A 72,089-nucleotide genomic window follows, 5' to 3' on the forward strand; every position below is an offset into this window, starting at 1 on the left:
GATCCACTGGGGCACCTTTCAGTCTTTCCCTAAGGCTGCCCGCTGCGAAGGAATTACGAATTCTAGCAGCTGAAATCTAAGGTGTTATAAGCTCTCTCTGTAAACTCATTGGGCGCCCGTCAACCTCCTCCAGGTTGCCCGCTGCAAGGGACCCCAGTCCCAGCAGTTGAAGTCTCAGGTGTATAGCACACACCACTCACTGTCCTGACCGTCGGCTGACAACCTGTCTCTTCCATGAGATCTGTGCCCAAAGTGCTGTGTATCTCTGTTCTTCTTGGGATCACGCTCATTTGGGGTCTTGCTTTCTGCTGGCTCTCTGCCTCTCATGTGCTTCCTATTTGTAGAGTGTCCTATTTACAGGGGTCCATGCTATAAACTTTTAACTCCATGTTGCTCTCAATCTCATTCAATCAGTCCCACCTCTTCACTGCTTGAACTTGGTAAGAAGAGGTGGTTGAATTATAGCAGCCCTTCACATTCCATGCTACTGGATAAAAGTAGAAAATCGGTTGAAGCATGCCATTATATGGGATGGGGGTAGTAAGACCAAAAATACTCCATCCCAACAGTTTGAACATTGCACCTACGTGGATATGGCTTCAGAGCCTTCAGCATGGACTCAGTTTTCTTGGCTGCTGGATCCCTGTTAGAATCTCATAATCCTTTATCTGTTATAAATCATATGGCAACATTTTCAAGCATGACCATATAAATCAAATCCACAAAGTGACTGCAAGTATAGTGTACAGCAGGGTAATTTTGCATACTGATATCCTGTTTACACATTCAAAATGGGTATTGGCATGCATAACCCACTTGTGATTGATCCTCCCTTTTACTTGCTGTGCTGCTGCATTCTTCCACCACCAATGAAATCAGTGGCTTCTTAGATTGTACTTATCCAGGAGGAATTAGCAGTAGAGTGAGTGTATTCAAACCTGAACATTCACATAGGCTACGTCTACACTGGCCCCAAATTCCGGAAAAGGGATGCAAAGCAGGTAAGTCAGAATAGGGAAATCCGCAGGGGATTTAAATATCCCCCGCGGATTTAAATAAACATGTCCGCTGCTTTTTTTCCGGCTTGGGGAAAAGCCGGAAAAAAGCGTCTAGACTGGCGCGATCCTCTGGAATAAAGCCCTTTTCCGGAGGATCTCTTATTCCTACCTGAAAAGGGCTTTATTCCGGAGGATCGCGCCAGTCTAGACGCTTTTTTCCGGCTTTTCCCCAAGCCGGAAAAAAAGCGGCGGACATGTTTATTTAAATCCGAGGGGGATATTTAAATCCCCCACGGATTTCCCTATTCTGACTTACCTGCTTTGCATCCCTTTTCCGGAATTTGGGGCCAGTGTAGACGTAGCCATACAGTTTAGCAAGTAAGTTCAATGTTTTTCCCCCCTTTTCTGCTCCTACACTTACTGGGTGCTGGATCATTGTAAGGGGAGTTCTGGAAAATACTACGGCAGAAGTAGGGATCCATGAAATTGTTCATTCAATGCCTAGTGCTAGACGTGTATTTTGAAAGGAACAAAGAGGAAATATATTAAAATCTATTGTACATTTTCAAAGATAGATTACCACAGTTTATTCAATTCTGGTCAAAAATGCTTATGGTCATGGTTCACTCTTAACTTTTTGAGAATCTGCAAAAATCATTAAAGTCTTTACAGAATGTGCCACAGTGCAATGATAGCTGATTAAATCTTTAGAGCATGTTCTGACATTTTAAGAATGACCATACTTACTATTAAATAAATTACTGATGTTCCCATTGATACTGCTAAAGCCTGTAATACATCTCCTGAACATGCATTGAATTTGGTTTTGGTTACTATTTTAGGATCTCCTATAACTTAAATCAATCACTTGGATTTTTTTAGATCTATCATAAATGCAAATGAATTTATATTAATTGACTGTTGTTCCTTTCCTCTAATTTCTATATGCTTATATGGCTGTCCTCAGATGGGGCCTGATCCAGCACTTTTATTTACACTTGAATCTCTGTAAGCCAGGTTTCTGTGATCTGATAACACCCATGGTTTGGACCTTGACAGTGGAGAAGGAAATGGCTCTGTGCACTACTACTCTCTCTCTCTCCTCCAGCTGGGGGAATGGCTGCACAGCGAAGTGTTGGACTGGAGGCCCTCCCAAACCCTGCACCCCACTTCCCAGCACAGTCCTGCATCCTCCTTCCCTCCCAGGCACTACACCCCTGCTCCCGGCAACCTTCATTTATAGAGACAACCCACTGTCTGGAAAACTCCATAATCTGAAATAGTCTATTTCCCAGGGTTGCCAGATTAAAGAGGTTCAAGTGTATTTGTATTATCAGGGTACCTGGGAGCCCCAGTCATGAACCAGAACTCCATAGTGCTAGGTGCTGTACAGGATTGTCCCCCAAAGAACTTATAATCTAAGATCATTGGCCATGCCTTCAGCTGGAGCCGAGGACGATCCACAGTTCGCTGGATCACACCCACTGTGAACTGACAGCAGGGATCATCCCCTTTAAAATGTTTAGAAAGCACATATTGGCAATTACCATAATCACAATAAATGGTATGACCAGTGGCTCAATACAATAAAGTGCTGATTCTCGCCTGAATGACACAGACAAACTCTAGCCCTTTGAAGGATTAACTGCTACATGTTTAGGATAATAAAGTCAATTTATATTGATGTATACACACCCATCTATAAATAACTAAATTACGATAATGTCAAAAGTTATTTATTAATCCAGGAACTCTCAGGGCAGGAACAATATGTGGAAGCAATAATAAAACTCGACTATTGCACATACTTATCTTACTGAACAACAAAGCAGTTGTATCTGCCACTCATTCAAGCTAAGCAAAAATGGGTAACTTACATGTAAGTAATTATTTAATTTGAATTGGATGTATGCACTATCTGTTTAAATGCAATAATATATATATTAATCATGAGGATTTCAGATTAGAAATATGTTTTAAATGTATTATGATTTTGTTGTGTTTACCTGATCATTTTTACATCACTGCATATACAATGCAATGACATTGTAATATAGGTTCTGAATGTTTTAATAGTGAATATATTCTCATTAAATAGAGGGAGTACTGTAGAATTAAAAAACGTAGGCCCTCCACCTGAGGGTCATGTAATAAGGTTTGTTGTCAAAAAGAGATCACGGTGCAATGTAGTTTGAGAACCCATGACCTAGGGGTGTTCCTGATTCAGTGTGGGGCAGGGATATACTAGATGACTTCTTGAGGTCCCTTCCAGCCCTGCCTTCCTATGGTTCTATAATTTTCAAAGAACTTCAATGGGAGCTACAAGTACTCAGCACATCTGCCAATTAGGCAATTTGTGTCATCATAAAGAAGCAATATGCTTTGTATTTATATTTTTGAAACTCACAAATTAGCATAACATTTAGTTCTGCTGCTGTGTATTCTGAAAGAGTTAAAATAAACTCTGATAAAAGGCATCCCTGAAGTTAATACAGTTGCAGCAGGTCCTCTTTTAAGAGTTGAGTTATTTAATTGTAATTTTTTTGTAAATGCTTTTAGTGCATTTCAAAATGTAGAGCCATATCCCTTCAGCTGCTAGGCACTTGCAGCTTCCATAAGGCCATATCCTGAGGTCTTTACTCATTATTTTCTCAGCCAAACACCCATTGGCCTAGACTGTACCATTTGCACAGAGCCCTGTGTGGAAACCAGTGCACGGTATCAAGAGAGATTACGAATCAATGCCATTAGGAATTGCAGACTCCATGCAGATTGTTGCAATGGTGTGTCAGTCCAACACCGAAGGATAGTGCCAGGGTCTTGGGGAAATGGCTCCTCCATCCTCCCATTCCTTTCTGAGCCATTTGTTCCCCACGGGGACCAAGAAGCAAGCAGTCCTTGCTCACAGGGACTGCTATTTGGATCACACTGTGCACAGGCTGTACAGAGCTAGGGCAGAGAGGCTTCCTGTACACATGCTGTCTCCTCCTTATACAGACATCCCTGCATACCCAAGAAAGGGTAAATCACTTCAATTTTTCCTGCGTGAGGTGAGTCTAAAAGGGCTGAAGTAAACAAAAGTTTGAAGTAAATGAAAAAACTCTCACTGACTTCAATAGGAACAGTCAAGTGCTCATGTTGTTTACACCTGTTGGAAATGTAGGTGCTCGGCTTCCCTTGGGATTTGACTCCAGGAGCTTGGAACTAGGCTTGGAAATATTCTCTACTTCTGATTCTGAGTATCTCTTCTGAAGCACCCTTAAAACCTGTAGCCCTAAATAAGCAGTTTGTTCTTCTCCTGTTTCACATTTCACCATAATATTTTTTATTCGTGCTTTGTGTGTTGTGTTTTTTTAACTCCCCAGACCAAGTCGTACAGCCTTACAGAAAATGTGCGGGATTCAACAATAGGGGCCCCCAGTTTGTCAGCAAATGAGCCAGTAAGCAATTTTTTTTATGAGGGGTGCAAGAGGGCACACTTTACTATAGCACAAGCTGCACTGGCGTAAGACTGGCTTTCCTGGACTCTGCATTATGCATTATACTCTCTCTTTAGTTAAGGTTGAGACTAGTAGAGCTTGGCAGGAACCTGATTTTCATTGGTTTCACATAGTTTTTTCCCATTGTGAAACAAAATAAAAACCAAAAAGGTTGAAATTTCCCACAAAAATGAAATTCTAAAAATATTAATTTGAGGCCAGTCAAAACATTTCCATAAAATGGAATGATTTCTATAAAACCAAAACATTCAGTTCCTATTTCAACCTTTAATTTCCTAAATTCTTTTAAATATAAAAAAAATGAATTTAGGAAGTTATTTTTAAAAGAAAAGCTAAAACATTCAATTCCAAACATGTTAAAACAAGGTGTTGTCAAAATGCTTAATTTCAGGGAGGGAGGCTCCACATTTTTTTTCAAAACATGTCATATTTTACAAAAAGGGCATTTTTTTTCATCAAAAAATGCTTCAATGAAAAAATTCTGACTAGCTCTAAAGACTAGCTTCCTTTCATAAATCTAATTTGGGCTATAATGAGTCTGAACCAAAATTCCAGATCCCAAATCCTGAGATTTCCGTTGGGTTTCACTCTCTGGACAGGATCTAGTTTCTGCTTCTGCAGTAGACCAAAACTCTGGATCTCAATGATCCCATCCTTTAGAAGGTTCAAAGTCTGTAACTGTTTCCTCCTTTTGCAATCTTACATTCTCAATACTATCTGTAATTTTGATTTCTTTCTTAATTGTCCCAAATGGAATCAGATGGACAATGTGGGTGAGATATCTATCATGTTTGACCCAACAAAAGATACTGCCTCTCCCATCTTGTCTCTCCAATATACTGGGACTGACATGCTTACAATAACAGAACATACACCAAATAGAATCAATCAGTCTAAAATTTTGCATGTGTACTCTGCTGCTAGTAGAGGTGCTTTGGGGAAGGTTTCAGGATAATCAGAAAAGGTTTTCTGACCATTTGAAAAGCTGAGGCATTAATCACTTTTGAAAAATTGGATTACAGTTGTTTTTTCCGCTTGTCATCTCTGAAAAAATGCCTTAACCAAGAAACTCCGGATCTTGTTTATTTTATTGTTCTCCATGAATTTGGGTGTCTTTGAATAATTTCGAGACGGGTGAGTGATTCATTTTTAATTTAACCTGTTTTTTAAGAATCTCAGATAGTCCCATGAAGTCTCACATTCTGACTATAATTGTCATGAGGCTTCCTCCATCTGGGAGGTCTCTAAGGGTACGTCTAGACTACCGCGTTTTGTCGACGGAAGTTTTGTCGACAGATAGACAAAGAGCGTCCAGACACATTTGTTTGTCCAGACAACAAAGAGCGTCCAGACACATTGAGTTCTGTCGACAAAGCAAGCTGCTTTGTCGACAGAACTCCGTAGTATGGACGCAATGTTACAGGCAATAACACCTTCTGTCGACAGAGTTCTGTCGACAGAAGGTGTTATGCCTCATAAAATGAGGTATACCAGCGTCGACAAAACTGCTGAGTTCTGTCGACGTTATGTCGACAGAATTCAGCAGTAGTGTAGACGCTGGTATAGTTTTGTCGACAAAAGTCCACTTTTGTCGACAAAACTAGGTAGTCTAGACACACCCTTTGTAACAAAAAGGAGAGGGAGAGTCTGGCATAGACCAGGTAATTTGAAAACATCCAAGGTGTTTCTGTAAACAAGACTCAAACTTTAACAGCACTATCTCAAGAGGCAAACCCAGATATAAGGTGAGATAACATATATAAGTCTCTGAAGAAATATTGATTGGTACTGAAAACAGTTAAGCTTTGTCTGCTCTAATACTCAGAGGCTATGTCTACACTACAAGGTTTTTGCTCAAAAACCAGTGGAACGTCCACACCTCAAGTGTGTTTTTGCGCAAAAAAAATACAGTAAATGGACAGGACAGAGGGCTTTTGCCAGTAGTTATTCCTTTCCCCACGGGGAATAACTCCTTTTTGCGCTACAGCTCTTGCGCAAAAAAGCATGTGTGGACGCTCTGCAGGGGTTTCTTGTGCAAAAAGAGCCTATCAGAAAAAGCACAGGTGCTCTGATGGCCATTCTGCTAATGGCAATCAGAGCTTTCTTGCGCAAGAGCATTCATTCGATGTGCTTTTGAGGTGTGGACGTGCTTTTGCGCAGGAGGTTTTTGTGGAAGATCTCTTCTACAAAAATCTTCTTGTGCAAAAACCCTGCAGTGTAGACAAAGCCCCATGGGTGAAGCTGTATCTTTGCTCAAAAAAGGAGGCAAAATATGCTGATGTAGAGAAGGTGATAAAATCCATATCCCTAAAACAATGTCAATTAAATCTGCAAACAAGCTTAAAATGGTGGTTATAATCTGTAGTAATGGCTCAGCACATGCTGTATTATAATCAAGTGATCAGCAAAATTAAAGGAGCCAAATTCATCCCTAATGTACTTGAAATGAAACTGACTCTTAGGTAAACAACTTTTTGTTTGTGGCCTTGGTTTGTGTTTGACCTACAAACATGTTACTCAATAAGGAAAGCTCCAGTTCTGGAGCCACACAATTCTACCTCCTTACAAGGCAAATTCATGGGGATGTTACCAATAAAATAATGTTCTTTTTTGACTGCTTGTTCATGTGCATTCCAGTCAGGTGTGTGCACTTGGAAACAGGAAGATTTTTGCCTAGCGACAACTGTTGAATTACCCTAAACACCCTGTAGAATAGTGCCAATATGGCACTCAATATATAAACTTCCTGACCTGCCAACCTTCCCCCCCCCCCCCCGCCCAGTTCCTTCTTACCACCCAATGATGGCAGCTGGAATGTCTCACTCTTGCAATTGCTCCTAGCAGTAGTTAGTGTATATACTTCCCACAATTTATAGTTAGTTGTTAATTGTTCTTACTAGTTAGGGGTGGAAACTGCATTTCTTCTCTTTCCCCCAGGCCAGGAATGCCTCAGTCCCTGGTGTTTAAGGCTTGTTAAACTTCATCATCATCATCATCATCAACAATCATGGGCTCAACACCTGTTGGTGTCCGATGCCTCCCTCACTATTTCCTTCCATCTTTCCCTATCCAATGCAGAGTGGCTTAGTTTCTATAGACTAGCTCCGCACCAATCTACTATATCATCTACCCATTCTCTGTGAGGTTTGCATCCATTATGCACCAAACTTATGCCAAAAGGTGACCCATGCACACAGTGAAGGTCACCAGAAACAAAAGTCCCTCATCTGCAAGAGTTTTTGTCCACGGATACTGAAAGATCATGAGCGGAGACTCAGAATTCTGCTCATGGAGGCTGCACTTCACCCCTAGTCCAATTTGGGGCCAGACTCAACCCACAGCAGCACAGCCTCAGCACAGAGTTCTCCAGCGCTGATGACACATGATACAGCACTGAGTAAGGACTGGCATTGACTTGGCACTGACTGTAGAGGGAGTAGGCACAAATCTACCTCCCTGATGCCTCAGAAAAAGCAGAGACATGAGAGGGGCCAGTCCTCAAGCCCACAGAGTAATCAGTCTGCTACGACAAAGAACCAGATATAGCAGCAGCAGACCAAAGTAGCACCAAAATATACCATCTTTATGGCTGACCTTGAACAACATTTCCTCAGCTCTCTCCCCCTTGTACCCTTACTCTACTTACACTACATTGATGACCTCTTCATCATATGGACCTACGGGAACGAGACCCTCGAAGAATTTCACAGGGATTTCAACCATCAACCTCAGCCTGGAGCAGTCTACACAAGAGATCCACTTCCTTGACACTGCAGTACAATTGCATGATGGACACATTTCCACCACCTTATACCAGAAACCTACTGACTGTTATACTTACCTACATGCCTCCAGATTCCACCCAAGATACATTTCTCAATCTATTATTTACAGCGAAGTGCTAAGATACAACCAGATTTGCTCCAATCCCACAGACAGAGACAAACGCCTACAAGATATTTATAGAACATTCTTAAAACTGAAATACCCAGAGAAGTGAAAAAACAGATGGACAGAGCCAGAAGAGTACCCAGACATGAACTGCTTCAAGTCAGGCCAAGAAAAGAAAACAACTGAACACCACTTGTCATCACCTACAGTCCACAACTTAAACCCCTCCAACGCATTATCAACAATCTACAACCTATCCTGGAAAATGACCCCTCACTCTCACAGGCCTTAGAGAACAGGCCAGTCCTCACCTACAGACGACCCCCTAACCTCAAACAAATTCTTTCCAGTAACCATGCAGCACATCTCCATCATACTCATCCAGGAACCCACCCCTGCAATCAGTCCTGGAACCAATTCTTTCCACACATCTATGCAAGCGATATCATCACAGGACCTAACCACATCAGCCGCTCATGTAACTGCACATCCACTAATGTGATCTATGCCATCAAATGCCAGCAATGCCCCTCTGCCATGTATATTGGCCAAACTGGTCAGTCTCTATGGGAAAGAATTAATGGACACAAATCAAATATCCAAAAAGGCAACACATAGACACCTGTTGGGGAACATTTTAACTTGTCCAGGCACTCATTAATGGATCTCAAAGTCACCATACAGTTTCAGGCCAATTCCACAAGCCAACTCCACAGGGAAGCCTTGGAACTTAACTTCATTCACAGGTTTGATTCCTATCACAAAGGTATGAATAGAGACATTAGCTGGATGGCTCACTACGTTCCACATCCTAATGATATAAAAAACAAACACTGGGTACTTAAGAACAATTTGCAACTTCTCTATCAGCTTCATGTAGCATGGAGACTCTACCTGACTATTTCTTCCCCCACCGCCCCTCTTTTTTCTCCCTTCTTTCTCCCCATCCCCTATTTATTTCAAAACTGGACCTTTAATAACTCCATTCATCTGAAGAAGTGAGTTGTGCTCAGGAAAGCTCATGATACTATCTACAAGTTTTGTTAGTCCTTAAGGTGCTACATGACTATTTGTTTTTTAAGTTTTTCCAGTTACAGACTAACTTGGCTATACCTCTGAAGCTTTTTTATTGATGATTGTCTATTACAGTACAGTGGTATGAGGGCAAAGCTGAATGGATGATGGGTGAATAAATGGAAGATATTAATATTTTAAATGAACAGATGCAACTTTATAGCAAAAGTGAGGTGGAGTTCAGATGTATATTTTGATTTTGCAGTTTTTAATAAAGGGCAGAGCCCTTGAACTATTTATGGGCACCTTCTATTATAAAAATTAAAGAAATATAAATAATTATATACTAACCCTGTACATTTTTACTCACTAGTTTAAAAAAAGTTTATTTGCATTTAGTTATTTTTAGGAAATTTTCAGTTACAGCTAGAATTATTAAGCAGTAACAGACGATGTGTCTATATGGTAAATACTTTGTTTTTATCTACTGTACGTTTCACAAGGAAGACCTCTTCAGTGCCTCCCAAGTGCCTGATAGTTTCAGTTGCTGAGTTGCAGCTGCTGCAGCCTTCACAATATGTATTGTGATATAATCGGTGGTAATCTGCAAGGCACATGAGGGTGGCATTGAAATAAAGTGATATATTGCTCTGAACATTCCTGGAAGCAGATGTAGCTGTCTACCACAGTGTGTAACAAGAAAATTGAAAACTAGCCAAACAAAAATTAAAGGTCTACTGATTGGAAAAGTGCAAAGGAAGAGCCCACACAACACACAAGCCCTGTACACAACAAATTCAGATAAAATAAATCCTGTATCCTCAACTTTGGAAGCCCTCGGGACCACAACGATACTCACAGCACATGCCAAGGACTGCAATTTAAGTGTGGTTGCATATACATGCAAATATATATGCAAATAGCTTCTTTCACACTGACGGGTATGAATCCAAAGCACTTCCCACAATGTTCGGTGCTCCCAGCACCTCCAGGGGGTCTAGAAATGCTGACACCCTGTACCCATCTGTTCCAGCGTCTTTCAATGCTCACCCCGCCTGGGAGGCACCTCGCCACTGTGACGCATGTTCCCAGTGGAGTCCATGTTCAAAGGATCCTACCCATGGGCTGCATGTTGAGCCCCGCGTAAACCCAAACCATCCCGAGGGCCACAAACAAATGGGTTGCACGATGGGCCGCATGTTGAGTAGCCCTGGGGACTAGATGATTCCTGTAGTCCCTTCTAACCCAGCAGAGTGGAAAGGCAGCACTGTCCCTGGTCTTGGCTCACATTCTACTTAGTGTGATGATGATGCTTCCCAACAGATATCATCATCTATAGCAATCAAGTTTCATTGGCGGGCAGACAGTAATTGCTCCGGCTTCTTCCTGAGCAGCAGCAAGATTTTAACATCCTACTTTATGTGACATATATTACTGTATCGCAAAGCAGCTTTTGCTTTAGTCAACAAGGAAGCACATCAGTTTACATTTGAAAGGAGTTGGTGTTCCAAATTATCTAAATTTTTCATAACCTTCACACTGGTGGAAGCAGTTCATAGCTTTCAACTAATTTCTACACAACCTTAGGATGCATTCTCACCCTGTGACATTCTGTTGAGCTATCAACTGGATATTAGAACTTGCAGTTCTACACATCACAAAGTGGGTCAAAAAGTGTTCATTGACCAAGAGCACACTGACAAAACTGCCCTGTTTGTGGAGAAGTCAGAGAAGGTCAGCCCTTGCTCTCCCAAATCTCCAAGATGTCTCATGAGATCAAATATCTCATGGCAGAAGATGAAGGTCCAGAGTTTCAGAACTGGCTCGTCAGAACCCCTGACAGAGGTAGGATCAAGTACCATATAAGAGTGTTGATGCATTTGTCTATGGAGGCTGCAAGCAGAGTTCAAATTGTCACATGAAATTGGATGTTTTTCAACAAATAGGTCTTGCCACTTCCTGCATGCCAGAGAGCAGTGTTTCGTGAAGACAAAGTGAAGACCTTTTTAGTGAGTGGGAGAGTTAAATCAGGGCTGCACGTTGAAAGAAGAGGCCAAGAATCATCGTTATCTGCTGTGCCATTGCTGCCTTTCATTGTTTGCTTGACTTTAACTTACAATCACTGGTTCTTGTTCTGCCTTTCTCCATTAGATTCAAGAGAGCTTTAGAATCTTATCTCCCCATGAAGGTACTAATTCACTGTAGTCTAGTGGACTCCAGCTTTTTTCTGCTCCTGCTGGTTAATGTTTTAGGTTGTGTCTAGATACATGGCTCCGTCGACAGAGCCATGTAAAGTAGTTTACCCAACATAGTCAATGAAGCAAGGATTTGAATAATCCCTGCTTCATTAAAATAAAAATGACCACTGTGCTGTGTCGACAATCAGCTGATCCAGCTCAGCGCTGCAGTCTAGACATAGAGCAGTCTACAAGGTAAGCCTTTGTCGACCACTACTGTAAACCTTGTTTCACGAGGCATAAGGGAGCGGTCGATAAAGGCTTCCCTTGTCGACCGCTCCACGTCTAGACTGCCGCGCTGTGCCGGATCAGCTGATTGTTGACACAGCTCAGTGGCCGTTTTTATTTTAATGAAGCTGGGATTATTTAAATCCCCACTTCATTGACTCTGTTGGGTAAACTACTTTATATGGCTCCGTCGACGGAGCCATGTAGTCTAGACACACCCTTGTAGTCCAAGGACTTTCTCACTCAGTCTTCTTTCTGACTTTCCAGATGTCACAAAACCATTAGCTATGTGTCATTCATCTGCTCATTACAATCACATGTACGTTGTGAGAAGCAATGGGATACATTCTCTGTTCAGATAACAGAGCATCTTCTTGATAAGGTTGGGGTGTGGAATAACATTTTTAAATGTGCCAAACTGAAGCGAGAGTAACATATTTTTGCATTTTATTTTTAACATAAAGATCTGCATGGACATATGAGTGACATTAGTTATGCTATTTATAATTCAAACCATCCCTTGTGAACAAAGGTTTATAGTTCATCCTAATAAAAGAGGGTGTTACCACTTCCACAGGGTGTGACATCCTGAGATATTAAGAATTCAAGATTTAATTATAATGCCTTCTATTTCTCAATTCAGTACTGTTAGTTTAGTTAACCTTGGCTTTCAGTTACATTACAGCTCCTCAGAAGCTTCTGTTACAGTGAATAATTAATCCTCTATATGTATGCACCAATTAATAATTAATCATGTATGCATTGATTTGCTGAAGGTTGCCTTCTGAGAGCACAGTGTATTATACACAACTTTATTAATGAAATTTGCACCTAATGCCTAGTTGTTATAGTATTAACAAGTATGCTATATAATAGTCTATTATGCGGTTATGGACAAAGAAAAGGAAACCATGCAAATGTTCAGGATAGATGTTTGGTAATAGAACTGGTTCATTGTCTAGATATAGGACACGCCTGGAAAGACATTGGATCTTAAGCTGGATGATCTACAATGAAACATACTACAAATCTGTACATATAAATAGTATTTTCTGTGACAATTTCCAGAATTTCTGAAGTGTTTTCCTGATTTTTTTCCATGTTTAATTTTATGAAAATTATGGTTCTTTTTTAATTATAAAGACTGACTTGTATTGTTTGTTAATGAAATTCCTTAGAATTCTGTTAAAAACTAGCCCTTTCTTCCTTCTTGCATACTGTTAACTCCTTTGACTTCAAACAGAGTTGTACCTCTGAATCTGAGCATGAAATTGGCCCAATAATTGTAACAGGCTTTCATTTTATCACTGTTCTCTAACTTCTTCCACATATTCCAGAGTACATGCATATATCTGCTCCGTTGCTAAATGTGTCAGGTATGTCCCAATAGTCCATGGGGCAATGAAAGGCAGCAGAAGCACATCAGATGAATGAGTTAGGTTTATAAAAGGTTAAAACTCCATCACATAGCTGGGGTCACTGATTCTAGTGGTTAGTTACATAGTCCTTTTTTAGTTTCCTAAAATGAAATGTAAAGAAAATATATTAACCAAAACCAAGCACAATGTAAGGCAGCCAAGTAATAAAGCATCTAAAGGTCAGGGTAAAACACCTGAGCCCTTCTAATACATGAAGGGATTATTCCAACTCTTATTAAACATCTGTCAATAGCTATGATCTACAAATCTCAGTGTCTTTTTCACCACATGGGCACTTTGTAAGGGCCTGTGTTTACTGCTCCTGATACTGTACACTGTTAGTGAATGAGCGGGCTTGTGTTATTTCTGTCAGTGAATGATCCTTGTCACTAGCATTCTAGATATGTTATTCCCTTGCTATTGTTTTAAGGATTTCTTTTTCTCCTTTGGGACTGCTTTAAATTTGGTGGTGTAAACGGATAAAAATAGTTATTTTGACATGCTTCAGGATAATTTTTGTTGGAAATCTAACTCTCTCCTTCTCTTTTGCATTAGGGGTCACTAGATTTGTTGTTGTTTTGTTTCTTCTGTTCTAGTTTCCTGATCTATGGTTCTTTTCTAAGTACTTCTTAGTTATTGTCATGAGCTCATAAAACACTAGGTCACTCCCATAAGTGTCTACACAGGTGAAGTGTGTTGTGGTATTAACCATGCTAAGTATAGATCCCTTCAATCTGCCAGAGCTTTTATTTTGTATTCAGTTCTTTGATATTTGTGCTGACTTTTCTACCAACCCTATTGGTTATGCATCCTAAGACTTGACATACATGCTTGAACTAATAGATCAAAGAGAATAGCCAAAATGATACACTGACTCTTGTGGGGCATTGTCTGTTATCAATTCACGTGAAATTCTATGGCAGGCAAACCGATTTACAATGTGTTAGTAAATTGTTGCTTGATGTGTTGTTCAACAGCTCAGTTTTGACCACTAAAAAGAAGTAATCTATTCCATTTAATTCAAATAGATCTGTGCCAACCTTGTATGAAGGCAACCAGGAATCTTACGTGATTTTATTTGTTTTTTGCATTTTGTTTCCTGCATTTCTGGAAGATTTCAAACTTCATTACTTTTTTGCTAAGTAAATTAAGGGATACAACAGCATTTCAGATTACTGACTGACAATCAGATTACTTATTGAGAACATAAATGTGCTTCACATAAACTATTTTCAGTGGTAGTGTGGACAGGACCTAACAAGGCTAAAATTCAAAAGTGAAACTGACCTGTCCAAGGCATAGCTGAGTTGTAAGGACATGGGTTGAGTTGTCACATCTACTCAACAAATTTTAACCATGCTGTAACCAAGTCAGACACAATCCAGTGAGATAAGAACCTAGATAATAACTCAATAATAGTTGTAATGTCCTGGGCCACTTAGAACAGCATGAAAAAAATTCCCAACATTGTTTCACTGGGAAACTTGCCTATAATCTGATAATTTGATACTTTCAATATGAACGTTCACTGTCAACAAAGCATTATTATCCCAACAAACAACTACAGTGCAGGAAGTGATTATCTAATCTAGCAATAGCCGTAAAAATGTTATAAATTAAGCAATGACTCACTCCATGTTGTTTTAAGTGAATATCTATAAAGCCATGATTTGCGTCAAAGACTGTAGTGACCCATCTTCAGACTTTAGTCACTACAATTTAGTGAGAATTGCAAAGACTTCTTTAGTACTGTCTACTCGGCAAGTGTGTTGTTTCCATGGGGTTAGAAAGATTTATCTAAGTCGGATGGTCACCCTATGCATGGGAGGCCTCCTAAAAGGTCTTATTGCATCCCATGCTCTTGAAGTAACATAAGAACATAAGAACGGCCGTACTGGGTCAGATCAAAGGTCCATCTAGCCCAGTAGCCTGTCTGCTGACAGTGGCCAGCACCAGGTGCCCCAGAGAGGATGGACCGAAGACAATGATCAAGCGATTTGTCTCCTGCCATCTCTCTCCAGCCTCTGACAAACAGAGGCCAAGGACACCATTTTATCCCCTGGCTAATAGCCTTTTATAGACCTAACCTCCATGAAATTATCTAGCTTCTCTTTAAACTCTATTATAGTCCTAGAGGAGGCTGTGAAGGCTAGGAATTTTTGAATCCCTAAAGCAGGAATTTTTGAATCCCAATCCCAGCAGTGCAGCTGATTCAGTTGTTGTCTTGGGCAGTTCACTTAAGGAGTGTCTAGACTACAGGGTTTTTTCAAAAAAAGTGTTCTTTTTTCTAAAGAAAACGCCCCCTGCATCTAGACTGCTGCCGCATTCTTTTGAAAGTAAAGCGGCTTGCTTTTTCGAAAGTACTGGTTGTAGTCTAGATGCTCTTTTTCGAGAGAGACTTTTTTGAAAGTATCTTTTTAAAAAGCCTCTTTCGAAAGAAGCTTGCAGTCTAGACGTAGCCTTAACCTCTGACTCACATTTCCCATCCATAAAATTGTGATGATGATTTGTCACTCAAAGGGTGCTCCCAGGATTAATTACAGGCCCATATACAGTGGAGGTGTGAAGGATGTGAAAGCACCTGCTTGGTCCCCCAAGTAAGCATGCTCCAGCCGGACAGGGGAAGGCTGAGGCTGATTTCCCCACTTACTTGGGAGATCATGGGGGATGCATTCACTCACACCCTTGTGGTCCACATTTACAAAGAAAGTGCGTGCACGCACACACACACACACACATACACACTCCGGTGTACAGGCCTGAATTAGTTAATACTTTACTGTGATTTAAAGCTTGGTTAAAGCTTTAGTACAGCAGCCAACAGTTCTCAAATTGTGGGTGGGGAGAGTGGATTGTGAGCCCATTTTAATGGGGTCGCCAAGACTGGTGTTAGGTTCTGGGACCTGAAACTGAAACTGAAGCCTGAGCACCTCCCCCTACCACACCTGGGGCTGAAGTTGGGGCAGCCCCTTGACTCAGGCTACTTTCAGAAAGTCTTTTGGGTCCCAGATTGCATTAGATATGCTATGAGATAAAGATATTGTGCTGGTAAGATTGTTAGTGTGTCTTCCGCCTTTCAATATGTTTTTGTAAAATAGTCTCCAATAATTTCCGCCAGCATTACCTCATGCTGGGTGCCTCTTTTTAAAATGATCAAATAGACTATTAATACTTTATTTCCATAGTTAAATATTAAACTGTCCCAGAGCTACACACTTGTGTAAATAAAGTGGAGATAGACCAGATGTCTGCAGTGCACCTTTGAACTCCTCAAATTAAAACACAAGCCGTCTCTTTCAAACAGAGTTGGTATTTATATTTCTAGGGACTTTTAGATGCTTATTGGTCAATTCTCTATGGACTGAATTCTGCACTCTGTACTCAGTCCTGACTCAGATAAAATTCCCATTAGCATCAGAAGGGCACAGATATTCCAGTACTGGATAAATAAATTGTACTGAGTACTGTCTTCATGATTTGGCCCAGCTCCGTGATATCAAGCTTAACATACAAACTTAATTATAATACTTTATTCAGTCTATAATTTAACATTTGTCAGTATTATTAGTGTCTACCTTGCGCTAGATAAGGCATTAATAATTATATCTTGCATTCATGTTATTCCTTTAATTCGGACAGATCCTAATTTATAAACAATAAACATTGCATGGAAGGGAGCAGTTTCTAGTACGCTGATGATAAAGGAGAATGGAATAAACAATGTTGACATTAAACCAGTTGTGGGCAACATGTGGCATGCGGGCTGCATGAGGCTCATAAGGATAGCACTGGTGGGCTGCCAGACCGGATGTGTACCTTGCATCTGCAGGTATAGCTGTCTGCAGCTCACATTGGACACAGTTTGCCATTCTGGGCCAATGGGAACTATGGGAAGTGGAGGTCAGTAAGTTCCTCCCTGCAGCTCCCATGGGCCGGGAACAGCAAACTGTGGCCAATAGGAGCTGTGGGTGGCCATATCTGAGGACACAGGGTAAACAGCCTATCTGGTGGCCCACCAGTGGCTTGACCTGCGGGGATCACAGGATACCCACCAACATATTAAACTATCAAAATTAGTATATTTAGAATTAATATATATTGAGACCAATGAGGCAGTTCATACCTTATCTAAGCAATTGTTCTAATTAGCCCCTGATCTTGCCTATCTTAAACTATCTATTTTAGATTACAGAATCATAGAATCTTATGACTAGAAGAGTCCTCCGGAGGTCATCGAGTCCAGCCCCCTGCCCAAAGCAGGACCAACCCCAACTAAATCATTCCAGCCAGGGCTTTATCAAGCCGGCACTTAAAAACCTCTAGGGATGGGGATTCCACCACCTCCCTAGGTAACCCATTCCAGTGCTTCACCACCCTCCTAGTGAAATAGTTTTTTCTAATATCCAACCTAGACCCACTGTAACTTGAGGCCATTGCTTCTCGTTCTCTCATCTGTCACCACTGAGAACAGCCTCTCTCCATCCTCTTTGGAACCTCCCTTAAAGTAGTTAAAGGCTGCTATCAAATCCCCCGTCACTCGTCTCTTCTGCAGACTAAATAAGCCCAAATCCCTCAGCCTCTCCTCTTAAGTCATGTGCTCCAGCCCCCTAATCATTTTGGTTGCCATCCACTGGACCCTCTCCAATGCATCGATCTGCTTTCTGTAGTGGGTGGCCCAGAACTGAATTCAATATTCCAGATGTGGCCTCACCAGTGCCAAATAAAGTGAAATAATCACTTCTCTAGATCTGCTGGGAATGCTCCTCCTAATGCAACCTAATATGACATTAGCCTTCTTGGCTACAAGAACACACTGTTGACTCATATTCAGCTTCTCATACACTATAATCCCCAGGTCCTTTTCTGCAGAACTGCTGCTTAGCTAGTCGGTCCCCAGCCTGTAACAATGCTTGGAATTCTTCCGTCCCAAGTGCAGGACTCTGCATTTCTCCTTGTTGAACCTCATCAGATTTCTTTTGGCCCAATCCTCTAATTTGTCTAGGTCACTCTGGACCTATACCTCCATCATATCTACACTAGCTTAGTGTCATCCACAAACTTTCTGAGGGTGCAATCCATCCCCTTATTCATGTCATTAATAAAGATGTTGAACAAAACCAGCCCTAGAACAATCCTTGGGGCACTCCGCTAGAAACCGACCGCCAACCAGACATAGATCTGTTACTCACTACCCGTTGAACCCAAGAATCAAGCCAGCTTTCTAGCCACCTTACAATCCATTTATCCAATCCATATTTCCTTAGGTAATTTCTTGCTGTCAAGAATTATGTGGGAGACCATATCAAAAGCTTTTCTAAAGTCAAGGTAGATCACATCCACTGGCTTCCCTGTATCCACAGAGCCAATTACCTCATCATAGAAGGCAATCAGCTTGGTCAGGCATGACTTGACGTTGTTGAATCCATGTTGACTATTCCTGATCAATTTCCTCTATTCCAAGTACTTCAAAATGGATTTCTTGAGGATTCCCTCCATGATTTTTCTGGGGACTGAGGTGAGGTTGACTGGTCAGTAGGTCCTTGGATTGTCCTTCTTCCCTTTTTAAAAGATGGGCACTATATTTGTCTTTTCCCAATCATCTGGGACTTCCCCCGGTCTCCACAAGTTTACAGAGATAATGGCCAAAAGCACTGCAATGACATCTGCCAACTCCCAATCCAGCCCCACTGTGTATGGCCAACTTTTCTAAGTAGTTCTTAAGCTGTTCTTTCTCCACTGAGGGCTGCCCCCTCCTTCCCAGACTGTGTTAGCTTGTGCAGTAGTCTGGGAGCTGATCTTGTCTGTGAAGACAGAGGCCAAAAAACAGAAAAAAAAATCACAAGATCTGTAGGGTAAGGGATATTTTTGCAAGGTGTTGTATAAATGCAGGGCATTACCTAAGTGATCAACAACAATTATTAATAAAACTAGAAGACTTACCTGGCATTTCTCAGATCCTTCAGGACAGGGAGCTAGTGGTGTGGGAGTGCAGGAATCAGGGCAGGAGGTTGGGTTTGAGGGGGGCTCTGAGCAGGGGGTGAGTGTGCAGGAGTGAAGGCAGAGGCTGGGAAGGTTGGGGGGCTCAGGGCAGGGGGTGAGGATGCAGAAGTCAGGGCAGGGTTTGGGGTGTTGGGGGCATCAGGGAAGGGGGTTGGGGTGCCAGAGTCAGGGCAGGAGATGTGGGTCCGAGGGCAGGGGTTTGGGTTTTGGGGGACTCAGGGGAGGGTGTGGGGAATGGAAGAGTCAGGGTAGGATTTGGGGGTGTTCAGGGCAGGGGGTTAGAGGGACAGGAATCAGGAAGGGGTGAGGGCTCGCAGCAGGGGGTGAGGTGCAGAAGTGAGTACAGGGGTTGGGGCTCATGGAAGGGAGTGGGGTGTAGAAGTGAGGACAGGGGGCTGGGAGGCATGAGGGATGATGCAGGGGGGTGCAAGGTAGGGTTACAGTATGGCGTGGGTCTTAGGACAGGACTGGGTGCAGGGATCAGGGCAGGGAGTAGTGGGCTCAGGGCAAGGGGCTGGGAGGTCTGTAGGACTTACCAGGGCTACCAGTGGTGGCAAAGGTTACACTGCTCAGGGGAGAGGCATGGTTCCTGGCCCCAGTTTCTCTTCCAGAGTGGGAGAGCAGGCCATGGTTCCTGGCCATGGCATCTTCTTGGGGGAGGGGTGGCAGTTCCCTATCCTGGCATCTCCTGGGGGGCTGGAGCTGCACTGGCCAGCCCTACTGTCTCCTCAGGTAAAGGGGGCTGGGCCATAGGTCCCAGCCCTGGCATCTCCTCCGGGGGGGGGGGGGAAGTTGGGTCATCAGTTCCTAGCCCTGGAGTTTCCAGGGGGGAGCTGGGGCCCCATTGGCTGGCCCCAGCATCTCTTCTTGGGGGGGGGGGGGAGCCAGGCTGCAGTTCCCAGTCCCAGCATCTTCTCAGGAGGGGGGCAGGACTGTGCTGCCCAACCCCAGGGGTGGTGCTAGGAGGGCCATGGCGGGGGGCTGGTCTTCCGCTTCCCCCCACATCTGACACTGCAGCCAAGAATTAAGACAAGGGCTTAATTGGGGCAGGGGGACCACTTACCCAGTCTGGTGGCCAGTAATGTGGAAAACCCCATCCCTAGCTGGCCACTCTCTTCCAAGTGCGGCCGCCACCCAGTGGGTTGGCACTCTGTAGTAAAGCTGTTCTTCCTAACAGCCCTCTCCCTCTCCATGTTATGGGAAACAGTCAGATTCCAGGCACATCCCGTTTCCTTGGATCAATCAAACCCTGGCCTTGCTTTAAGTTAGTATAAGAGGAAGCTGTATACCAAATTTGGTGGTCCTAGCTTTTACCATTTAGGAGGAGTTCTTGAACAATCAGACTCACAGAAGGCTAGACTGACTCACAGACAGACAGATGCACAAACGCTTTAAAATATATATATCGGTATCATTCATCAATACCTGTTATATTTATTTGAGATTATAGAAAGATAATAAACAAATTATTTAAAATATTTATTTGGCAGATGGTAACTAGATTTAGAATCACAGAATCATAGGGCTGGAAAAGACCCCAGGATGTCATCGAGTCCAGACTCCTGCCAAGAGCAGGATTTGAGTTATTTCATCTGCTCCTATATGATTTGTTCCCAGTGAAGCAGCCACATCAGTGTAGAGGTACCCTAGGGGTGCATCTAGACTGGCAAGATTTTGCGCAAAAGCAGCTGCTTTTGTGCAAAATCTTGCCGCCTGTCTACACTGGCCGCGAGTATTTGCACAAGAACACTGACTTTGTACTGTACAAAATCAGTGGTTCTTGCGCAAATACTTTGACACTCCCGCTCAGGGATAAGCCCTCTTGTGCAAGTATTTTTGCACAAGATGGCCAGTGTAGACAGGCAAGTTAATTTCTTGCGCAAGAAAGCCCGATGGCTAAAATGGCCATCGGAGCTTTCTTGCGCAAGAGAGCATCTACACTGGCACAGATGCTTTTGCACAAAAGATGTCTTTTGCGCAAAAGCATCCATGCCAGCGTAGACGTTCTCTTGCGCAAATACTTTTAACAAAAAACTTTTCCGTTAAAAGTATTTGCGCAAATCATGCCAGTCTAGACGCAGCCTAGGAAAGCACTGTAGATAAGGTATACTGGCAAAGGAAAATGACAATGTTATAGACTCACTTTGAACAGGTGTGACTACACAAGACAGGTTGAAATGAGGGACTGGACCCCAAAGTTGCTAACAAGAGGCAATCAAATAACATAAAAGGTAATAAACAAAGAGGCCACGTTTAGGATACTATTCATCTTGCTTCTTCTTCCCAAGAAATGATGTATCTGACTTGGCAGCATGCCATATCTGAGATAACGGCAGCTACATGCCTCTTCTCAAAAGACTGTAGCTCACAAAAGCTTATGCCCTAACACATTTGTTAGTCTTTAAAGTGCCACTGGAATCCTTGTTGTTTTTGCTGAAACAGATTAACTCGACTACCCCTCTGAAGCCTATAGACATACATAAAAGCCTAAGCTTTTTAAATTATTTATCTAAAAAAGAGAAATTGCTAAACCATCTGTCCATGCTATTTAGAAGGCTCTTGTCACTGTACTACTGGGCTGTGTCTAGACTGGCCAGTTTTTCCGGAAAATCAGCCGCGTTTCCGGAAAAACTTGCCAGCTGTCTACACTGGCCACTTGAATTTCCGCAAAAGCACTGACTTCCTACTGTAAGAAATCAGTGCTTCTTGCAGAAATACTATTCTGCTCCCGTTCAGGCAAAAGTCCCTTTTGCACAAAGCTTTTGCGCAAAAGGGCCAGTGTAGACAGCCCAGATTTGTTTTCCACAAATAAGCCCCGATCGCGAAAATGGTGATCGGGGCTTTTTTGCGCAAAAGCGCATCTAGATTGGCACGGACGCTTTTTCGCAAAAAGTGCTTTTGCGGAAAAGCATCCGTGCCAATCTAGACATTCTGTTCCGAAAATGCTTTTAACAGAAAACTTTTCCATTAAAAGCATTTCTGGAAAATCATGCCAATCTAATTATAATGGAGATTGCCTATCTCCTAGAACTGGAAGGGACCTTGAAAGGTCATTGAGTCCAGTCTCCTGCCTTCTCAGCAGGACCAAGTACCATCCCTGATGAATTTTTGCCCCAAATCCCTAAATGGCCTCTGCAAGGATTGAACTCACAACCCTGGATTTATCAGGCCAATGCTCAAACCACTGAGCTATCCCTCCTGTCATCTAGACATAGCCCTGGAGAGTATGAGCACATGAAGAGAATAAAATGCCTCTGAAATTTTCAAAAATATCTGGGGAAAGCTGGGCTCAATTTTCCACTGTCCCTGAGCAGGGCTCATAGAAATGAGGAAGTGGTTAGCGAGCCAGTCTTGCCTCCCTGGCTCTTTGTGGCTTGGCCTCAGCTAAATTACAGGAAAAGGGGGGCACCTTTCACTTGAACTGCTGGGAGAAAACATTCCATCGGACAATAATTGGGCATAGCAGAGTCCACCTTGCATCAACATGCAGTGCAGCTCTGGCAGAGGAGGGCACAGAGTTCTACAATATCTGGCCCAGTGTATCCAGCATCTGTGTCAATTGTGCAGCTCACTCACATAAGTAGTCCCAGTGAAGAGTAACTGCTTTGAAGGACAGGGTTATAATTCAAAATGATCTGGACAAACTGGAGAAATGGTCTGAGGTAAACAGGATGAAGTTCAAAAATGCAAAGTTTTCCACTTAGGAAGGAAAATCAGTTTCGCACATACAGAATGGGAAGCGACTGTCTAGGAAGGAGTCCTGCAGAAAGGGATCTAGGGGTCATGGTGGACCACAAGCTAAATATAAGTCAACAGTGTGACACTGTTGCAAAAAAAGCAAACGTGAGTCTGGGATGCACTAACAGGAGTGTTGGGAGCAAGACACGAGTGTCATCCAGTCAGAATCGTTCTCTGTCAGGATTCGGGGTTCATCTTGATGGCTTCCTGACAGGTCCTCTACTCCGTCAATTATGATAAACTTTTGGCTGCGTGTGTGCATGCTCCCCTGTCTAACGCATTTACCCTGTGCACTTGAGTCAACGCGACAGACTCCCAGGCTATGTCTATACTGCAGGCTTCTTGCGGAAGAACTGTTTTGCACAAGAGTTCTTGTGCAAAAGGTCTTCCACAAGAGTGCGTCCACACTGCCATGTGCTTTTCCGCAAGAGCTGTGCTTTTCCGCAAGAGCATCCATGGCAGTGTGGACGCTCTCTTGCGCAAGAAAGCTCTGATGGTCATTTTAGCCATAGGGGTTTCTTGCACAAGAAAATCATGTTGCCTGTCTACACTGCCTTCTTGTGGAAGAGCTCTTGTGCAAGATGGCTTATTCCTCGTGGGGAGAGGAATAACTCTTCCGGAAGAAGCCCTGTTTTCCGACGCTGTACTGTACATGTACTTGTGTAAAAACGCGTGTGCAGTGTAGACACCCGGCATATTTTTGCGCAAGAAGAGCTGTTCTTGTGGAAAAAACCTGCAGTGTAGATGTAGCCCCAGAGAGCCCCCAGACAACACAAATCAGATAAGGATTGAAAGCATCCGAGCAGATTTATTGTCAAACGACATACAGTCATAGTTGCCAGCAGATAGATTGCACCACAGTACTGCTGCACCAGATGTAAGCCATGACAATGTGCTAACACCCATTAATGCCATAGCATCCCTCCATGGTCAGCTAGTGATCGTCCTTTGTGGTGCCCTTTTCTAGACACCTACAAATAAATTATATCACTTTTGATGTACCAGATTGCCACCCTCTCTTACCTAGTTACAATCTCACAGTTACCACCCTCTGTTACCTAGTTATCACCTCTTTTCCTCACAGAAGTGGGACTTACTTACTATACTTCATGCTGTCAACTTCAACCAGGTCCTGAACCTAGGTCAGCATGTACATTAGTTCTTGGGGAGTTCATTGGTACCAAGACATTTCTACCCCCTGAAGCTTCTTATTGAGATGTTCTGCTATTCCCCTCTAGCTTACAACCTGTACTTGATCTGATGCCTCCCTATGTTCTTCCATGCTTGACCTAACTGACACAATCATACAATTCTCAATAGGGCCTCTTTCCTGGCTGCCTTGTTACTGACCCAAAGTCTTGGTCGCTAGATTCCAAGCCTGTTGCTGTTTTTATGTTATAGGCTATTATTCAGGCCTGCTGACTCCATGTTACTGACCCTCAGCTTATTACAATGATAAGTCATTCTTCTGCTCTACTTTGCGCTGATTAGGCCTTATTTGGAGTATTGTGTCCAATTCTGGGCACCACATTTCAACAAAGATGTGGAGAAATTGAAGAAAGTCCATAAAAGAACAACAAAAATGATTAAAGGTCTATAAAACATGAGCTATGAGGCAAGACTGAAGGAACTGGGCTTGTTTAGTCTGGAAAAGAGACGACTGAGAGGGGACATGATAGCTGTTTTCAGGTATTTAAAGGGTGTCATAGGGAAGATGGGGGGTTGGAAATTGTTCTCCTTGGCCTCTTATGATAGGACAAGAAGCAATGGGCTTAAACTGCAGCAAGGGAGGTTTAGGTTGGACGTTAGGAAAAACTTCCTAACTGTCAAGGTGGTTAAACACTGGAATAAATTGCCTAGGGGGGTTGTGGAATCTCCATCACTGGAGATATTTAAGAGCAGGTTAGACAGACATTTATTAGACAGACATGATATAGACCATGCTTGGTCCTGCCATGAGGGCAAGGGATTGTACTTGATGATCTCTTGAGGTCCCTTCCAGTTCTAGTATTCTATTATTCTATGATTCAATGAAAATGAAACTTGTACTATCTTGCCTGAAATGTTTGTTAGTAAAGAAAAACCTTCCAGTGCTTAGAATCCAATAAACCCCTAACCACTGTCAGGTCTTCCATAATCATTTGCCCAAGCTCCAGTCCCAAAACAGTTACTTCAAGTGGTTTCAAATTGACTTCCATGTAACTGGGGATAGAATATGATCAATTGAGTCAAGAAAGGATGCAATTTTTTCACAGTTCATTGAACTCAATAGGCTGATTCTCCACTACCTTGCAGTTTTTTGTAGTCATTTTCACTTGAGAAAGAGAGAAGGAAGTGGTTGTAAAGTGCTACCATTCTGATTTGTCATGGTTTTGCTTCCATTTTTCATTTATATTGTAAAAGTCTACACAAGGTAAAGGCAGTTGAAACTCTATCCTGATTGCAGTAAAAGAGATGACATAGCTAGCTAGATTTTATTTTCTTTATAAATAAGCTGTGTCATTTCATCTTTTAACTGACTTTAGGTATGTGATTTGTTAATATGTCTTGACAGCTAATAAATTATTTCCAGGTCTTGAGGAGTTTAGAACTCATATCTACAAACTATAACACATCCTGTGCAGAATAGTACTAGTAATTAGTCAATTCAAAGCTCAAATGACTAAAACAATATTATAAAGAGAATGAGTCTCATGCATTTATTAACTCGGATTACAGGCTTCATAAAAGCATAAATGAATAAAGATATTTCCTGTGAGGGAAAAATTTCATGGAGAGCTGACACAATATGAGTTTTCTAATGGTGGTCAGGATATTTTTTCCCTCTGTACCAGTTCTATTGACACAGAATTCTATTGTTCTCGGTTCTCTGTGACCTCCTTCTGACAACAACAATTACTACACAACATGCAGAGGATGACCAAAGTCTGAACCTGAGTCCTGCCTTCAATTAACACAAGATAGCTTATGGTATACAGAATAGAATACAATGATGAATAAACACTGTATGGCAAACAACAGAAAGCATCATTCATAAGACCAGCTGAGGGTCTATTGAATTCTGAGTAAGTCATGGTGAACACTGAATCTGTTACTTGCTGATGACAACTGGAACAAGTTATATGACTCTTCTTACATCAATGCTGTACATGTATTGTGGCTTTGATGAATAGATCCATTGCACACACAGCTTTTGCGTCATGGAAAAAAATATTCAGAGTAGACTTTCATTGTTTTGTAAGACGCAATTATTCCATTAACCTATGCTCATTACTCAGTCTAATTAGGCTGCTGCCGAACAACCTGATTTTATAAAAAAAACAAAGGTGAATTCTATTCTCAGAATTATTCCGATCATCAGCTAGAGGAAAATAACTTAGATGCTGTGCATCAGTTGTAAGGAATGAAGAAACCGAACATCCATTTAATTTGTATTTTCAGCCACATATTAAAAAATGTATGCCTGTCGTGTGTAATTCTATCAAAGCAATAACAACCTTATATTTTTACAATGGAAATATTTGGATCCAACAACATCAGTTCAGCTACAGTAGCTTTGTGTTTTCTTTCACATTTTGATAGAATTTTATATTGGAATAATTAAAAAAAATTAAAACAACCGAAAATATTAATGTATAGGTGGGTCTGTTTTTACAATTATTCAAAGGTTTAGTCAAGTAACACCCTTGTTGCTGGACTTGATTTGCTATCTGTTCATATTGTATAACAACATGTAATTTTAAAATCACAATCTAGGATAATGGTCTGGTAGTGAAAGTGTTAATATCTTGTCACCTGAAATCAAGGAAAGACGCCTGAGAAAAGAAACATTACATTGTTGTGTGTATGATAAAACATAAGGGTACCTGACAAATAATTTCAGCAAATAGAACCTTTGTTACAGTCACATTTAGCACTAATTGACATGATTTTGGGTGATCTCAGAGGCACCAAGGACTTAATGGCCAGACCTGATCCCTTCAGTAAAGTATTGAGGTAGACTGGCTATGCAGTGCAGGGAGATTTATTCTGCTATGACACACCTGTTTTTTTGGAAAGAGCCATTCATTATCCTTGACTGACAATCTTTTCATCAGAACTAAAACTATTTAAGCCTGACAATTTTGAAAAAGAATAACAATAAAAGATGCCTCTTGCAACTACATGAGTGCCAAAGCAATCAAAGGGGTCTACGGAGACAAAGTTGCAGCATTTTCATTTGAATGCAGAAGACACCTCTCCTTGCACAAGAATGTGACTCTGACTTTATTAAACGTGTTAAAAAGTAATTTTTTAAAAAGCATGAAAGTGACTTAGGACTGAAGTCCCATTTTCAAAAGTGACTTACACACTTGAGAATTTAAATTGCACTAAGTTTCCAAGGGACTTGAGCTTGTAGGTCATTTAGGAGCGTTTGCCAAATTTATTCATTGTCATCTGGATCATGGTGCTGCCATTGGGTGATACTGATCAGCTGCTACATTTTAACTCTTATAAAGAGCAAATTAATAGCTTGAAGCTCCTCATTCAAGAATTTTTTACCCATGTGGCTATTCCCGTTGAAATCAATAATATTACTTGCATGAAAAAAGACTGGCTGTATGAATGACGGTAACAACATCAATCCTCATGTTCTATTTGAGTCAGAGACCATCTTATCCATTAGTACTAGTATTGAAAGGCTAAATATATTTTTCATTGTCGATGGGACAAATCCTGAAGTGTTCACTCAGGGCTAGTTCATGCATCCCTCTCTCCTGCTGGTGATCACTTATTTCCATTGGCTTCAATGGAACTATTTGAGTAAATGCTTAGCAATGTGAGTAAGGTTTGCATAATCTAGTCACAGATCAACACACCTAAGTCAGTCGGCAAGAGCTTTTCCTAATTAAGAAGTGCGTAAAAACTAAGAAAGGACATGAGAGCTTGGACCTTTGTGAATAAAGATCAGATGGCAACCTCTCCTAAATTCCATGTAGCATAATTTGTAGGGTTCATTGTATTTATTTTCCACTGATTGTTGCCTCTGTTTTTCTAGCCAACCGTTCGGCGCCATCATGATTTTAATGCAGAACGGGATGCCAAGAAACTACAAAAAGCTTGCAAAGGGATGGGTAAGAATGTCACTGTTTTTAACATATTGGGCTATGTCTACACTACAGGGTTTTTGCAGAAAAATATCCATTTTTGCACAAAAACCCATGGATCATCCACATCTCAAGCGTGTTTTAGCACAAGTAAATTTACAGTAACTCAAAAGAACAGAGGGGTTTTTGTGGTGTTGGTATTCCTCTTTCTATGAGGAATAACTCCTTTTTGCACAAGAGTTCTTGTGCCAAAAGGTTGTGTGGACGAGCAACAGGGGCGTTTTGCGCAAAAAGAGCCAATCAACAAAAGCACAGATGCTCTGGTGGCTGTTCTGTGAATAGCAATCAGAGCTTTCTTTCGAGAAAGTGTCCATGCAGTCTGGACGCTCTCTTGCACAAAAGCGTATCACTTTTGCGATGCGCTTTTCTAGTGTGGACACGTTCTTGTGCAAGACGTTTTTGTGGAAGATCTCTTCTGCAAAAAGCTTCTTGCACAAGAAGCCTGCAGTGTAGACATAACCTCGTTTAGCTGCATTGGCACCAATAGGGCACTTCTGCATTACAGAAGTTATATGTTCAAGTGCACACTTGTGGCAAAACAACTGCTTGATCAGTTTTGAGTTAATCTTTCCTGATGGGGGCATGATTAAATGTTCAGGAGTGGGGGGACTGATGACACCAGGTCCTTTCCCTTCATGGGCTGGCAACCAGCCGCTGCATCCTGTAGGCCAGTGGTTCTCAAACTTTTTGGCCTATGGCCCATCTGGCTCAATGCAAACCTTTCCACAGACCTCCAGTTGCTAATGGAAACTCACCATTAATTAAGCAATTATGCCTGAGCTATTTTCCTAGTGCTGCGGTTCTTGAACTGCAGAAGTGGTCCACAGCCACCTACCATCTGGTCAGCAGCTGGAGCTCAGCTCCCCCTTCCTTCTTCCCTCTCCCCACAGCAGCAGGGAGCCTGTGCTGGCACTCCAACCTCGCAGACCTCCCCGCGTAAAGCTGGAGCACCAGCGCTGGCTTCCCACTGTGGGAGAGCGGGAAAGAAAGCCCCAACTCTGCCCACCAGATCCAGCTTGCAGGAAGGAAGCAGAGCTAGAAATGGTTTCATGAGCTGCCACCTCCTCTCCCCTCTCCCAGCTGAGGGAATAGCAGAACAGCATATGTGCTGCCTGGAGACTTTCCCTACTGCTCCTATTGGCTGGAAACTGGCCAATGGGAGCAGCAAGAAGCCATGCCTGGGACACGTGCCTGGGAGTGGTGCGGGGTGTGAAAATAATGTAATGTCCCCCCTCACACACAGACCCTGCACCCCTACCCCATTCATGCATCACTCCGCACCGAAACCCTGCACCCCTAACCTGCTCCTGCACCCTGGCCATGGAAGTGGGAAGGGAAGCAGTAGTGTGCAGAACCACTTCTGGCTCCACTTCTTCCCTGCAAGCCAGATCCAGCAAGGAAGGTCGGGGCTTTCTCCACCTCCCCCCGCCCCAGCAGGAAGCCTGAGCTGACACTCCAACCTCATGGGGATGGGAGTTTGAGGCTGGAGTGCCAGCCCAGGCTCCCCACTGCTGCAGGGAGAGGGAGCAGGGAGGGAGACTAAGTTCCAGCCACAGACCATTTGAAAGGCAGACATGGACCACTATTGGACAAACTGGACTGCAATTTGAGAACCACTGTTCTAGGCTCAGGTACAGAGTCCTCAGTGTCCATGAACCACTGGATACCAATGGCCACAGTGACTCTGTAGGATGGCATGCAATGGCCTTTCACCTACATCCCCCACAGTGCCAACTAGGGGCTTAGTGAATCACTGGGCCCTTCAGGCAGAGAACTCCCTCAGATAAAGTCCCTGATGGCATCCTGAGCGACACCTCTCCCGGGACACAGCCCACAGCTACCCCTTCCCTGTACCCTGAGCAACACCCCTCCCAACACAGAGTCCCTGATGAATGCAGATGGTGAGGGTGGTAAACAGCTTACATGAAGGCGCTAAGAGGACAAGTTCATTTAGAGACATTTGGTGGTGGCTTCAAAATAATGAAAGGTATCAAGGTAAGCCATAGCAGAAGAAAGACCAGAACCCATTGATTTAAATATTCATACTTTACTGGTCAGTATTGACCTGATAAAACATATGGAATAATGAACTTAAAATATTTGCACTGTCTAGGAGAGGGCTGGAATGGGCAGTGCAGACATACTTGTCTGAGGGGCAACTGAGGGGCTGAAAACAGTGGTGTGGGAACATTTTAAAAAGGGAAGCTACTAAGCCCCCTTCCCCAGTCCACACAGCCCCCCCCCCCCTTCCCAGCTGTGGCCAGGAGCAAAGCCCCAGCATGCAGGACCATGCTTTTTTGGTAACCCCTATATTCTTCTTTCCATGAGGAATAAGGGGGCTTCCAAAAGAAGGGGGTTTTCTGACATTTGGTCCAATCTAGACAGGCCAAATGTTGGAAAAACCTCTTCCTACAGAAGAATTGGGGGGGGGAAGCAGCAGTATAAGGGTTGGGGATAGCAAGTGATGGAGAGGAGGAGAATAGAGAGGGTGGAGTGGGGCTTCAAGGAAGGGGCAGGGCTTCAAGGAAGGGGTGGGGTCTTGGGGGAAGGATGGGTGGTAGATCTTGGCTTGTTCTGTCATTTAAAAAGTGATCTTGGGTGTAAAAAGGTTGGAGACCACTGGTTTAGGTGCATTTCTGTTTCAGTTCAAAGCACTGGTTGCAAACTAAATTTTTTTTTAAATGGTACATACTAGAAAAGTTAATATTAACACCAACTGATGTTCTGAAACTAACTTTCTACTAATTAGCCAGGAGAGCGCTTGCTCATCTTTTCCTCTCCTAGAAGAAATGAAATCTGTGGGCAGTTTCTGAACAATTTCCTTGTGTATATTTTTTTTAGGAACAGATGAAACGGCAATTATTGAAATCCTATCAAATCGATCATCAGACCAAAGGCAACAAATAAAACAGAAGTACAAGACCACGTATGGCAAGGTATTCCAAAATAAACAGCCCTTTTGTTTCAAACAGAATGCTTGTTAGAAATGTGTCCCCATGTTTCTCCACTTTTGATAATGCCATGTTTTTGAAAGACATGGGATTAGGAAGTTAGTTTCTGAAAAAAGAACTACAAAGTGAATTAAAATATTGATTATAATAATTGCCTTGGGCCTTACAGCTAGCTTTGTAAATAGAAATTAGTATTGACTGAAATTTGGAATTTCTGGTGCATAGGAAAGTCTGAGCTGTCAAAATATGTTTTTATCCCAATCTGGGATGAAAGGTCAAAATCTGAAAAAATTTCACAAAATGATATATTCCAAAAATATTTTGTTATGATAAGGTTTTGTTTTGATACTCTGTTTCAATGTTTACCACTTCAATTGTATATTATATTATAAATTATAATTTAATAACATTAAAGACAAAATGGTGAACAGAAAACATTTCAGTTTTATCAAAACAATATGTTTCAGTCTCATCTAAACATTGCGATAATTTCCCCAAGAAAGTTTTGATGAAATTAATACATTTCCACAACATTTTTTAATTTCCTCTCAGTATTTTCTGACAAAAAACTGTTTGGGTGGAAAAATTTTTACCAGCTCTAAAAGACTGCATTTTCCAATTAAAATTATTTCTATCTAATTCAGTAGAGCCAGACATTTATGCTCAAATTCCAGAAACTTTTAAAACGGTATCATTTTTGTTTGCCTCCACTGCAGTGAGATTGAATGTCTGAACTGACAATAAAAATAGTAAATGTAGCAATGGAAATTCCCAAAAGTCTAATGCAAATCCAGAAAGACAATTCTGATATCATTTACACAAGTTTTACATTAGTGTACTTTTATTGACTTCAGTGGATTTACTGTTGATTTACACTAGCGTGAAATTAGAATCATACCTACAGATTGCCAATAAAATTCAAAAGGTCAGAAATCTGTTTCGGTACTTGACTTCTGAAGGGAAAGATGCAATCAATGTCTGAGTAATCTTTAATATTTAAAAAAAAAAAGCCTCCAAAACACTTATTTTAGACGTAGGTTCAAATCCTGCAGACCTTAAACCTCATTTGTAATTTATTAGAGCTCAGTGTAGATTAGTGTCAGTAAGAGTGGCCGTATTGGGCCCAAAATCCTTCAACAGGCCAAACCCAATACTAAGTTCAATAAGAATTTTACCAAAGTAAGGACTGAAGGAATTATTCCACAATGGCTACGTCTAGACTGGCATGATTTTCCGCAAATGTTTTTAACGGAAAAGTTTTCCGTTAAAAGCATTTGTGGAAAAGAGTGTCTAAATTGGCACGGACGCTTTTCCGCAAAAGCACTTTTTGCGGAAAAGCGTCTGTGCCAATCTAGATGCACTTTGCACAAAAAAGCCCTGATCGCCATTTTCGCAATCGGGGCTTTTTTGCACAAAACAAATCTGAGGTGTCTACACTGGCCCTTTTACCCGAACAAGAGCAGCATAGTATTTCCGCAAGAAGCACTGATTTCTTACATGAGATCGTCAGTGTTCTTGCGGAAATTCAAGCAGCCAGTGTAGACAGCTGGCAAGTTTTTCCGCAAAAGCAGGTGCTTTTGCAGAAAAACTTGCCAGTCTAGACACAGCCAATGAGTAGTATGTGAAGCAGCATATGTTAGAGAACTGAGCCAAGTGGTCTGAAACAACCAATTTCAGACCTAGCCATTACAGTTCTATTGATACGAGAATTTCTGAGGTATTTGCAACCAAAGGATGCAACTTCTGGGTGTGATCACCCTTACCAGCCATCAAGGCCGGCTTGAGCCGTTCCTGCGCCCCAGGCAGCGGGCACGCAATGCATGCGCGGCTCCACTCCCGGGTGCATGCGTGGCCCCGGCTCCAGCGTGCTGCGCCCCTTAGGTTGGCTCCCCAGGCAGCTGCCGGGCTAGCACCCAGCTTAATCCGGCCCTGCCAGCCATGCACAGTAATAATATTTGCCTCTTGCTTACATAGCAAGAGCTTCTTCAGATAGGGTATCAAGTGATCCCAACTCACCTTCTCAAGGCACGGCACTGCCTAGCAGTTTACACTGAGATAAATCTATTGACATCAATAGAGGGACTCCTGATGATCATTGGCATAAGGGAGAGAAGAACTAGGCCCAGGGATTTAAAGTTTTCTCCTTCCTTTCTGCTCTGAATTTTGGAAAGAGTTCCTTTAATACAGGAAATGTTCACAACTAACTTGACAAATAATCACAAACAATAGTAAACATTACCTCTCAATTCTTCTTCATGATTTTTCTGTGTTAAGAATGAACTTTTGGGGCTACTTTCTTAGGATTTGGAAGAGGTATTGAAAGGAGAACTAAGTGGGAATTTTGAAAAGACAGCCTTGGCTCTGTTGGATCGTCCATGTGAATACGATGCCCGAGAGCTTCGGAAAGCAATGAAAGGTGCAGGAACAGATGAATCAGTGCTTATTGAGATTCTTTGCACAAGGGTCAATAAGGTTCGTGGGTGTTTAACTGTTATATATCTTCCCTACTGTACTGTTCTGACTAGAGGGTAACTGCCTTCTTGAAGAAGCTATGTCTGTCCTGCTTCCTCAAGTGAGTGGAGTATGTCTCCCTCTAGAACATGGGTTCCCAAACTGGGGGGCGTGCCCCCCTGGTGGGGGGGCGTGAAGAAATTCCAGGGGGGACACAAGGCGACCCAGCCACACACACACCCATCAATCCCACCACAAGTTTTGCTGCTATTTTTTTGGGAGGGGTGTGTGTGAGGGTTTCTCAAAAATCAAAAAGGGGGCTTGATGCCGAAAAGTTTGGAAACCACTGTTCTAGAAGCTGCAGACAAAAAGCTATCAGCCCCCTCACACAAGAATCAGGAATATTTGTAAGGAAGAAACCCAAATAGCCAGGCCATTTATTCTGTTATAAACTGGACAGCCCTCTTTTTGGGTAGTTTGTCCCCACTCCAGGGCTAAGATAAAAATGCACATTGTTGTGTCTAATATCGGATGGGGAGGTGACATTTTGAAGAGTGCTCCACCCTGCCCCTGCCAGCATGTCCTTACACACCACACATGCAATGTCACATGGAGAGGAGGAGGGGGAGGTGTCTCACCTGCAGGCATGGGCTCACACCATTCCTAGAAGTACCAGAATAATGTCTGGGATTCTGGGACTGCATGAGTCAGACACTGGATTGCGGGGGAAGGGAAAGGGAGCGTAGAGGGCCATGGCACCATCACTTTTTACCCACTGTAAGGGTGAGCAACAGGGAGAAAGAGGCAGAGAGAAGCAAGCAGCAAGCAGAGTCTTAGGGGGAAGAGGCAACAAGAGAGTAGAGGTTAAGGGTAAGAGGAGGCACAGGAGTGGGACTTCAGGGGAAGGGCTGACACAAGGGCAGGAGCTTGGGGAGACGGGCGAGGTGGGACCACAGTTTGGGCACCAGAACCCCCCTCCCCTTTAGAATACTTCCGCTGTTTGTGGCATGAGTGCCACCTGAGAGCCAAACGCACAAAGAACATCTCACTGAATCACCTCAGAATGTTCCGTCTCAACCCTCCAGCACCCCTCTCCCAAAGGATATGTAGAGGCTTTGAAGAGATGGGACAAGAGAGGGACAGATGTCTGAGGGGTGCATCACAACACATGACACCGCGCTTATGCTGAGGGAATCCTCAACTGCATGTCTGAATGGTGTGAACAGCCCTTCGCATCACTGCAGCAGTTTGAAGGGCATTTAGGCCCTAGTCTCCAAGGTGCCTCAGGTCTGCTTGTGGTTTTTATAGGATAGCAGTTAAGCGTATGGTTTAACATCCATGAGACATGCACATGCATCAATGAGATGAGCACGTGCATGTGCTTAATTGCTCTCTTAAAGAAATATATATTTAAAGATATGCTTAAATGCTTTCCTGAATTGAAATCTTAGAGAAAACTGAGGATCTGGCCTATTACATAGCTCCCAATAAATGTCATCATTCTATCTGGGATCTAATCCCAGGTACGCCACTATGGTATCTGAAGACCACACGGACCTGTCACTGACCTGATCTTTTGTTTGTTTACTTATCCTAGCAAATTGTAGACATAAAGGCAGCATACAAAAGGCGTAAGTGATATTTTATTTAAAACACCTTCATTTAAAGAAAATCTCAGCCTTTAGCAGTGAATAAAAATCTTACAGACTTTTTTCTTAATAGTCTTTGACCGGGATTTAGAGTCGGATGTAGAAAGCGACACAGGTGGCTCCTTGAGGAAGATTCTGCTTTCTGTGCTACAGGTAAGAGTTGGAATATTTCCGTGACAAGCCTACATGATATAGATCTCTTCTTTTTTTCGACACCACCTAATAGTGAAGATTTAATAAGTATCTGTTTTGTGCACACAGGCTTTTTACAGGACACATCTATATATACCGCCTTTTAACCAAATCTAGTGTCATAAGTAGATTCAGTACAATTCAGGTTGGATGTGACCATGAGATGGGCTGGGCCACCACTTCCAACGGCTCTCCTTGGTTGCAAAGAATGAAATGGAGCCAATGGGAGCTGCAAGGCTCCATGGCCGCGGTGCCAGTAAATAAACCGGGGCGGCCAATTAATGTGTTTCTCAAAGTGATTTCGTGGAACACTTTCAGAAACACCAGTCTATAGAACCAGGAAGTAAGTAAGAGTTACTTTAAGAAACACTGCTAGAGAATATCATGGCCCTTGGCTGCTCTCACCATTTGCTCCCCACCTCTTTCTGTCAAGGGCATATTTTACCCATTGATGGTAATTCTCCATAAGAGGGTTTTGCTCAGTATTCCACACGTGCGCAGATTTTTTCTATCCATGTACAGAATACATTTTAGGTGCCCTTTGGCATGTGCAGCTGTGCACCACCAATAGAAACATAAGACCTAGCTGTGGGCGCTGTGCTAAGCAGCTGGATGGCATTTGAATTTCTCCTGAGTGGCCGCACAAGTGCCCAGCTTACAGGAAACATTGGTCCCTGCCCCAAAGATCTTACAATCTAAATAGACAAGACAGAGAAAGGGTGGAAGGGACTTGTTATGCTTTTCCATTCAAACAGAGCAAACATAATATCAGATAGAATTACTTTTATTTTACATTAAGTTAAAACAAGAACAAAAATGAAGTCATGAGGGAGAGAGGCAGAGTATGCACTGACTACAAAACACACAATGACTGTCACTTTCTGCAAGTAGAGATTAAAGAGAAAAGGGTAGAGCACACAGGAAGCAAAGGCACCACAGTGGCACAGCTAAATACATAAAAGCCAGGCTCTTAGTGGGAAGCCATGGTAGTTTTATTTGACCCTACTGGGTGTATTTTTAGGGAGACAAAGCAGGGAATATTCATTGATTATCCCCTTAATACATATTACTAGAAATTCTTGTTGAAAATTAAAGCAACACGAAAAAGGCAGCTGTTAATGAATGGTTCTGATTGTTAAATAGGGAGGAAGAGTACAGGGCCACATGATTGCTGTTAAGGAATAGAAATGTGATAAAAAATGGCATCACTTGGGATACCTCCTCTATACAGCATTGCACGACTGTCTAGATACATTACAATATTTTTTGACCTTCTTCTGAAGTAACAGGTACTGAGTATTTCAGTAGGCAGTATACTAGCCTTGGTGAACTAGCATTTCTCAAGTACTGCAAATACTATGGGCTAAATTCTGCCCTGATTTATACCTTTGAAGTCAACGGGATTGTCGGGATACAAGGTAAGCCAAAATAGACATTAGCTGGGTGTAATTTGTTGATACAATACTAAACAATGGTCAGTAGATGGCATCAAAAAGCAAAAACAGGCTTGAGCCACAAGTCAGAAAAGCCTCCATTCTAGTACAGGAGAACCCCAGAATTGCAAACACCTGGAATAGACGTTGTTTGTAACTCTGAGCAAAATGTTATGGTTATTCTGTCAAAAGTTTACAACTAAACAATGACTTAATACAGCTTTGAAACTTTACTATGCAGAATAAAAATGCTTTTAATCATCTTAATTTAAATGAAGCAAGCACAGACACAGTTTCCATGCTTTATCAAATCTTTTTAAAACTTTCCTTTTACTGTTTTATTAGTTTACATTTAATATATCACTGTACTAGCTTTTGTGTGTGTGTGTCTGCTGCTACCTGATTACATACTTCCAATTCCAAAGGAAATGTGTGGTTGACCGGTCAGTTTTTAACTCAAGTGTTTATAACTCTGAGGCTCTACTGTGCAAGAATAACCAGGATGTGTTCTCTTTTTCTACACAATGTCTGTTTCTGTAGGCTAACCGAGATGAAGGGCTAGAGATCAATGCAGAACTTGCAGAGAAAGATGCCAAAGATCTGTATGAAGTAAGTGAAATAATGGAGGAATCCCCAATTGTCAGTGTTTTTATCTGCTTATGGTATTTCTCAGGCATCTAAATGTTGCACGGCCCCAAAGAAAACAGCATTATACCAATGAGATGGTCGGGTGCAACCAGAATTGGATGCGTTAGATTCACTGCAATGTTTGGTTTTTAAAAATATGAAAAACAACAAATATTTTTTAAACGTAAATGTTAACATTCAATCTCTGAGGCAGGGGAAGGCAGTTGGGGAACGGACGAATTGGTTTTCAACGTTGTCTTAGCAAGGAGAAACTACATGCAGCTAAGAGCTACCTTTCAAGCTTATGAAAAGGTAAGTTTTATTTTGGATTTTTTTTTCTTATCTGAAACAGGTATTGTGCAGTTTGGAGCTCGGTGGCAACTGAATGGAATTTCCATCAATTGCTTGATTCATCGATAAGTGGGGTGCGCTCCTGCTGTAGTTCTGCACTTTAAATGGAGTAAGAGCCCACTGGGCTCTGAAATAGCATTGCAGTGTAGACGTAGCCCAAATGGTGTCATGGATATTTGACATCAGTTTGCACCACTTGAGGACCTGCCCCATAATATTCAGCAAAATAAGTCTGATTGCTGTCCTGTCTTTCCTCAACACTATGAATAACAGAGAGGGTCTTTCCCTAGTCTCACTGCAAAGACCCAGCAAAGGGCTAAATCCTATAGCTAATATGCCCCTGGCCATAAACCTTGAGATTCTCCCTTTCTTGACCTGCTCCTCACCACCACTGAAAAAGAGATCTGATGGGTGGGAATCTACATATCTCAGCATGATCCTCTAGCAAGCCTCAGGTTCAGGAGGAAAGGTCTACCTCTTGCTGTTCTCTCATGCTGAAATGGGCCTCTTTTGACAAGAGGTTTCCATGATTGTGTGGACTTGTGCCCAGGGAGCCTGAAAAAATAATTAAGAAGTATTAAGGACAAAGTAGGAGAACTTCAAATGGGCTCCTGTTTCTGACTAAATGGAAGCTCACCAATATAGCCCTTGCTCTCAAAATGTGTACATTAGAGAGGGGCCTATGCCCAACCCCCAGATGCAAACACCCCAGAACTTTGGGAACATCTGAAGCTCAGCTTTGCAGCTTGGTTCCAGATAAAATATAAACAGCTCTCACTGAGAACATGTGTAACATTACATAGGCACTCAATGAGTAACACCCATCTGTCTCAGCTACTAAAAGGAAGAGACAAGAAACAAAGATTCATTGAGTGCCTATGTAATGTAACAAATGAAATTCAGGTTTGTTTAGACAAAGTTCATAGCTATTTACAAGGAAGAGAGTTAAGATAAAATGCATTAGGTTGAGAATTAGTTTAATATTGAGATGCAGTAGTCCAGAGAATCATCTCCCACAGACCATGGTAGACACTTAACAGTATTTAAAACTGGATTGGACAAAACACTGCAGAACATACTAGACAGAACTTTCTGGCAGGAGGATGGACAAGATGAAATTTCCCATTAGGGAGGACCATTTTATGATTCTCTGATTTTGTAGATAAGTTCCTAAAAAAAGTCATTGGCTGCATCTAGACAGGTATGATTTTGCTCAAAAATGGCCGCTTTTGCGCAAAATTTTGCCACCTGTCTACACTGGCCGTGAGTATTTGCACAAGAACACTGACTTTGTAATGTACAAAATCAGTGGTTCTTGCGCAAATACTCCGATGCTCCCACTCAGGGATAAGCCCTCTTGTGCAAGTATTCTTGCGCAAGAGGGCCAGTGTAGACAGCCACGTTAATTTCTTGTGCAAGAAAGCCCGATGGCTAAAATGGCCATCGGAGCTTTCTTGCGCAAGAGAGCATCTACACTGGCACGGATGCTTTTGCGCAAAAGCACATGCCAGTATAGACGCTCTCTTGCGCAAATACTTTTAACGGAAAAACTTTTCCGTTAAAAGTATTTGCGCAAAATCATGCCAGTCTAGACGCAGCCATTGTGTTTTGATGCCTGAAGATGTTTACCTTAAGATGAGAACTTGCATGTATCTAGCTTCCTAAACTTGTTCTGTGTTCAACATATAATTGGAACCATTGAATCTCTTGATGAGGTGAAAAATCTAGTAAGGCATGGTTGGAAATACAGTCACAAATTACTCCAAATCTTGGTTTGTGGCTAGAGAGAAGCCAAAGCCCAAATCATTTACCCACACATGCACACATAAACACTACCCAAACTCTGGCAGTTCAGAGAACCTCAACTCTGAAATACCCTGAGTTTCAAAAGCAAAGGCCAAACATGGGTTGTCCAAATCAAATCCATCTGCATTCTTTCCATTTGGCTGACCAAGACTATAGCCATGTGTCCACACACAAATCCGCTACATGTTTTGAAAGGTTTTATTTACAAACCTATTTTCAAACCAAGCCTGGATTTTCAGAACTCAAACCCCAAATGTTGCCAGTTTTGCTGATCTCTCATGTGAGCAGATATTCCAGAATGGAAGAATCCTGTCTCACAAGGAAGAGTGGGGGGAAATTATCTAATTTTTACAAATAGAATATGTATTTTTATTCACAAAAATTAAAACATATTGTAACTTCAAAATATTTTCTCCTTCTACTTCCCCATAGCCTCCTCACTAGAGCATGGCACAAAACCCAGGAAAAGCTCAGACCCTTATAAACCACATCAGGGCTACTCAACTTCGGAAGCTCTGGGGCCCACAATGATAATCTCAGCACATGCAGAGGGCTGCAACTTAAGTGTGGTTGCATATTCATGCAAATATATGCAAATAGAAGAAAATAGTTTCTTCCACACTGATGGGCATGAATACAAAGATTAAGGCAAGACTACACACACACAGGCCCCATTTAAGTCAGTTCTGCTGATATTAATAAAATGCTACATTTACACGATTTCTACCCACATGACAGCATTGTAATGAGCAATGGCAGTGCAGGAATTTAACTACTAAAATGCATATCAACAGAAGACTTTTATATTGACTCCTTTTTTGTTTTGGCTCCCATCTGCAGTCCACATGTTGAGCCCTGCATAAACCCAAAGTGCACTGTGGGCCGCAAACAAACAGGCCGCAGGCTGCATGTTGAATAGCCCTGTACTACATGGACCCCCCAAAAACATTACAATCCCCCAGAAAATGTACTTTGACTGTCTGGAACGTAAGTAAGTCCTTGGTTGGCCAGAAGAGGCATGAACAGTTTCTCTCAGTTAGAGATGCTACAACACCCATTTTCCACTAGTGCAAATGCTTCAGGAAGCTTTAATGATGAATATATATATATTATATATATATTCACATCAGTATAGTTCTTTCAATGTCAATGTCAATAGAGTCTTGAAGAATTACACCAGCTAAGGATCTGGTCCTTTGAGACAGAGTGAGACCCGTGACCACTATGGGAATTAAACTAATTAAAACTTACTCCCTAATGTCAAAGAAGGGATTGATACGATCTAAATCAGTCTGGGTATGTCTACACTACAAAGTTAATTCGAACTAACAGACGTTAGTTCGAATTAACTTTGATAGGCGCTACACTAGCGCTCCGCTAGTTCGAACTTAATTCGAACTAGCGGAGCGCTTAATTCGAACTAGATAAACCTCATTCTACGAGGACTAATGCCTAGTTCGAATTAGCTAGTTCGAATTAAGGGGTGTGTAGCCACTTAATTCGAACTAGTGGGAGGCTAACCCTCCCCAGCTTTCCCTGGTGGCCACTCTGGGCACCACCAGAGAAACTCATCTGCCCCCCTCCCGGCCCCGGAGCCCTTAAAGGGGCACGGGCTGGCTACGGTGCCCGTGCCAGGTGAAAGCCTGCCAGCACCCAGCCAGCAGACCCTGCACCTGGCACGGCACGAACCAGCCACCTGCTGCCACCCAGCCCTCCGCCTCTTCCTGGGACCAAGCTGGCGGCTCCCGGGAGCCTGAAGTGTCTGCAAGAGGCGGGCGCCAGCCTGGTCTAGTGCGGAGATCGTGGACCTCATCCACGACCTCTGCACTAGGCACAGGAAAGTGGCCGTCTAGGGCAGGATAGCTGCCAGCCTGGCCATCCAGGAGCAGGTTTGCATGAAAATCAAGGTGGTCCACTGAGACCCCCAACCCTGAGCCCTGAGCTTAGAATGTCCGTACTGGGTCAGATCAAAGGTCCATCTAGCCCAGTAGCCTGTCTGCCGACAGTGGCCAACACTAGGGACCCTGGAGGGGATGGACCGAAACAATGACCAAGCCATTTGTCTCGTGTCATCCATCTCCAGCCTTCCTCAAACAGAGGCCAGGGACACCATTTCTACCCCTGGCTAATACCACTCCATGGACCCAACCTCCATGACTTTATCTCACTTCTCTTTAAACTCTGTTCTAGTTCTATCCTTCACAGCCTCCTGCAGCAAGGAGTTCCACGGGTTGATTATTTGCTTTGTGAAGAACAACTTTCTGTTATTAGTTTGAAGCCTGCTACCCATTCATTTCATTTTGTGTCCTCTAGTCCTTCTATTATGGGAACTAATGAAGAACTTTTCTGTATGCACCCTCTCCACACCACTCATGCTTTTATAGACCTCTATCATATCCCCCCTCAGCCTCCTCTTTTCTAAGCTGAGAAGTCCCAGTCTCTTTAGCCTCTCTTCATATGGGACCTGTTCCAAACCCCTGATCATTTTAGTTGCCCTCCCCTCTTCCACCCTCTCTCTTCCCCTCTCCCACCTCCTTTTCCCAGTTTCCCCGAGTTTTGTTCAATAAAGAGAGTTTCTATTTTTGAACACACGTGTCCTTTATTTTGTACATCAGGAAGGGGGGCTAGGGAGGGGTAAGTGGAAGGAGGTGAGGGAGGAATGGGGTACGAGCCCCCGATGGGGAGGACTGGGGTGGCTCTGTGGGCTTCTCGGGGTGGAAGCTCTCCTGAAGACCCTTGATTGACCCCCCCTCCGGATGGCAGCCTGCAGCAAGTGCAGCCAGGCTGATGGCCGAGTGCTGTGATGTGCCGAGTGTGGGCACTCAGGGCACTCCAAGCCAGGACTGCTTTGCAAGTGGGGAACCCCTGAGAACTGTCTGTCCGGGTTGGGGGTCGGGTCCCTTTAAGCACAGCCCTGGGCTAGCCTGAGACAGCAGCTCCACGCTCTAAGTCCTAATCTGATGCCCTGCCGGCACTGGTTCCATCCATCCTTAACCTCGGTTCAGGGTCCACTCAATGTGGACATGCTAGTTCGAATTAGCAAAATGCTAATTCGAACTAGTTTTTAGGTCTAGATGCACTTATTCGAATTAGCTTAGTTCGAATTAACTAATTCGAATTAAGTTAGTTCGAATTAGTGCTGTAGTGTAGACATACCCTCTTTTTCCATGTTACATGCAACTGATCAGAAACAGAAATGGCTCAATACTGCTGTTATATTAGAGGGATAGATTAGTGCACAAACATCAACTATAATTCATTTTTTCATTATCTCTTTAGCTGAAAGGAAAAGACATTGAAGATGCCATTAAAAGTGAAACATCTGGAGATTTGGAGAAGGCCTTTCTCACTCTTGGTAAAAGAAAGACCATCAATAGTGTTTCTCTCTAGTTTTCATCCTCGCTTGACTTTAGCACTGGGGATCCTGTTTGTATTAACACAGTGATATTTGCTTTGTTAGAATTAGGTTGAAGCACAGTAAGACCACTGGGTGACAGAAGAACTAGCTATCATTATTGCCGTAATCAAACCAACCAATGTTGACTTGGCCTACACGCCTGTGGGGGTGTAAGAACCTCCATTAAACCCTAGCATGGCTACCTACCTCTTGAGTCTCTGAGCACAGAAATAAGCCAATGCCATAACACCCAACAGAAAGTTGGCAGGGAGCAGAAATCCAGAGGGGCCAAAAACAAGTAAAACTATGTCCCCATACCACTTGTTTTCATTCTGGAACATAACTATCCAACTTTTCAGCCCTTCTGAGCCTGCATCAACATTTTAATTCAATTTTAACATTCCCAATGATATAACATGCTGTCTCTGCAGGTAGTACATTCACTTTTAGGCTCCATCAGCTAGCATGGTGTGGGTTGACCCCCGCATCTCCACAGAGCCAGTTGCAGGATTGAGTCTCTATAACAATACATGTCCAGTTGGGTACAGACATTGGGGATAGCTAGGTTTCCTTTAAGAGGGCTGTTATTCCCCTCCTGCTGAAGCTGCAGTGCAGAGTATGGAATGGATAAGGTCCCTTTTACTGTTCTTCTTTAGTGAGATGTGCCAGAGATTGCCAAGGCTATTTTGCCACCCGTCTCTACGAAGCAATGAAGGGTGCAGGGACAGAGGAGGAGACTTTGATTCGCATCCTCGTGACTCGGGCGGAGGTAAGACATGCTGGGACCTGAGAGGCCCCAAAATCTTCTGGTGGATAAGTGTGAAATTTAAAGGGAATGAATTAATAGGGCCAGATTCTGCTTGGAGTCAATCTGTTTTGCAATTTAAATTCAGCACCACTCTATTGACTTAAGTGCTATTGCTATTTTTACTCCCTTGTAACGGAGAACAGACTCTAGCCCTGATAGTGAATCTATTTATTTTTTTAAAAGAACAATGCATTAGACACATTAGTAATTACGCAATGGAGCCAAACACATCTAGATAAAGTTGGCCACCATTATTCAACTGGGAGATGAGTAATAGGGTCCCAAAGAGGTTTGTTTAAAAAAAAGTCTTAAATGATGAGAAAGCTGCAGTTCCCGAAACATGGTCAGTGGAAAGTTAGGGAGTCACTTGGTACAGGCTCTGTCTGATTCTAGAAGGGAAAACAGGGCAAAGGAGAAGGAGTGAAGAAGTTAAGTGCCAAAGCAGACTGATTAAAGGCTTTGCAAAAAGTACGAAACACAGTCAAGACATTTCAGCTCCATAAACAGTGCCATAACATCATTCTTCCATGCAAGTGGTTGTTACCGTGGGAATGTTTCATGGCCATGAAGAGGAAGGGAAGATGTATATGTGGCAGTGAGGCAAAGTGATTGTCCAATGATTGGAGTAATGGGACTGGAAATTTGTCTTCAGAACAATCTCCCTGTTAACTTGTGGCCTGACTATGAAATCATTTGAGAACCTCTATAATAAAGATATGATCCATATCATTGATACCATCTTTGATAGAATAACGTATGACATCTGGTTCTCTGTACTTAGCAACCAGAACATTATTTATGACCCACAAACTATTTTTTTTTTAATTTGATTCCTGGAAATATCTCTCCCACTCCTTGCCATCCATGAGTTTCTTCCAGAAGAGACAGTAACTTGAGCCACTGTGTCAGGGTAAGAGTCAAGATATCGATTTGAGCTAAAAGCACACCCAGGTTTTTAACCTAGCTCTTCCTCGTCAAGGCCAAGGATCCAAATCTGATTAAAATCAATGAGAATCTTCCCACTGATTGCTGTGAGCTTTGGATCAGGATCTAGAAGTGTGGGGGATTGTGCAAAGCAGACCCTCTCTTCTAAAAATTCTTTCTATTTCCTATCAGATTGACCTTCAAACAATAAAGGAGAAGTTCCAGAAAATGTACGACAAGTCTTTAGCCGAGGCCATCAAATCAGACGTCTCCGGGGACTTTAGAAAGCTGCTTGTGGCACTGCTACACTAAGGCTGCTGTCACAAAGGGAGAAAACTAAGAAGAAGCCACCTTCTTGATCAGCTTTCAAGCAGTATACAAAAAATGTGGTGCTAGCAATGAAAGCTACCCAGTTTATTTTCTTTACAGCAGAGGAACGTGTTGCCAGGTTCGCGCCAAGCCTATCACACCAGATTTTTCATGCAATAAAAAGTTTTTAAAAACTAAATCAAAACTGGCCTGTCTTCCCACCTGTAACTTAAAGAGAGTTTTCTAGAATCTTGTCACCATTTCCCCCCAAGGATCCTGGATGCCTACTGAGAATTCTGAAGATGGTCCCTTTCTTCCTCTGTTTCTATCACCTTCATTCTGAGCACTCTATATCATGCCATCATACTTTCTGCCAACATGGACTGAATATTGTTCCCTTCTGACCCTATCATCACAGCTGCTTAGGCTGCCAGTGAGTGGGCAATGAACCCCCCTGGGCTCTCCATCCAAAGCGCAAGCTGGAGTGATTTTCCTATCTCAGCCCTGTTGTCCCATCAGCATCATCAGCAAAATTATCCCACAAAAGGGCCAAACAATTGCCATCACTGGGCTCAGGAGAGGGCAGGGACTGCGCCCTCTGGGCTATTCCCTGGAACCTAGCACAGCAGAGTGGATGGGGAAGGAGGTAGGTGGGCCTGGTCTTGTCCTACATCTACATTGCACCCCCAACCCTGATTCCTGCACTCCCCACACACACACTCCCTGCCCTGAGCCTCTACTCACTCTCCAACCCTGACTCATGCACCTCCGCACACACACCCTACGCTGAACCCTTTCTCAACCCTCAACTCTGACTCCTGCACCCTCACACTGCCTGCCCAAGCCCCACTCACTCCTAATCCTGACTCCTGCACCCCCCAACACACACCAACTGCCTGCCATGAGACTTCCTCACTCCACCAACCCTGACTCCTGCACCCCTCACCACAAGCCCCCTTCCCTGAGCCCCTGCATCCTCAAGCCAGCTCTCTGTCCTGAGCCCCTCCCCATCCCCTTGATTTCTGTACCCCCCCACATCCCCATCCCTGCCCTGAGCTCCCCCACTCTGACAAACAGCCTAACACTCCCCAACCCTCTGCCTTGAGTCTTCCCCCCCACATCCCCCGTACTCCACCCCACACAAATTTATTACAGGTAATGTATCAACAACCCTCCCCAGTCTGGAGGACACCCCTCCCCCCACCAGTGTGGTTGCAATATGACAATACCTATAAGAAATGTAAATTACTTTTATACCTGGACTGAACCAAGATGAGCCAGAAAAACAGGATGAACCTGGAATAGGATTGTTTCTCAATAAACCTTACAGAAATGGAGATAAAACAGAGAAATGTGGCCATGTTCTGTTTTGGCACAGTTAAATCAATGCTTAAGGTTTAAAAACTAGAAAAAAACATTATTGGAAGTCAAATTGTAGCCCTTTTTTGCTAAAACATAGTGAAGGGACAAGAGTTTATAGCAATGAAGAACAAGAATTATACTTCACGGTATTCCCATTTTTAAAAAATTACTAAAAAAACTAAACAGAAAATTTTAACAATCCTTTTTAAAAGAAATCTAAAAGAAAAATTAACTCCATAAAATAACACTGTATTTTTTTAAAATACAGTTATTTAAATAAAGCATGAATATTTTCTTTAAAAAAAATACCTTAATTGAGTTAGGGTTCCAAGCAACACCAGTTACTTCGGTCAGTTAGACATAATGTAGCAAGAAGAGTAGGGAAGAGAGTCTGGGAAACTAGGCAATAAGAGATGCTGGTCAGAAACCAAGCTTATGGTGGTTTGTGTATGTATCTTGGTCATTCCCTTTTATAACAATGTACTAACTTCTGAGGAGGTGAATAAAGTCTCACACTCGCTCTCATTTATATCACACTCCCAACAATGGTATCTGGGCAGCTGGTACAGTACTTAAAACAGGAGCAAGGTCAGTCAAGGAAGGCTAATTAAAAGGAGGGAGGGATTTAAAGCAGCAATGTGAGGCAGTGCATGGGGCTGGATGGATGCACCAGTCACAGGGATATTTAACAGCTCCAATACTCAGCCAATTTTTTAGAAGAATTAATTTTTTTATTGGAGGCAAGTTTCTAATCTGAAATTAACCCAGGTGTCTGTATCCAGGAGCTCTCAGAATCAAGAAAAAAAAGAGCACAGCAAAGTAGGAGACACGTATCTTATGCCTGTGGTTGCCTTAGTTCTGTTGTAAGCCAAGCCCTTAGAAAGACAGTAATAAATAATTACTAAGGTGTCTAGTGTTCCCAGGGATCTTTTATCATTCAGAGGTCACATTGTACATCCAATCCAATAAAATCCATGAAAGCAACACTATTTGGGTGATACAGTTTGGCAAAAGTATAGCAGGCTTCCAAAACGAGTGTGAAGGAATTGGTGGTGGAGGTTTAAGTACCAATGCTAAAATAAGTTTCAGCAGGATTGGAGAGTGTTCAACACTTCTTAAATCAAGTCACTTTAGGTGCCTACGTATGAATCTCAAATTTTGGTACTCAAATTTGCTGTGACTGGATGTCTTTTCAATTCAGACTAATCGTTTTTCATAGGAAACAAGAAAACACAGGATAAAATGTCTGTTAGCCTCTTGCCTTCTGATAGAGACTGGCCTGAACCAAACCACAGGGGCCAAACTCCAGATGCAATTTTTGGGCCAAATTCTTCAGTTACACAAGTGCAAGGGCAGCAGTGAAGCCTATGAAGTTATCTGGGTTCACATGGATGTAAGAGAGCAAAATTTGGCTTCAGGTCTCTATCATGGGTCAATGGCTGGGCTTCAAACTCTTACATTTAGGAGCTCAAAATTCAGATCCAAAACTAAATGTTCCAGATTTCAGAGGTGTTCAGATTTGGCCCATTATGCAGCCTGCACACTCAGAACCAATCTAAGATCCAGATATGGGGTTTAGATTCACTCTCATCTCTGCTTTTAAGGAGTGAAAAGAGGTTCTGGGCTGTACATGAATACAATCAGTAGCAGTATAGTTACAATGCTGTAAAGACTCATTCTTGATGATCAGCTATATAGAAAATGAGTAACGCAGTAGTAACATAGGGCATAAGAGAGGTGAGAGGGATGGTGTTTCAATGCTCAGCAGAATCGGTCCATGCGGCTATCTGGACCAGCAAAACAGGAGGAATGCAAGATAGCTGGAAACAGGAAGAGAGCAATTGGGTGTAGCAAGACTTGGGTTTGAGGACAAAGGGCAGTAGGTTCAGAACAATTTGACAAAAGACTAAAGGGGGATTCTTTTGGAAAGGCTAAAAGTGTGTGCGCCCAATGCCGTGTCTTTGAGACAGCTTTGGTATTGCACTGTCCCATCTGACCCAGAATGAAGAGCTTCATCCAACTCTTACATGTCACTGTCCTCTGCCTCCCATGTAGTAGTGCTGAGTTCTACCTACCTGTGACATTCTTCCAGTGACTCAAGCCCCTCCCACTTGTCTGTGCAGCTCCATCATTTCTGGTCACCATGATACAGTAAAAGTTTTGTTACCCAGCAAGTTGAGGGGTTGTGGTTAGTCAAATATTCTGGTTGACAAAGAGTTCAGAATGTGGGATGGGGTTCAGGGCTGAAGCAGAAGGATATGGTCTGAGAGGGGGCTCTGTACTGGGGAGGGGGTTCTGGGATGTGGCCAGAAATGAGGTGTTTAGGGTGGGGTGAGGGGAGATCTGACCTGAGGCAGTGGGTTGGGTGTGGGGCTCCAGTTGGGGGTGCAGGCGGGTGGGGCCAGGGATGATGGATTTGGAATGCAGGAGGGGGCTCCATGCTGGGGCTAAGGGGCTCAGAGGACAGGAGGAGGTGCAGGGCACAGGCTCTGGGAGGGAGTTTGGGTGTGGGAGGGGATTCAAGTTACATTTCTCCCAGATCAATACTAGAGATGTTAAAAAAGACTGAAAATGGGGCTAACACTTCTGATCTCTCACCCTTTGTCTGGTCCAGATTCTAAGCTCTCTAGAGAACAGGCTGCCTGTCACCTCATACCTGTTCAGTTCCTAGCACAGTAGAGCTGCGGACTCATCTGGGGACTTGCAACCACGGCCACAGTGCTAATAACAACAAATTAACCCACTAGACCAAACTGCTCGACATACAGATTCACTTTCTTTTCTCACAATTTGTTCTTATCACTTGCTTTGAAACATTACCTGGTATCACAGGTGTGCTTTGTGCAGCTCTCTGCTAACATGCTGTTTTGCATCTTATTTCAATCACACTCCTTGGTGAATGATAACAGATATCACTGCCTCTCTTTCCAGAGCTGGGTAACATAATAGCATGACTCTTCCTCTGGCACTAAGGGAGGGATTACACAGATACCTGTATGTCCTGCACACAACATCCAGACATATAAACAAGAGGCTTCAGAGGCTTTTGTTACAATGGTCCAGTAGTTCAGGCACTGACCTTCATGTGACAAGGCCTTGGTTCAATTCCATGTTATGCCACAGGGTTTCTATGTGACCTTGATCAAGTCACTTAGTTGTTCTGTGTCTCAGGATACATCTACAGAGAGGTGATATTTTGGGATACCTCAGTATCCCAAAATGCTGTAGCTACCTTGCATCTTAGAAACATGCCTGTTATTTTGAAATAGTTTTTGAAATAACACGGATGCTATTTCACCAACCTTGTAAACCTCGTTGCACAAGGGTTAAGGGATGGCTCGAAATAGCGCGTTATTTCAAAATTTGATGCTGTGTAGACAGTGCCAAATTTCAAAACAGCCTGTTTCGAAATAGACTCAAAATAAGCTCCACAATTTGCATAGTGCAAATTGTGTAGCTTATTTTGAGCTTAGGGTGCTGTGTAGATGCACCCTAGTTTCCCTGTGAGATACACTGCTACTTCACAGAGGTTTTGTGATATATTGTAGGGTGCTGAGGTACCTGGGCCAATCTAAGCATTAAAGAGAGAGACCTGGTTATTTCTAATATGCTGCATGAAAACATATTTTAACTAACAGGAAAACCCATCCCAAACATTTGCTGCTAGTTCAGTTGCAGGCTCTGCTCTGTGTCAAGCTGAAACAGTTATGACTATGACATCATTCAAGCAAACTCATTGACAATGATCCAGCTGAGGCACATAGCTCTCTAAGGTGCGCCACTGTTGGGAGAATCATCTCTGAAACTGTTAGCCCTTCCTCCCCCCTTCATGCAAAGGGAAGAGGTAATCAAAGACGGGCAGCAATACCTTCACTTCCCCAGAGGCATGGCCGGAATTAGCAGAAACCCTTTGTGAAGTCTTAGCATCAATTCCCAGTCAAACAGGAATTGTTTATTTAAACTATATGGGCCAGGGTCTGAAGTCAGAAGGATGTTGCATAAGTAAAGACCTCAAGATTTGATGTTATAAATGTTTTTCAAACATACACCAGCATCCAGAACAAGAGGAACAGCAAAAATCCCACCCATCTAACCCCAGTTCCCGACACCATAAAATGTCAATATAAGTGAAGCGTATCCAGGATTGAAGGACTGTGATAGTTTCTTTAAGGGTTAAAAAATAAATCCTTGGCTATTGCCAGAAAAGCTAAACAAACAAACCCTAAAGGAGCTAGTGCTAGTGCAGAGAGACACCATGCCAAAGCACTCAGCATAAGAACCACCATATAACGCAGACATGCCTGGCTGCTTTTTGACTTATCTGCTCGGGTTTCAGCATCATTAATTTTCCCTGAATGTGGAGCAGAACCTTTAATTTTGGTTTTTGAATTGTACTGTAAATATTTAGGACATAATGATGACCAGCTCTTTAGGCAGCGGTATGGAAGGCAGCAATGCACCTTCCCCCAGCCCACCTTGCATGGCCCACATTGCTGCGACAATGCTCCTGGGAGTGCAAGGGCTACTAATTATGCTGCTCGGGACCACGTCCCCTGAAAGTGGGAGAAGGAGAGAGAGAGAGAGAGAGAGAGAGGAGTAGGCAGGGCTATGGAGTACTACCTACTCCCCCATCTGCACTGGCCGATAGATTTGGCTGGCTGGCTGCACAGGATGGGGTTATTTAATGGGGGGGTGTCAGACTATGCTCCTCTCTGTGTAACCAGAGAGGCTCCAAGATGCTTCCCAGTGCTCCCCCTGCTTCTGTCCCCAGCTCCGCCCTGCCCCAGCACAGGGCGGTATCTTGACAGCACTGTCTAGCCCTCAGTTATGTTAACATGGTTTTATGTAACATGGTTTTATGTAAATACATATTTGGAAACTGCCACATGGGGCCCAGGTTGTAGTATGAAGCAGCCTCTGTTTCTATACTATAGGAACAGATGACACCACAGCGCTGTGATCCGCTGGGGTGAAGATAACGGTGCAAGAGCAGGACTAGCGATGTGCTCCCCATAGCAGAGGAGAGGCACCAAAGGACTTTGTCTGGTTTCTACCTGGGTGTAACTGCATGCAGACGTCAGGAATTTCTGACCATTCAAGTGATCACCACCAGAGACAGGGAGATAGGACTCCTGGGTTCCATTGCCGCTTCTGACACTGATCTGCTGTGTGAAATGATAAGCACCAGGCACTTAAGAGTACTTAGAACCCAATCTATCAGCTTCATTTAGCATGGACACTCTAAGGGTATGTCTACACTACCGCGCTAATTCGAACTAACTTAGTTAATTCGAACTAAGCTAATTCGAACTAACGGATCCAGACTAAAAAACTAGTTCGAATTAGCGTTTTGCTAATTCGAACTAGCATGTCCACATTAAGTGGACCCTGAACCGGGGTTAAGGATGGGCGAAGCAGTGCCGTCAGGGAATCAGATGAGGACTTAGAGCGTGGAGATGCTGTCTCAGGCTAGCAGAGGGCTGTGCTTAAAGGGTCCCGACCCCCACCCCGGACAGACAGTTCTCAGGGGTGCCCCGCTTGCAAAGCAGTCCTGGCTTGGAGTGCCCTGAGTGCCCACATTGGGCACATCACAGCACTCGGCCATCAGACCAGCTGCACTTGCCGCAGGCTGCCATCTGGGGAAAGAGGGCAATTGGGGGGCTGCAGGAGAGCTTCCACCCCCAGAAGCCCGCAGAGCCACCCCAGTCCTCCCCATCGGGGGCTTGTACCCCATTCCTCCCTCACCTCCTTCCACTTACCCTTCCCTAGCCCCCCTTCCTGATGTACAAAATAAAGAAAGCGTGTGGTCAAAAATAGAATCCCTCTTTATTGAACAAAACTCGGGGAGACTGGGAAAAGGAGGTGGGAGAGGGGAAGAGAGAGGGTGGAAGAGGGGAGGGCAACTAAAATGATCAGGGGTTTGGAACAGGTCCCATATGAAGAGAGGCTAAAGAGACTGGGACTTTTCAGTTTAGAAAAGAGGAGACTGAGGGGGGATAGGATAGAGGTCTATAAAAGCATGAGTGGGGTGGAGAGGGTGCATCAAGAAAAGTTCTTCATTAGTTCCCATAATAGAAGGACTAGAGGACACCAAAGGAAAGGAATGTGTAGCAGGCTTCAAACTAGTAACAGAAAGTTCTTCTTCACAAAGCAAAGAGTCAACCTGTGGAACTCCTTGCTGCAGGAGGCTGTGAAGGATAGAACTAGAACAGAGTTTAAAGAGAAGTGAGATAAAGTGATGGAGGTTGGGTCCATGGAGTGGTATTAGCCAGGGGGTAGGAGTGGTGTCCCTGCCCAAAGTTTGTGGAAGGCTGGAGAGGGATGGCACGAGACAAATGGCTTGGTCACTGTCTTCGGTCCATCCCCTCCAGGGTCCCTAGGGTTGGCCGCTGTCGGCAGACAGGCTACTGGGCTACATGGACCTTTGGTCTGACCCAGTACGGCCATTGTGAGCTCAGGGTCGGGGGTCTCAGTGGACCACCTTGATTTTCATGCACACCTGCTCCTGGGTGGCCAGGCTGGCAGCTCTCCTGCCCTAGCCGGCCACTTTCCTGTGCCTAGTGCGAAGGTCGTGGACGAGGTCCACGATGTCCACACTAGACCAGGCGGGTGCCCGCTTCTTGCGGTCCCGAGCAAGCTCGTGGGAGCCGCCAGCCTGGTCCCGGGAAGAGGGGGAGGGCTGGGGGGCATCGGGTGGGTGGCTCAAGCCGTGCCAGGTGCAGGGTCTGCTGGCTGGGTGCTGGCAGGCTTGCACCTGGCACGGGCATCATAGCCAGCCCGTGCCCCTTTAAGGGGTCCAGGGCTGGGAAGGGGCAGACGAGTTTCCCTGGTGTTGGCCAGAGTGGCCACTAGGGAAAGCTGGGGAGGGCTAGCCTCCCACTAGTTCGAATTAAGGGGCTACACACCCCTTAATTTGAACTAGTAAGTTCGAACTAGGCTTAGTCCTCATAGAAGTCCTCATATAACTAAGATAGGGCCACGATAAGGTGGGTGCATAATTGGCTGGATAACCATAGTCAGAGAGTTGTTGTTAACAGTTCTAAATCCTGCTGGAAAGGGATAGCAAGTGGAGTTCCTCAAGGGTCTGTTTTGGGACCCGTACTGTTCAATATCTTCATCAATGATGTAGATATTGGGATAGAGAGTACGCTTATTAAGTTTGCAGATGATACCAAACTGGGTGGGGTTGCAACTTCTTTGGAGGATAGGGACATAATTCAAAATGACCTTAGAAAGTTAGAGAAATGGTCAGAGGTAAACAGGATGAGGTTTAATAAAGAGAAATGCAAAGTGCTCCACTTAGGAAGGAACAATCAGTTCCATACATACAAGATGGGAAGCGACTGTCTAGGAAGGAGCATGGCCGAAAGGGATCTAGGGGTCATAGTGGACCACAAGTTGAATATGAGTCAACAGTGTGATGCTGTTGCAAAAAAAGCAAATATGATTCTAGGTTGTATCAACAGGTGTGTTGTAAGCAAAACTCGTGAAGTCATTCTGCCGCTCTACTCTGCACTAGTTAGGCCTCAGCTGGAGTACTGTGTCCAGTTCTGGGCGCCACATTTCAAGAAAGATGTGGAGAAATTGGCAAGGGTACAGAGAAGAGCGACAAGAATGATTACAAGTTTAGAGAACATGACCTATGAAGCCAGGCTTCATGAACTGGGCTTGTTTAGTTTGGAAAAAAGAAGATTAAGGGGGGACATGATAGCGGTTTTCAAATATCTAAAAGGGTGTCACAAGGAGGAAGGCGAAAATTTGTTCCTCTTGGTTTCTGAGGACAGGACAAGGAGTAATGGGCTTAAAGTGCAGCAGGGGAGGTTTAGATTGGACATTAGGAAAAAATTCCTAACTGTCAGGGTGGTCAAATATTGGAATAAATTGCCAAGGGAGGTGGTGGAATCTCCCTCTCTGGAGATATTTAAGAACAGGTTAGATAGACATCTGTCAGGGATGGTGTAGACGGAGCTTGATCCTGCCTTGAGGGCGGGGGGCTGGACTCAATGACCTCTTGAGGTCCCTTCCAGTCCTATTATTCTATGATTCTATGATTCTATGAATGAGGTTTACCTAATTCAAACTAAGCGCTCCGCTAGTTCGAATTAAGTTCGAACTAGCGGAGCGCTAGTGCAGCACCTATCAAAGTTCATTCGAACTAATGTCCGTTAGTTCGAATTAACTTTGTAGTGTACACATACCCTAACTGACAATAGTTTTTCCCATTTTTTTCCTTCTCTTTCCCTCCTCATCCCCTCTCTTTCTCTGCTATTTATTGGAAACCTGGACCCCTTAACTCCATTCATCTGAAGAAGTAGGTTTTGCTCACGAAAGCTCATGATACCATCTGCATTTTTTGTTTGTCTCTAAAAAGTGCTGCAGGATTATTCATTGTTTTTTAAGTTTTTTCAGTTGCAGACTAACTTGGCTATCCCTCTGAAACTTTTGAACATGCCCAGTGGTAGGCACTTAAGACTGTTTACAGGCTTCTAGAATTCCCAGGCACTTCAGGACAGGGCCTTCCGGCTGTTTCGAAATGGACAGCCAGGACTTTTATAAGTGTACCTTGGTTTCAGAGTCTATTTGTTATATGTAAACACATGCCAAAAAAACACCCCTTGGGCATGCTCAGTAATGTCTAGCTCTTTGCAAAAGGCATGGGGAAAGTCACATGTGATAACAGTGAGAAGTCCATATGTGACTATTCTTAGCCCTGGAATGTACACAATGCCTCATTGCCTGGTGGTTCTTTCACAAAGCTCCTGAAAGCAGGGAAAGTGCCTTCAGAATAAACAAATTCAGAAAAGGCCCTCTATGAATCACTTGCCAACAGAAAAGAACGTCTTGGGGGTATATAGTTTTTATTCATGTACTAGCTATGGAAAATCTCAGCAAAGAATAAACGGCACAAAGTGAGTGAAGTGCAGTCAAGGACAACATAAGGTAAACATTTCTAAGCTGTAATTTCACTGCATATTGAGCAGTCAGATAGCCATGAAGATAGATAGCCATATTATCATTCTGCCTGGCACATTGTTTAGTTGTATGTCTAATTAATATAAAACAACAGCTAAGCAGAGTTAATAGCCATTTTAATGGAGATTCCAAGTCTCTGAAGTTTGTCCTATTGCAGAGTTTAGCTCTGCCAGATTTACATTCTTTGGGAATGACTAACTTTAAGGGAAGGAGTCATAAGTTACTCCGTTGTGAATACTTTTAAACTAGCAAAGAACAGGCTAAGTACATTTATTAGACATGTTTAAAATGAACATACAATTTGCTTAGGGCTTTTCACATTAAATCCAAGTCAGCAACAGAACTGTAGTGCTTATGTTTTGTGTCGTGCTAATAAAAGAGTCAGACCTCACATCTGATACCTTTAAAAAACAAACAGATGCTGAGTGACCACTTGGTTTGTGTACTGCCTTCCCACTCCACTCAACCAGTGTTCCCATTTCTATGCACAAACAGAGAGTAACCATCAAAGATCTGTTCCCTGGCCACTTTGGGACGGGGCATTGAAATAAAAGCTGCTAAGAATTTGTTTTCTCTGCCAAGCCCAATATTCTTCTCTCCCACGTTTCGCTATGGAGGAAGAATCTGCAAAGGACTTTCTCTTCACAGACCAGGACTTCTCCTCTGAACTGCTGAGGCAGCTCAACATTTTAAGGCAAAAGGGGATGTTGACTGATGTTACTCTCTGCACTAGTGAGTTTGAAATCCCTTGCCACAGGAATGTGCTGGCTGCAAGCAGTCCTTACTTCAAGGCAATGTTCTGTAACAACTTTAAAGAGAGTTGCCAAGCAAAAGTCGACTTGAAAGGCATTGACTTCAATATTTTGTATCAGATTGTCCTTTATGTTTACACAGGAGAGATTCTTATAACACCCGAGAACGTCTTGTACCTCATGGAGGCCACTTCTATGTTACAGTACATAAAATTGTTTCAGGCCTGCTCCTTGTACCTCCAGGGACAGCTGACTCCTGATAATTGCCTGAGCATGATAAGGTTCTCTGAAATCTTGAACTGCCAGAATCTCAATAAGAAAGCCAAGGAGATGGCTCTGAAGTGCTTTCCTGCAGTAGCATCTTCTGAAGACCTGAAGGAGCTTTGTGCCCTGGAACTTATTGATTACCTGGGGGATGATGAGCTCTGTGCTGAGGAGGAACAAGTGTTTGAGACACTGATGGTCTGGATCCGGCATGACCTCCAAACACGACAGGGCTACATCCAAGATTTGTTCAAGAAGGTCCGGCTCCAGTATGTCCACCCAACCTTCCTTTTCCACTTCATCGCCAATGACTCCCTCATTCAGTCTTCACCCGCTTGTAGAAGCATCCTGGAATCAGCCCGGAGACAGATGTTCTCATTGTATAGCACCAGCACTCCTGACATCAAACCCATGTGGCACGTTCCTCGCCGATATTCATACCAAGAGTTTCTCATAATCATTGGTGGCAGGAAGGACAACCAGACGACAACCAGGGATGTCCTGCTGTATGATGAGAAAACCAACCAGTGGCTGAGCCTCGCCAAGCATCCTGTGCGCCTTTACAAAGCCTCCACAGTGAGCCTGCATAGCAATATCTATGTATTAGGAGGGATGCCCGTTAGCAATGAGAAAAGTCCAGTCAGTGATCATGTTTATATTTTCTCCCTCAAGCTAAATCAATGGAGGTTAGTTGAACCCATGCTGGTTCCACGTTATTCCCACAGAAGCATAGCCTATAAGAACTACATTTTCTCAATTGGAGGAATTGGAGAGAACCAGGAAATACTGAATTCCATGGAGAGATACGATAGCATTTATAACATCTGGGAGAATATGGCAAGCATGCCCGTGGCTGTACTTCATCCTGCTGTTGCAGCTAAAGACCAAAGAATTTATCTCTTCGGAGGGGAAGATATTATGCAGAACCCTGTCCGTCTAATACAGGTAACTGTTGCTCCTGGTCATTATACGTGCATTTCGTCTAGGGTGTTCAGTGATTGATACCCAAACCTAGTGGGTGAAATCAAAGCCCAAGATAGAACTGAATTTGCATTGAGTCTCATGCGGTAGAAGGCAAGAAACACGTGCCTAAGTTGGAAATGCTCCAGTATGTAGAAAATTATGTTTAAATGTTTTTATATTTCCACAAGTAGCCTTTATTATTAAGGCCCAAAGCCTGAGGCCCTTCTGAGGTTTTACTCAGTCCTTTCTCAGGCAGACTCCCATTGATTTCAATGAGATTTGCCTCATTGAGTAAAACTGAGTACAAGATCTCAGGGTAGAGTCTCTATGATTTTGGTGCATGTGAAAGGTGCCATATTGAAAGTCTTACAAAGTTATGCCTACTCAGGCCCTACCTCTAAGAACTTAACCACATGGCTAATTGTATATGTGAGTATTCCTGGTGAAGTCAATGCTCACTATTAGGTGGGTGATTAAGTGTCTGCTTGACTGAGGGTCTCAGTCCTTCATCCTCAGACAGTATCAGCAGAGACACCAAATTGTGATGGCAATTACAGGCAGTCCCCGGGTTACGTACAAGATAGGGACTGTAGGTTTGTTCTTAAGTTGAATCTGTATGTAAGTTGGAACTGGCATCCAGATTCAGCCGCTGCTGAAACTGATCAGTTTCAACAGCGGCTGAATCTGGATGCCAGTTCTGACTTACATACAGATTCAACTTAAGAACCCCAGGCGTCCCCAAGTCAGCTGCTGCTGAAACTGATCAACGGCTGATTCCAGGAAGCCGGGGGCAGAGCAACTCTGCCTCGGGCTTACTGTAGTCAGCCGCTGGTCAGTTTCAGCAGCGGCTGAATCAGGACGCCTGGGGCAGAGCAGCTGGGGTGCTACCGGGTTGGTCCAGTAGCGCCAAGGAGCGGCGCTGCGGGACCAACCCAGCAGCGCCCCAGCTGCTCTACCCCAGGTGTCGTGGGCAGAAAAGCCTGGTCTGCTTGGGGGGAGGGGGCACTAGCTGCGCCTCCTCCCCCCCAGCAGACCAGGGAGACGGGGAGCAAAGCCTCGGAGGACGCCTGCAGCGGGATAGCCACGGCGCGCCTGAGCTGTCCTGCTGCGGGCGTCCTCCGCGGCTTTGCTCCGCATCTCCCTGGTCTGACCAGCAGACCAGGGAGACGGGGAGCAGCTTTTCTCGCCCCGGAGAACGCGTAACTCAGGGACTGCCTGTACTGCGATATGGATTCCTATTCACTAGCACCAGGACTGGAACAGCCATTTCATCCCGTACAAGCCAGTGGTTCCCAATGGCCCATGCATTCTCAGTGATCCCTGCTGGGGGGCTGCAGGGTTCCAGACGGCTCTCCACCTGGCTGCCAGCTGTAAAACTGTTTTAAAAGAAGGCAAAATACATTCAATACTTCAGCATTTAACGTGTCAGTCATGCTTTAATATTGCTTTTCCAGGCAAGGGAAACCGATTGGTCAGTGTGGTTTTTGTGTCTCCCAGTGTGCCCAGTCCACAGAGGATATGAGTCTGTTACAGGACTCATAGGCTACATCGACGCTGCACAATTATTTCAGAATGAGCTATTCCGGAAGAAACACTCAGAAATAGCTTATTTTGAAACAGCGCATCTACACTACAGGGAAGCCTGGAAATTAGTCTAAGGCAGGCTCCCCTAATGTGGACGTGCTACCTCAGTTTAGAGCCCCAGGAAGCACTGGGGAGTAATTACTCTGAATGGCTGGGGGGAAGCAATTTCAAAATAGCAGCAGTGGAGCATCCACACTACTGCTATTCCGAAATAGCTATTTTGGAAGAGACGTAATTCCTCATGGGATGAGGTTTACAAATGCCAAAATAAGTCACCCGTTATTTCAAAATTATTTTGAAATAATGGGCTAGCTGTGTAGACGCTCACATAGTTATTTCAGAATAATGAATGTTATTCCAAAATAATGCTGCAGTGTAGACGTACCCAAAGACAGCCTAGTTGTTTACCTCAAGCTGTGAAGACTTATGCTTTTAATTCTGCAGGTCCCTGGTTCAACTCATAATGTCAGCCAAGATGGTAAAGATTGCCATCCTATGTGCTCCTCTTACATCTGCTGTGGATCAGGCAGAGTGTGTGCTACAGTGCTTAGCTGCTGATCCAGGTTGTTTCACACGGGAGGTCCCTGGTTCAGTCCCTGTTGATCAAAATGGCAGCATCACGTAATCAGCTCTATATTTATCACAGGGATGTAATTCAATTATCAGTGGAAGTTAGGTGGAGAGAATCACTTAGAACAGGGGTGGTGAGCTGTTTTGGGTTGGAGGTCGCTGACCCATAGAAAAATCAGCTGGGGGGACCGCATAAAAGTGAGAAACAAAAACCAAAAAAAAAACCCCAAACCACCTCACTGACATGGCTCCTGAGAATCAGAAAGGCACTCCCTGCTTTCACCTTGCACAGCAGAGCCAAAAAGGCCCAGACTAGTAGACTTTCAGCGGGGGAGAGGGATGGACCTCCAGGCAGTACTTTACTGTGCCAGTCAAGGGAAGGAGGAGCGACAGTGTATGAAGCCGCTTTCCACCTCCAGCAGGCAAAGTCCATGGATTGGATCTGGCTCGCCTGACCCCAGCCCGCGAAGCTCAAAGCTCTTTCCCCCACAGCAGGGAGCCAGCGCTGATGCTCCAGCCCAGCGGAAGGAGCTGCCAGGGGTGGGGGCATGGAGCTGGAGCACCAGTGTGAGCTCCCCAGTTCTGGGGGGAGTCCCAAGCCTTGGGGCTGTATCCAGGCAAGCTGGGAGCTGGATCTGACCCCCAGGCCTTAGATTTCCCACCCCTGACTTAGAAGATGTGGTTGACATGTTTGACACTCCAAATGTAGGCCTCTGAACAGAACAGTGTCCAGCAACAGCTCTCAGTCACTAACAAATGGAGCCACATTTAACTGGTGACAGAGATGAACAGGTCATGTTGGATGAAAGGTCACTTACTGAGCAGATGGGTCTAATAAGTATTAAGGCAAAACTGAGTGAATAGTGATTAATTACTCACAAGTGGGAAGCTTATCAGAATGATCTCATCACAGTCGCCTCCAAAACTGGACGATACATCTTCAACTTCCCGTTGTTATAAAATGTATTTATAACTTTTTGTTATATTTGCTTATATGTATGAATTAGTTTCTCATTTGCATGTTAACTCTCTTCCCCCATTAGTATAGTGTTAGTTCAAACCAGTTTGTTTTAGGGTTTTAGTTACTTTAGTTTTTCTTACTTTTACAAACATAATTACGCCGCAGTTTCTGACACATACACAGTTCTACTTATGCTTATGTTCTTATGTGTTATCAGAACAAACCCTTAAAATCCACAACAGATTTCTGTCAGTCCTAAATATACCTCCACTCCCAACAGGTCAAAGTTCCATTCCATTATCAATTCTCTGTGCTAGCCTGGCCCACACCACTCAGCAATGTGAAGACAACGGTTGGGTAACTGGAGAGCTATGTAAAATTAGAACTGAATTTTTTTCAGAGGAAACAGATTAGCACTTAATTTTGGGGAACATTTTCTCCATTTTTCAGCAATTCAACTCCCTACATGAATGTTAATGAATCAACAAACAACCGAGTTGCCATTTCTGTAAGTGTGACTGTCTGCTGAAATGCTGTGTTCTTTATAGTGTGTGTATCTTTGTGTACTTGCCAGGTTTACCACGTATCCAGGAACATGTGGTTTAGAATGGAGACCAGAATGGTGAAAAATGTTTGTGCGCCAGCAGTGGTGATTGGAGACCGGATTATCATTGTTGGAGGTAACAGTTATACTAGGTCATTCATGTTTAGTTTGGAAAAAAGAAGATTAAGGGGGGACATGATAGTGGTTTTCAAATATCTAAAAGGGTGTCACAAGGAGGAAGGAGAAACTTTGTTCCTCTTGGTTTCTGAGGACAAGACAAGGAGTAATGGGCTTAAAGTGCAGCAGGGGAGGTTTAGATTGGACATTAGGAAAAAATTCCTAACTGTCAGGGTGGTCAAATATTGGAATAAATTGCCAAGGGAGTTGGTGGAATCTCCCTCGCTGGAGATATTTAAGAACAGGTTAGATAGACATCTGTCAGGGATGGTGTAGACGGAGCTTGGTCCTGCCTTGAGGGCGGGGGGCTGGACTCGATGACCTCTCGAGATCCCTTCCAGTCCTATGATTCTATGATTCTATGTCAGCTGCATAAGATTAGCTCTGATGGAATTTGATATACTTACAATGGATTCTTTACATCTTTAGTACATTGTAAGGTAACCAGCTTGCTGAGGCAATTTCCTTCATTTGAAGGGATAGTGAAATGAGGCAACATTGTCACTTACCTTTGCAGCTCACATGGGATGAAGGGGGACAACCAGCATGCCCTACTTCCCATGTGCAACACCATTAAACACCTGCATGAACATCCTCATTCAGAATTAAAGTGGCCTCAATTCAGTTTAGCTTAATTCACTGTAAACTAAGACAAATTAAGGTCTCTAATTCTGAATGAGGATGTTCATGCAGGGTTTTAATGATGTTTAACTAAACCACTTTACATTCACGCATTAGTTGCATCAGATTAACATGCCAGAATATCTCCTGTATGCAACGACTTTACCAGCAGAGGAATACCAGTATACTAGCTTCTCCCGCTATGGCAAAGTTGCAGCCTGTACCAGCAGAGTAAAACCTCCCACCAGGAGTGAAAAAAAACTATATCTATCAAAACGTAGTTTTGCCAGTATAACCACATCTCTTCTAGGAGCTTCTGTCAGCTCAGCTATACCAGTCGCTAACCACTCACAGAGAAGACTGAGGGGTGATTTTATGGCACATTATAAGTATCTGCCAGGGGAACAAATATTTGATAATGGGCTCTTCAATTTGGCAGAAAAGATGTAACCCAATCCAATGAATGAAAGTTGAAGCTTGACCAATTCAGACTCAGAATAAGGTGCTCTATTTTAACAGTGATAGTAATTAACCATTGGAACAATTTACCAAGGATGGATTCTCCATCTCTGACAATTTTTTAAAAAGTCTGTTCCAGGAATTATTTTGGGGAAGTTCTATGGCCAGTGTTATACACTCAGGGCAAATGATCGCCCTAGTACTTTCGGAACTTGCAATCTATGAATAGCTACGCCTGCAGAAGTGTTAGGGTAAGCATGGCTTCTCTGACTTGCCCAAGATCAAACAGGAAGCCAAGCATAGAGCAGAGATTTAAACCAAGGACTCCCAAGTCCCACACTGACACCCTAACCACTAGAGCAGCATTTTTCTAACTTGGGTTATGGGGCCACCAGTATAAGCCATTGGCAGGCCACACCGCTTTGTTTACTTAATGTATCCATAGCCATGGAGCCTTGCAGCTCCCATTGGCTGGAAATGGCAAACCATAGTCAATGGGAGCTGTGAGGCTCCATGGCTATGAATATGTCTAGTAAACAAAGCAGTGAAGGACCACCAGTGGCTTACCCTGGCGGCTCCCCAACCCAAGTTTGAAAAATGCTGCACTAGAGTATCCTTCCCTTCCTGGAAACCATCGGGACTGTTCGCAGAGAAAGCTGCTACTCAAAGAAGAGAAAGACTCCAGGGCCTAAGTAAACTTTTCAGGAATAGGCCCCAAGCATAGCTGGGGAAGCAAAGCATTCTCACAACAGACTACTGTGAAGAAACAGGTGAAAAGGATTTTCATCTCTTCCCTGAAAATGTGTTTATCTGTTGCGCTTATGTTGACCCAAGCACTCTGCTAATGAGATTAAGGCTTAAACTGTGTTTAAAAATCATTAAACAAACCTTCAAAAATCCAAGCTAACATTAAACATTCTCCTTTAAAGCAGGCAGATTTCCTGCAGATAAGTTGTCAATTACCAGCAATTATGCCAAACCATTGCCTAATTATGCTGGTTTTGCAATAATTGAAATTATAAAACAAAATAATGCATTTTAAAATAACAACCCAGCATTCACCACATTTCAAGGTTTCCTTGCAAAAAGCTCAGAATGAACAAAAAGAGAACATGGTGGCTGAACACTAGGAGTCTTGGGGCTTGTCTACATGGCATTTTAAACCTCACTATTGGGATGAACATTTTAGTGCACACTAGTGTGTTGTGCACTAATTGGCCTGCATGGACCTTGCTAGCATATACTAAAAGTCTCCTACTGCATATTAGTGTAGTGCTGTTTGAAGTGGTATTTTATTAACAGGCACTAGAGGACTTTTAATATGTGCCAATGGGGGCCATGTGGGCCAGGTAGTGTGCAACAAACAAGGGCACACTAGAATTTATACCTCTCTAGCATAAACTAGTGCACCACATAGACAAGCTCCCTTTTTAGTTTGAAGCCTTCATTTTCTCCCTTGCCTACCACTTTTAACTTCTATTTGCAGTGAATACTTAGTGAGATCTTGATCAGACTTTGAGATAGAATTAGGGTTAGGCATCAGATTCTGATCTGATAGGGCCTAAAGCTCACAAGACCAGCTCCGGATATCTGGAAACTTGTGAGATGAGCTACCCTCAGAAAATCTGGGCCACCCCAAGCTGAAACTGGAAAACAGAATTCTTGCAGCTATAGGTGTGCTCAGCTCTAGGGATTTGCATCAGAATACATTCCCTACTCCTCAAAATTCCAGTGGGCCCATATCTGAGCTGCTGGTTATGCCCTATCCCTAAATTTTGTGCAACAAGGAAAGCAATTAGATAAAGCTGTCTGATGCAGATTTTAGGACTTTTCATCACTTCAGGAGAGAAACAATAAGGAGTCTATATGAACATGCACTTTTGGAGCCAAATTCTACTCCTTAATGTGCAGACATTGGTGGCTTGCACTGACTGAAATTAATAGGATCCCTTTTACACATGAAACAGAGACTACAACTAGGACTTCACAATACCTGACTCAATGGCCAGTCCTTGACTCAGCCATGAGGAAGCTTGAAATGATGAGGCTCAAATGCCAGTAGAGAATTATAAGTAGTGGTCACAATGGATAAGCAAACGGAGAAAACTGGGAAGAAGAATAAAACTGGCTGCTCTGTCATGTGATGCTGCTCATGCAGTCACTGAGGGTATGTCTACACTACTCCGCTAGTTCGAACTAGGGGGGTAATGTATGCATACCGAACTTGCTAATGAAGCCCGGGATTTGAATTTCCCGGGCTTCATTAGCATAAAGCCGGCGCCGCCATTTTTAAAAGCCGGCTAGTGCGAACCCCGTGCCGCATGTAGCCGCGCGGCATGGACTAGATAGTTCGGATTAGGCTTCCTAATCCGAAGATAGTTCCAAACTATCTAGTCCGTGCCGCGTGTAGCCGCGCGGCACGGGGTTCGCACTAGCCGGCTTTTAAAAATGGCGGCGCCGGCTTTATGCTAATGAAGCCCGGGAAATTCAAATCCCAGGCTTCATTAGCAAGTTCGGTATGCATACATTACCCCCCTAGTTCGAACTAGGGGGGTAGTGTAGACATACCCTGAGATTCTTTCCTAGTTCAGGCCAAGGATTTTTTCTTTCCAAAGCCAGCTGTCCATGAAAAGAAAAGAAAACTCATCTCTCTGTTTCAAAGTCACTGGGAAGCTGTTGGCCCTTTCAGAACTGATCTATCCACTTTCTGTAAACCATATTGACAAGGAGTTCCAGAAATATTGACCAGCAAGGGGGTCTCCCACCATAACAAGGGAATTGTATCACCAGGAATGTGGACACAGGGGAGGAAAAGGGGCATTTCAGGCAGAAGACATGCCTGGGTTCCCACAGATCCCCTGAGATCCAGACAGGCTCAAGAGATCCACAGATTAGGGAGCTGGACTGCTTGTTCTGCGTATTTTGGGAAGGCAAACATCTCTCCCTTGAGGGAATGATTGGTGGGAAGTGCACAAGTGAAAAGTTATGGTGTTTCTGCTCCTGTGTGAATGGATAGGCACAGTATGGCTCTCAGAACGGGGACACATGGCCTTATTCTGCCACTGATGCCAATGGGAGTTGTCTGCATATTTCTGAGACTAGCACTGGGGCCAAAGTTCATGGCTAGCAGACATACACTGGGGTTTGAAAAACATAGGCTGAAAAACTGGAAGCACAAACTGTGATTGATAGAAGCTACAGTCTGATCTAGTACAGCTAATCCTACATTCCAGCTTTATATCAGGGTTTTATAGAATTCACAAGTGCTCAGATACTATGGCAAAAAAAGAGCTTGGATAGCTAGACATATATCTCAACTGACATGCTAGCACATCCCAGGTACATTAGATGTGCCTAGGGAGTCCCCTAGTCCTGCAAAATTAACATAACATATCATTACAAGATTGACAAGGGTTGTGAAAACTAGCAGGAAATATGTCATGATCCCTTCTGTTGGATTTTGACTTAAAGTACCATTCATATCTCCCATTCCCTGGTTTGTGTATAGGGTACACCCGGAGAATAATTGCCTACGATACAAAGGCCAACAAGTTTATTAAGTGTGCGGACATGAAGGACAGGCGGATGCATCATGGAGCTGCTGTGATCAAAAACAAGCTGTATGTTACTGGAGGGCGCTGCCTCACTACAGACAATACGATCCAAGACTCTGATTCATTGGACTGCTATGATCCTGAGACGGACACATGGACTTCGAAGGGGAAACTCCCACACAAACTCTTTGACCATGGATGCCTTGCTCTTCAGTGTGTCCCCTGTTCCAACCTTTTGTAAAGGAACCTTGTGTTGCTCTAGCCCCAGGGCCATCCTTAGGATTTACAAGGCCCTGCGCAATACTATTAAATTGGTGCCCCTATGACCAATGGCAGCAGCACTGGAGGGGAGTGGCAGAGGAGGAGGATTTTTTTTAGAGCTGTGAATTTATAATCTTCAGCAACATGCTAATGAAATATTTTTAAAATAAATTTTAAACTCTGGTCCTGCAAACTTAACACAGTACATTTAGAAATAGACAGAATATATCTGGGGTTGACAAATGCCTGTTAAATGGCTTCATTACCACTCGAATGGCTCTTTCACGGGTTCAACGTTCTGCTAGTAGGTATGTCAGGTGTTTCCTCTTTTAAGTTAACTAGATCCTTTCTGGAGGAAGCAGGGACACAGAACAGAGATAGGAAGAAGCAGGTGAGTAGACATTAAGACTCAGTGGTGCCCCAAATGTTTGGGTGCCCTACACAACTGCATATTCCGCATATGGGTAAGGACAATTCTGTCTGGCCCAAAGGGCCCAGATTGCTGAGTACAGTGAATATGGAAAGTACTAATCGCCACCCCAACCACCTGCTAGCGAAGCAAGCAAAGGAGGCAGTCATCTCCAGGGTCCTGTGTGCAAAAGGTCATTAATTCTTAGATCTGTGCATATGAACTGCAGCAAAATGGGGTGTAATTTGCGGTAAGTACATTCTGTATTTCCCAACAGCCCCATTCTGAGGTCCTTACTCAGATTTCACTCAAGGAATTGGAGTGAAATATGGGCAAGAGCCTTAAGATTTCACAAAGTACACAGTGTTTTAGACGATACATAGAAATGCTGAAATCTCAGGAGAAACATGTCATAACAAAGATGCAAATGTATTTACAGTCACCACTCCCCTCTACTTGACAGAAACAGAACTCAATTGTATGTCATAGTCCAGATACTAAGAGAAATCTCTCCTTTAGATCAGGTGGCATGGGCTTTAGGAATAGCAGGATCTGAGTTATTCCCCCACCACCACCACCAACCTGACTCACCATGAAGTTCTGAGCATCCATGTGGTCCTACATAGTCATGGATTTGCTACAATACTAATCAGGGAAAACCTTTCTGCCATCAGTTAATGCTGTAGGAAGGGCTTTGGAAAATGAACAGATTATACAGGAAGGTAGGGAAGAAATGACTGTACATCACAAAGTACAGAGGAACAACTCCCCCTGTCCTTGTTTCTGAACCCTTTTAAATGTTTGTGAGATGGATATTTGAATCCTCAGAGCTGACCATTGTCCTGGTGACTGGAGGAAAGTAGATCAAGGTCTCTTTAAGAATTTTCTCTTCTATCTCCCTTAGGGCAAGTCTACACTAGGAAAATATTTCAAAATAACTGATTTTGAAATAATATCTCCCAACATAACTATTTCTAAATAGTGTGTCCGCGCTACAGAGAAGCCTCAAAATTAGTCCAAGGCAGGCTCCCTTAATGTGGACATGTAACCTTGACTTAGAGCCCCAGGAAGCACTGGGGAGTAATTACTTTGAATGACTCTGGGGAGTAGTTATTTTGAAATACCAGCAGTGGAGCGTCCACATTACTGCGATTTGGAAATAATTATTTTGAAATAAGCATTATGCCTCATGGAAAGCAGGAGTTATTATTTTGAAATAACCAGCTCCTTATTTTGAAATAACAGACTTGGTAGTATGGACTCTTGGCTTGTTATTTCGAAATAACTCCCTAGTGTAGCCTAGGGTTCAAGAAACAGGAAAAGGGAGGAAGGAAATGAAAAGAGGAGCACAGGAAGCCCAAATGTCTTCTATTTGTTTCTTCTTTGGGGGAGAAGAAGAGCAAGTTTCCAGTCTTCTCTCCGGGGATTACAATAAAGTCTGACAGGAGTTTGGCTTAGAAGCTGTTTAACCATGGGAACACCTATAAAAACAGGGAAAACATGCAGGACAGTGGATCCAGAAAAGATATATTTGCAGGGCACAAGGAATAAGCCACTACTCTCCTCCCCTTGCAAAAACAAAAAACAAAGCAAACCAACCCTGCTGAGAAACAGATGGCAGAAAGCCAATGTTAGGAAAGAAAACTTTTCAAAAGGAGCAAACTTTCACTCCATCATTTGGTTAAAACAGTTCAAGTTCTGATGACACTTTGTGGGGATTTACTAGTGAGCTTACATTTTTGAAGGGACAGAATTACCATCTGATAGTGAAGATGGCTTAAACTCCCAGATCAGCCTGTTGAGACAATGAGAGGTTTTCATGATGGCAGTTGATGATCAGCGTCTAGGGAAAGGCTGTCTAAAATATAATGTTCTCACTGTAACAGAGTCTTTACAGGAATGCAGACAAGTATGAGGAACTGATGGGCTTGCTAATGGAAAGCAGCTGAATCAGAAGGGGGAATACATTTCAAGTGTCTTATTTTAATGCTACAACAGGGAATTGTTCCCTATAAAGCTACTTGTGATGTGATTTTGCTTACATGTGGCTTTTGTCAGCTCTTTCCTTCTGGGAATCTGAACATATCTGCAAAAGAGGAAATGGGCATGAATACAGGCTCCACCCTTCAGCTCCAGAGGCCTGCCAAGTCCACAGTTTTCCCATGGAATTGGGCTACTTGCGAATGCCAGTTGAGGTATTTTTTGAGCAGTCACAGGCTGTGGAATTTCCCAAAATACCGCAACCCACAACAGCTCAAAAATACTCCAACTGGCATTCGCAACATGTAGCCCTTGAACCCCCTACGAACATGTCCCATGCGAGGCAGAGGCAGACCCGGCCCTCCCTTCTTGTTCCAGAGCTCACTCCACTGCCTTGATGAGTCCCTCCCTCTGCATCTGCAGCTGGTGGATCCCATCTGCCCTGGCCTGGCCTGCCAGCTAAGCAGAGCTGCCAAGCGCCTTTCAGCCAGAACACCTGCCCCTTTCAGGACCTCAGAACATGGCCAGGAGGGGTGACAAGGCCAGGCCCTGGCTCCCTGCTCTGGGGAAAGAGAGAAGCTCACCAGAAGGTGCTGACTAATGGGCTGGCACTGTCTCCTGGGCATGTGCCACCTGCCCTGCCATCGTGACATAGTCTAATATTGTCCCCACCCTTGAGTGTGGGACCAAGAATCTCTCCAATGTTGCCAAATACCACCTCCATCACCCCCCAAATACCCCTCGCAGTACACCCGTACCCCTACATCACCCCCCAAATACCCCTCCCAGTACACCTGTACCCCTCCATCGCCCCCAAATACCCCTCCCAGTACACCTGTACCCCTCCAGCACTCCCCAAATACTCCTCCCAGTACACCTGTACCCCTCCAGCACTCCCCAAATACCCCTCCCAACATACTTGCACACCTCCAGCTCCCCCAGATACCCCTCCCAGTATACATGTAGCCATCTAGCACTCCCTTAAATACCTCTCAGTGCACACGCGCCCCTCCAGCACCCCCCAGATACTCCTCCCAATACACACACTCCCCTCCAGCACTCCCTCAAATACCCCTCTCAGTACACGTGTACTCTTCCAGAACCCCGCAAATGCCCCTCTCAGTACACACGCTCTCCTCTAACACCCCCAAATTTCCCTCCCAGTACACACACATACCTCCCAATACACCTGCATCCCTTCAGCATGGCCCAAATACCCCCGCAGTAAACATGCACCCTTCCAGTACCCCTCCAATAAAGTTATATCCTTCCAGCACCCCCAAATGCCCTGGCCAGTATATGCACTCCCCTCCGGCATCCCCCAATATTCCCTCCAGCACTCCCCAAATGCGCTCTCCCGCTACACACACCTCTCCAGCACCTGCCAGTTTGGGGGGCTGGTCTGGAATTTGATTGTCATCTCATAGCTTTATTGCTGAGGTGGACAAGCCCCTGCTGGGACTTGTAGCTTTTTTTTTTTAATCAAATCCATACTTAGAATCTAACAAAAGCTTCATTTATTATTTGATGTATAGGCCAATGTGTCAATAAAAATGTTTTGATAAATATATTGGGCTACTTTGAGGCTAGTTTTTAAGTGATTTGGGTCTATTAATGCAGTACAAATCTGGTAACCCTTTTCTCTGCTGTCTTACAACATGTGCCGTCACCAACCCCTGAACATGTGCAGACACCAACCCCTGTGCAAAGTAGGGGCCAAATCAGATCAGATCAGAGATCCAACTAGTTCAGTATCCAGTCTCCTACAAACACCAGCAGCAGATATGTTGAAGGCAAAAGAACCTCTGTACTGAACAATTATGAAATAATCCTCCTAGCCCTTGAAGAGTTGGTTTATGCTTTGAAGTGTGAGGATTTTTTTGAAGCTAGATAAAGTCGCTGTCGATGATCTAATAATCCATAAGGGTCCACTGAACCTGACCCATATGAAAACGGCAGAGTCAGAGCACATCAGGCTTAGCCAATGAGTGCAATGAGGCACTCCGTGGATTTCAGGGCCTGCTTTCTCCAGGATGCTCCGGATTTCTCCCTTCTACTGCCAAGTGGTGACTATGACAATCTAGCCCTTCCTGACTGTGGGCCTGCCCTGTTTTCCTTCTGTTCATACTCTCAGAATCAGCTACCTAGGGTTGCCAGCTTCCCAACTGGATGTCATTTGCGGAAATGGCATCCTGTCCAGGAGAGTTGGCAATCCTGCTGCCAAGGAATGCAGGATTGGGCCCTCCATAAGTGGAAAAACAGACATGCAATGTTTCAATTTGGGCAATATCCCATATTCTCTATCCAACTGGGTCCTACAGAGGGTGTGCTCTCCCTCTAACTTGGCATTAAATTCCTCCTGTATCTCACAGTATAGCCCAGCAAACGAGTGGTGATCGAGCATGAGAGATTTTAAATCAAAGCATTCAAAGCATACAAACTTCCCCCCAAAATGCCTGAAACGGGACTTACAGAACCCAAACTCAAGCAGAGCAACCATTCTCCTAACAGGGGCCTGACTGCACAATCCTTACTCCTGGGTTGCCTGCATTTCTAGTGCTCATCACTGTAGTCTTGGGACACTCAGACTAATACTCCTCACTTCCATCTGAAGATTTCAAGGTGCTTTTCAAATTCAAATGAAGCCGCAAAGCAAACTGTGGAGGTATTTAATGCTATCATTGTGTAATAGCTGTGGAAGCTGAGATTCAGAGGTTGACACCCACATTTTCAAAAGCATCCATTAATTTTGAGCTTAATTTTCTTCTGCTCCCACTAAAGTCACTTGGAGTTGTGTGTGATCCATATTTCCCATGCTTCATTTTCAGGTGTCCCAAGTTGGGCACCAAATATGTAGGCACTCAGCATTAACAGGCATTCTTACCAATTTAGGTCTCCATAACTAGCCCAGGGTCACAGGGGAAGTCTATGGCAGATCCAGAAACAGAGCTCAGATCTCCCCATCCTTTTTAATCAAATGGCTATCCTTCCTCCCCTTGTACCAAGGACCTGAGCCAAAGACCACTGGAGTCAATAATAATCTCCCTAGAGTCTTTAACAATGAGCTTTGTTTAGCATTTGAGTCATTTATGGTAAAGAAAAACTTCTGACAACCCCCTGCCAAAAACTTTGTGTCCCTGTTTCCAATGAGAAAGGAGATAAAGTTTGTTCTAAACTTTCTTCTGTTTTACTCACTGCAAATTTAAAGCTATGTATCACTGCACAGACATTTTGTTAAGATCAAAGGCAAATCTCTTAATAACACAAAGGGACTTGTAGGTTAAACTTCTATTTTTTTATTGTAGCCATTAATCACACATTATCATCAGTTCCAAGAACAATGTTTTTCTTGTGTAGTAGTGTGTTTATTATAATAATGCTTTTCCTGCTCCTTTTTGATTAAATACACCTGACAAATCAGGAAAACTATCAATGCATAAACTCTAAGTTTATCTTTTTGTCATCTGCTTTTTTCAAACTGCAATGAGTTCAGTGGAAGGTGAATCTTTTATTTAAGGACTACATAACTTTTTAGAATAAATATGAATGGCACAGAGTGCACTCTAACTTATCTAAAGCATTGTTC

General features: G+C 43.5%; 2 protein-coding genes across 4 annotated transcripts; both read left to right on the forward strand.

Annotated features, from left to right (window-relative positions):
• The first annotated feature begins 2,767 nt into the window (after positions 1-2,767).
• ANXA13 (annexin A13) lies at positions 2,768-45,262 on the forward strand. The gene is made up of 11 exons (XM_006137480.5): positions 2,768-2,877; positions 28,063-28,138; positions 31,013-31,107; positions 33,424-33,594; positions 35,171-35,204; positions 35,296-35,375; positions 37,388-37,456; positions 37,685-37,786; positions 42,911-42,986; positions 43,685-43,797; positions 44,953-45,262. Exons 1-11 carry the CDS (start codon positions 2,863-2,865, stop codon positions 45,070-45,072), a joined length of 951 nt encoding a protein of 316 aa, XP_006137542.3. The 5' UTR covers positions 2,768-2,862; the 3' UTR covers positions 45,073-45,262.
• A 9,876-nt stretch (positions 45,263-55,138) lies between these two features.
• KLHL38 (kelch like family member 38) lies at positions 55,139-68,555 on the forward strand. Of its 3 annotated transcripts, XM_025178695.3 has the most exons (5): positions 55,139-55,371; positions 55,900-56,996; positions 57,093-57,365; positions 61,073-61,178; positions 65,808-68,555. In XM_025178695.3, the coding sequence occupies exons 2-5, from the start codon at positions 56,016-56,018 to the stop codon at positions 66,092-66,094; spliced, it is 1,647 nt and encodes a 548-aa protein (XP_025034480.1). In that variant the 5' UTR covers positions 55,139-55,371; positions 55,900-56,015; the 3' UTR covers positions 66,095-68,555. The 3 variants fall into 3 exon arrangements, with proteins under 3 accessions (XP_025034480.1, XP_006137543.1, XP_006137544.1); XM_006137481.5 differs by having other exon boundaries at positions 55,900-57,365; XM_006137482.5 differs by having other exon boundaries at positions 55,141-55,371; positions 56,299-57,365.
• Positions 68,556-72,089: the final 3,534 nt, after the last annotated feature.

The sequence above is a fragment of the Pelodiscus sinensis genome, chromosome 2, assembly GCF_052426305.1.
Source record: "Pelodiscus sinensis isolate ZL-2025 chromosome 2, ASM5242630v1, whole genome shotgun sequence".
NCBI lineage: Eukaryota > Metazoa > Chordata > Testudines > Trionychidae > Pelodiscus > Pelodiscus sinensis.

Coding starts and splice junctions, on each gene's coding strand:
- ANXA13 (XM_006137480.5), top strand. Junction 31,108..33,423: donor ACAAGACCACGTATGGCAAG/GTATTCCAAAAT, acceptor CTACTTTCTTAG/GATTTGGAAGAGGTATTGAA. Junction 35,376..37,387: donor TTCTGCTTTCTGTGCTACAG/GTAAGAGTTGGA, acceptor CTGTTTCTGTAG/GCTAACCGAGATGAAGGGCT.
- KLHL38 (XM_006137481.5), top strand. CDS start 56,016: ATGGAGGAAGAATCTGCAAAGGACTTTCTCTTCACAGACCAGGACTTC. Junction 57,366..61,072: donor ACCCTGTCCGTCTAATACAG/GTAACTGTTGCT, acceptor TGTACTTGCCAG/GTTTACCACGTATCCAGGAA. Junction 61,179..65,807: donor CCGGATTATCATTGTTGGAG/GTAACAGTTATA, acceptor GTTTGTGTATAG/GGTACACCCGGAGAATAATT.